Source organism: Schistocerca americana, chromosome 8, assembly GCF_021461395.2.
Source record: "Schistocerca americana isolate TAMUIC-IGC-003095 chromosome 8, iqSchAmer2.1, whole genome shotgun sequence".
Classification (NCBI taxonomy): Eukaryota; Metazoa; Arthropoda; class Insecta; order Orthoptera; family Acrididae; genus Schistocerca; species Schistocerca americana.
The window spans coordinates 382031783-382103871 of NC_060126.1; the positions used below are offsets into that span (position 1 = coordinate 382031783).

Sequence of the window (72089 nt, forward strand, 5' to 3'; positions counted from 1 at the left end):
GGAAAGGAAATCATTAGCGCTCCCTAAAGTCACCAGAATGTGTAACTTTATGTGTATTCTTAAAGTATAATGAAAAAATTTAAACAAAGTGCTGTAACTGCCCAAAAAACTAATTGTTCACGCTGTCAACCCCCCTACGTAGATACATTCGGTGTGAAGAATGCCATGTGCACAGCACTAGCGATTTTCTTCTAGAATATGTCGCCGCCCACACACATCTCTTGTCAACCTGCTAACGAAAGGAAAGGAAATCATTAGCGCTCCCTAAAGTCACCAGAATGTGTAACTTTATGTGTATTCTTAAAGTATAATGAAAAAATTTAAACAAAGTGCTGTAACTGCCCAAAAAACTAATTGTTCACGCTGTCAACCCCCCTACGTAGATACATTCGGTGTGAAGAATGCCATGTGCACAGCACTAGCGATTTTCTTCTAGAATATGTCGCCGCCCACACACATCTCTTGTCAACCTGCTAACGAAAGGAAAGGAAATCATTAGCGCTCCCTAAAGTCACCAGAATGTGTAACTTTATGTGTATTCTTAAAGTATAATGAAAAAATTTAAACAAAGTGCTGCAACTGCCCAAAAAACTAATTGTTCACGCTGTCAACCCCTCTACGTAGATACATTCGGTGTGAAGAATGCCATGTGCACAGCACTAGCGATTTTCTTCTAGAATATGTCGCCGCTCACACACATCTCTTGTCAACCTGCTAACGAAAGGAAAGGAAATCATTAGCGCTCCCTAAAGTCACCAGAATGTGTAACTTTATGTGTATTCTTAAAGTATAATGAAAAAATTTAAACAAAGTGCTGCAACTGCCCAAAAAACTAATTGTTCACGCTGTCAACCCCTCTACGTAGATACATTCGGTGTGAAGAATGCCATGTGCACAGCACTAGCGATTTTCTTCTAGAATATGTCGCCGCCCACACACATCTCTTGTCAACCTGCTAACGAAAGGAAAGGAAATCATTAGCGCTCCCTAAAGTCACCAGAATGTGTAACTTTATGTGTATTCTTAAAGTATAATGAAAAAATTTAAACAAAGTGCTGCAACTGCCCAAAAAACTAATTGTTCACGCTGTCAACCCCTCTACGTAGATACATTCGGTGTGAAGAATGCCATGTGCACAGCACTAGCGATTTTCTTCTAGAATATGTCGCCGCCCACACACATCTCTTGTCAACCTGCTAACGAAAGGAAAGGAAATCATTAGCGCTCCCTAAAGTCACCAGAATGTGTAACTTTATGTGTATTCTTAAAGTATAATGAAAAAATTTAAACAAAGTGCTGCAACTGCCCAAAAAACTAATTGTTCACGCTGTCAACCCCTCTACGTAGATACATTCGGTGTGAAGAATGCCATGTGCACAGCACTAGCGATTTTCTTCTAGAATATGTCGCCGCCCACACACATCTCTTGTCAACCTGCTAACGAAAGGAAAGGAAATCATTAGCGCTCCCTAAAGTCACCAGAATGTGTAACTTTATGTGTATTCTTAAAGTATAATGAAAAAATTTAAACAAAGTGCTGCAACTGCCCAAAAAACTAATTGTTCACGCTGTCAACCCCTCTACGTAGATACATTCGGTGTGAAGAATGCCATGTGCACAGCACTAGCGATTTTCTTCTAGAATATGTCGCCGCCCACACACATCTCTTGTCAACCTGCTAACGAAAGGAAAGGAAATCATTAGCGCTCCCTAAAGTCACCAGAATGTGTAACTTTATGTGTATTCTTAAAGTATAATGAAAAAATTTAAACAAAGTGCTGCAACTGCCCAAAAAACTAATTGTTCACGCTGTCAACCCCTCTACGTAGATACATTCGGTGTGAAGAATGCCATGTGCACAGCACTAGCGATTTTCTTCTAGAATATGTCGCCGCCCACACACATCTCTTGTCAACCTGCTAACGAAAGGAAAGGAAATCATTAGCGCTCCCTAAAGTCACCAGAATGTGTAACTTTATGTGTATTCTTAAAGTATAATGAAAAAATTTAAACAAAGTGCTGCAACTGCCCAAAAAACTAATTGTTCACGCTGTCAACCCCTCTACGTAGATACATTCGGTGTGAAGAATGCCATGTGCACAGCACTAGCGATTTTCTTCTAGAATATGTCGCCGCCCACACACATCTCTTGTCAACCTGCTAACGAAAGGAAAGGAAATCATTAGCGCTCCCTAAAGTCACCAGAATGTGTAACTTTATGTGTATTCTTAAAGTATAATGAAAAAATTTAAACAAAGTGCTGTAACTGCCCAAAAAACTAATTGTTCACGCTGTCAACCCCCCTACGTAGATACATTCGGTGTGAAGAATGCCATGTGCACAGCACTAGCGATTTTCTTCTAGAATATGTCGCCGCCCACACACATCTCTTGTCAACCTGCTAACGAAAGGAAAGGAAATCATTAGCGCTCCCTAAAGTCACCAGAATGTGTAACTTTATGTGTATTCTTAAAGTATAATGAAAAAATTTAAACAAAGTGCTGCAACTGCCCAAAAAACTAATTGTTCACGCTGTCAACCCCTCTACGTAGATACATTCGGTGTGAAGAATGCCATGTGCACAGCACTAGCGATTTTCTTCTAGAATATGTCGCCGCTCACACACATCTCTTGTCAACCTGCTAACGAAAGGAAAGGAAATCATTAGCGCTCCCTAAAGTCACCAGAATGTGTAACTTTATGTGTATTCTTAAAGTATAATGAAAAAATTTAAACAAAGTGCTGCAACTGCCCAAAAAACTAATTGTTCACGCTGTCAACCCCTCTACGTAGATACATTCGGTGTGAAGAATGCCATGTGCACAGCACTAGCGATTTTCTTCTAGAATATGTCGCCGCTCACACACATCTCTTGTCAACCTGCTAACGAAAGGAAAGGAAATCATTAGCGCTCCCTAAAGTCACCAGAATGTGTAACTTTATGTGTATTCTTAAAGTATAATGAAAAAATTTAAACAAAGTGCTGCAACTGCCCAAAAAACTAATTGTTCACGCTGTCAACCCCTCTACGTAGATACATTCGGTGTGAAGAATGCCATGTGCACAGCACTAGCGATTTTCTTCTAGAATATGTCGCCGCCCACACACATCTCTTGTCAACCTGCTAACGAAAGGAAAGGAAATCATTAGCGCTCCCTAAAGTCACCAGAATGTGTAACTTTATGTGTATTCTTAAAGTATAATGAAAAAATTTAAACAAAGTGCTGCAACTGCCCAAAAAACTAATTGTTCACGCTGTCAACCCCTCTACGTAGATACATTCGGTGTGAAGAATGCCATGTGCACAGCACTAGCGATTTTCTTCTAGAATATGTCGCCGCCCACACACATCTCTTGTCAACCTGCTAACGAAAGGAAAGGAAATCATTAGCGCTCCCTAAAGTCACCAGAATGTGTAACTTTATGTGTATTCTTAAAGTATAATGAAAAAATTTAAACAAAGTGCTGCAACTGCCCAAAAAACTAATTGTTCACGCTGTCAACCCCTCTACGTAGATACATTCGGTGTGAAGAATGCCATGTGCACAGCACTAGCGATTTTCTTCTAGAATATGTCGCCGCCCACACACATCTCTTGTCAACCTGCTAACGAAAGGAAAGGAAATCATTAGCGCTCCCTAAAGTCACCAGAATGTGTAACTTTATGTGTATTCTTAAAGTATAATGAAAAAATTTAAACAAAGTGCTGCAACTGCCCAAAAAACTAATTGTTCACGCTGTCAACCCCTCTACGTAGATACATTCGGTGTGAAGAATGCCATGTGCACAGCACTAGCGATTTTCTTCTAGAATATGTCGCCGCCCACACACATCTCTTGTCAACCTGCTAACGAAAGGAAAGGAAATCATTAGCGCTCCCTAAAGTCACCAGAATGTGTAACTTTATGTGTATTAAAGTATAATGAAAAAATTTAAACAAAGTGCTGTAACTGCCCAAAAAACTAATTGTTCACGCTGTCAACCCCTTTACGTAGATACATTCGGTGTGAAGAATGCCATGTGCACAGCACTAGCGATTTTCTTCTAGAATATGTCGCCGCTCACACACATCTCTTGTCAACCTGCTAACGAAAGGAAAGGAAATCATTAGCGCTCCCTAAAGTCACCTGAATGTGTAACTTTATGTGTATTCTTAAAGTATAATGAAAAAATTTAAACAAAGTGCTGTAACTGCCCAAAAAACTAATTGTTCACGCTGTCAACCCCTCTACGTAGATACATTCGGTGTGAAGAATGCCATGTGCACAGCACTAGCGATTTTCTTCTAGAATATGTCGCCGCTCACACACATCTCTTGTCAACCTGCTAACGAAAGGAAAGGAAATCATTAGCGCTCCCTAAAGTCACCTGAATGTGTAACTTTATGTGTATTCTTAAAGTATAATGAAAAAATTTAAACAAAGTGCTGTAACTGCCCAAAAAACTAATTGTTCACGCTGTCAACCCCTCTACGTAGATACATTCGGTGTGAAGAATGCCATGTGCACAGCACTAGCGATTTTCTTCTAGAATATGTCGCCGCTCACACACATCTCTTGTCAACCTGCTAACGAAAGGAAAGGAAATCATTAGCGCTCCCTAAAGTCACCAGAATGTGTAACTTTATGTGTATTCTTAAAGTATAATGAAAAAATTTAAACAAAGTGCTGTAACTGCCCAAAAAACTAATTGTTCACGCTGTCAACCCCTCTACGTAGATACATTCGGTGTGAAGAATGCCATGTGCACTGCACTAGCGATTTTCTTCTAGAATATGTCGCCGCTCACACACATCTCTTGTCAACCTGCTAACGAAAGGAAAGGCAATCATTAGCGCTCCCTAAAGTCACCTGAATGTGTAACTTTATGTGTATTCTTAAAGTATAATGAAAAAATTTAAACAAAGTGCTGTAACTGCCCAAAAAACTAATTGTTCACGCTGTCAACCCCTCTACGTAGATACATTCGGTGTGAAGAATGCCATGTGCACAGCACTAGCGATTTTCTTCTAGAATATGTCGCCGCTCACACACATCTCTTGTCAACCTGCTAACGAAAGGAAAGGAAATCATTAGCGCTCCCTAAAGTCACCAGAATGTGTAACTTTATGTGTATTCTTAAAGTATAATGAAAATATTTAAACAAAGTGCTGTAACTGCCCAAAAAACTAATTGTTCACGCTGTCAACCCCTCTACGTAGATACATTCGGTGTGAAGAATGCCATGTGCACAGCACTAGCGATTTTCTTCTAGAATATGTCGCCGCTCACACACATCTCTTGTCAACCTGCTAACGAAAGGAAAGGAAATCATTAGCGCTCCCTAAAGTCACCAGAATGTGTAACTCTATGTGTATTCTTAAAGTATAATGAAAAAATTTAAACAAAGTGCTGTAACTGCCCAAAAAACTAATTGTTCACGCTGTCAACCCCTCTACGTAGATACATTCGGTGTGAAGAATGCCATGTGCACAGCACTAGCGATTTTCTTCTAGAATATGTCGCCGCTCACACACATCTCTTGTCAACCTGCTAACGAAAGGAAAGGAAATCATTAGCGCTCCCTAAAGTCACCAGAATGTGTAACTTTATGTGTATTCTTAAAGTATAATGAAAAAATTTAAACAAAGTGCTGTAACTGCCCAAAAAACTAATTGTTCACGCTGTCAACCCCTCTACGTAGATACATTCGGTGTGAAGAATGCCATGTGCACAGCACTAGCGATTTTCTTCTAGAATATGTCGCCGCTCACACACATCTCTTGTCAACCTGCTAACGAAAGGAAAGGAAATCATTAGCGCTCCCTAAAGTCACCTGAATGTGTAACTTTATGTGTATCCTTAAAGTATAATGAAAAAATTTAAACAAAGTGCTGTAACTGCCCAAAAAACTAATTGTTCACGCTGTCAACCCCTCTACGTAGATACATTCGGTGTGAAGAATGCCATGTGCACAGCACTAGCGATTTTCTTCTAGAATATGTCGCCGCTCACACACATATCTTGTCAACCTGCTAACGAAAGGAAAGGAAATCATTAGCGCTCCCTAAAGTCACCTGAATGTGTAACTTTATGTGTATTCTTAAAGTATAATGAAAAAATTTAAACAAAGTGCTGTAACTGCCCAAAAAACTAATTGTTCACGCTGTCAACCCCTCTACGTAGATACATTCGGTGTGAAGAATGCCATGTGCACAGCACTAGCGATTTTCTTCTAGAATATGTCGCCGCTCACACACATCTCTTGTCAACCTGCTAACGAAAGGAAAGGAAATCATTAGCGCTCCCTAAAGTCACCAGAATGTGTAACTTTATGTGTATTCTTAAAGTATAGTGAAAAAATTTAAACAAAGTGCTGTAACTGCCCAAAAAACTAATTGTTCACGCTGTCAACCCCTCTACGTAGATACATTCGGTGTGAAGAATGCCATGTGCACAGCACTAGCGATTTTCTTCTAGAATATGTCGCCGCTCACACACATCTCTTGTCAACCTGCTAACGAAAGGAAAGGAAATCATTAGCGCTCCCTAAAGTCACCTGAATGTGTAACTTTATGTGTATTCTTAAAGTATAATGAAAAAATTTAAACAAAGTGCTGTAACTGCCCAAAAAACTAATTGTTCACGCTGTCAACCCCTCTACGTAGATACATTCGGTGTGAAGAATGCCATGTGCACAGCACTAGCGATTTTCTTCTAGAATATGTCGCCGCTCACACACATCTCTTGTCAACCTGCTAACGAAAGGAAAGGAAATCATTAGCGCTCCCTAAAGTCACCTGAATGTGTAACTTTATGTGTATTCTTAAAGTATAATGAAAAAATTTAAACAAAGTGCTGTAACTGCCCAAAAAACTAATTGTTCACGCTGTCAACCCCTCTACGTAGATACATTCGGTGTGAAGAATGCCATGTGCACAGCACTAGCGATTTTCTTCTAGAATATGTCGCCGCTCACACACATCTCTTGTCAACCTGCTAACGAAAGGAAAGGAAATCATTAGCGCTCCCTAAAGTCACCAGAATGTGTAACTTTATGTGTACTCTTAAAGTATAATGAAAAAATTTAATCAAAGTGCTGTAACTGCCCAAAAAACTAATTGTTGACGCTGTCAACCCCTCTACGTAGATACATTCGGTGTGAAGAATGCCATGTGCACAGCACTAGCGATTTTCTTCTAGAATATGTCGCCGCTCACACACATCTCTTGTCAACCTGCTAACGAAAGGAAAGGAAATCATTAGCGATCCCTAAAGTCACCAGAATGTGTAACTTTATGTGTATTCATAAAGTATAATGAAAACATTTAAACAAAGTGCTGTGACTGCCCAAAAAACTAATTGTTCACGCTGTCAACCCCTCTACGTAGATACATTCGGTGTGAAGAATGCCATGTGCACAGCACTAGCGATTTTCTTCTAGAATATGTCGCCGCTCACACACATCTCTTGTCAACCTGCTAACGAAAGGAAAGGAAATCATTAGCGCTCCCTAAAGTCACCTGAATGTGTAACTTTATGTGTATTCTTAAAGTATAATGAAAAAATTTAAACAAAGTGCTGTAACTGCCCAAAAAACTAATTGTTCACGCTGTCAACCCCTCTACGTAGATACATTCGGTGTGAAGAATGCCATGTGCACAGCACTAGCGATTTTCTTCTAGAATATGTCGCCGCTCACACACATCTCTTGTCAACCTGCTAACGAAAGGAAAGGAAATCATTAGCGCTCCCTAAAGTCACCTGAATGTGTAACTTTATGTGTATTCTTAAAGAATAATGAAAAAATTTAAACAAAGTGCTGTAACTGCCCAAAAAACTAATTGTTCACGCTGTCAACCCCTCTACGTAGATACATTCGGTGTGAAGAATGCCATGTGCACAGCACTAGCGATTTTCTTCTAGAATATGTCGCCGCTCACACACATCTCTTGTCAACCTGCTAACGAATGGAAAGGAAATCATTAGCGCTCCCTAAAGTCACCTGAATGTGTAACTTTATGTGTATTCTTAAAGTATAATGAAAAAATTTAAACAAAGTGCTGTAACTGCCCAAAAAACTAATTGTTCACGCTGTCAACCCCTCTACGTAGATACATTCGGTGTGAAGAATGCCATGTGCACAGCACTAGCGATTTTCTTCTAGAATATGTCGCCGCTCACACACATCTCTTGTCAACCTGCTAACGAAAGGAAAGGAAATCATTAGCGCTCCCTAAAGTCACCAGAATGTGTAACTTTATGTGTATTCTTAAAGTATAATGAAAAAATTTAAACAAAGTGCTGTAACTGCCCAAAAAACTAATTGTTCACGCTGTCAACCCCTCTACGTAGATACATTCGGTGTGAAGAATGCCATGTGCACAGCACTAGCGATTTTCTTCTAGAATATGTCGCCGCTCACACACATCTCTTGTCAACCTGCTAACGAAAGGAATGGAAATCATTAGCGCTCCCTAAAGTCACCTGAATGTGTAACTTTATGTGTATTCTTAAAGTATAATGAAAAATTTAAACAAAGTGCTGTAACTGCCCAAAACACTAATTGTTCACGCTGTCAACCCCTCTACGTAGATACATTCGGTGTGAAGAATGCCATGTGCACAGCACTAGCGATTTTCTTCTAGAATATGTCGCCGCTCACACACATCTCTTGTCAACCTGCTAACGAAAGGAAAGGAAATCATTAGCGCTCCCTAAAGTCACCTGAATGTGTAACTTTATGTGTATTCTTAAAGTATAATGAAAAAATTTAATCAAAGTGCTGTAACTGCCCAAAAAACTAATTGTTCACGCTGTCAACCCCTCTACGTAGATACATTCGGTGTGAAGAATGCCATGTGCACAGCACTAGCGATTTTCTTCTAGAATATGTCGCCGCTCACACACATCTCTTGTCAACCTGCTAACGAAAGGAAAGGAAATCATTAGCGCTCCCTAAAGTCACCAGAATGTGTAACTTTATGTGTATTCTTAAAGTATAATGAAAAAATTTAATCAAAGTGCTGTAACTGCCCAAAAAACTAATTGTTCACGCTGTCAACCCCTCTACGTAGATACATTCGGTGTGAAGAATGCCATGTGCACAGCACTAGCGATTTTCTTCTAGAATATGTCGCCGCTCACACACATCTCTTGTCAACCTGCTAACGAAAGGAAAGGAAATAGTTAGCGCTCCCTAAAGTCACCAGAATGTGTAACTTTATGTGTATTCATAAAGTATAATGAAAAAATTTAAACAAAGTGCTGTAACTGCCCAAAAAACTAATTGTTCACGCTGTCAACCCCTCTACGTAGATACATTCGGTGTGAAGAATGCCATGTGCACAGCACTAGCGATTTTCTTCTAGAATATGTCGCCGCTCACACACATCTCTTGTCAACCTGCTAACGAATGGAAAGGAAATCATTAGCGCTCCCTAAAGTCACCTGAATGTGTAACTTTATGTGTATTCTTAAAGTATAATGAAAAAATTTAAACAAAGTGCTGTAACTGCCCAAAAAACTAATTGTTCACGCTGTCAACCCCTCTACGTAGATACATTCGGTGTGAAGAATGCCATGTGCACAGCACTAGCGATTTTCTTCTAGAATATGTCGCCGCTCACACACATCTCTTGTCAACCTGCTAACGAAAGGAAAGGAAATCATTAGCGCTCCCTAAAGTCACCAGAATGTGTAACTTTATGTGTATTCTTAAAGTATAATGAAAAAATTTAAACAAAGTGCTGTAACTGCCCAAAAAACTAATTGTTCACGCTGTCAACCCCTCTACGTAGATACATTCGGTGTGAAGAATGCCATGTGCACTGCACTAGCGATTTTCTTCTAGAATATGTCGCCGCTCACACACATCTCTTGTCAACCTGCTAACGAAAGGAAAGTAAATCATTAGCGCTCCCTAAAGTCACCTGAATGTGTAACTTTATGTGTATTCTTAAAGTATAATGAAAAATTTAAACAAAGTGCTGTAACTGCCCAAAAAACTAATTGTTCACGCTGTCAACCCCTCTACGTAGATACATTCGGTGTGAAGAATGCCATGTGCACAGCACTAGCGATTTTCTTCTAGAATATGTCGCCGCTCACACACATCTCTTGTCAACCTGATAACGAAAGGAAAGGAAATCATTAGCGCTCCCTAAAGTCACCAGAATGTGTAACTTTATGTGTATTCTTAAAGTATAATGAAAAAATTTAATCAAAGTGCTGTAACTGCCCAAAAAACTAATTGTTCACGCTGTCAACCCCTCTACGTAGATACATTCGGTGTGAAGAATGCCATGTGCACAGCACTAGCGATTTTCTTCTAGAATATGTCGCCGCTCACACACATCTCTTGTCAACCTGCTAACGAAAGGAAAGGAAATCATTAGCGCTCCCTAAAGTCACCAGAATGTGTAACTTTATGTGTATTCATAAAGTATAATGAAAACATTTAAACAAAGTGCTGTAACTGCCCAAAAAACTAATTGTTCACGCTGTCAACCCCTCTACGTAGATACATTCGGTGTGAAGAATGCCATGTGCACAGCACTAGCGATTTTCTTCTAGAATATGTCGCCGCTCACACACATCTCTTGTCAACCTGCTAACGAAAGGAAAGGAAATCATTAGCGCTCCCTAAAGTCACCTGAATGTGTAACTTTATGTGTATTCTTAAAGTATAATGAAAAAATTTAAACAAAGTGCTGTAACTGCCCAAAAAACTAATTGTTCACGCTGTCAACCCCTTTACGTAGATACATTCGGTGTGAAGAATGCCATGTGCACAGCACTAGCGATTTTCTTCTAGAATATGTCGCCGCTCACACACATCTATTGTCAACCTGCTAACGAAAGGAAAGGAAATCATTAGCGCTCCCTAAAGTCACCGGAATGTGTAACTTTATGTGTATTCTTAAAGTATAATGAAAAAATTTAAACAAAGTGCTGTAACTGCCCAAAAAACTAATTGTTCACGCTGTCAACCCCTCTACGTAGATACATTCAGTGTGAAGAATGCCATGTGCACAGCACTAGCGATTTTCTTCTAGAATATGTCGCCGCTCACACACATCTCTTGTCAACCTGCTAACGAAAGGAAAGGAAATCATTAGCGCTCCCTAAAGTCACCAGAATGTGTAACTTTATGTGTATTCTTAAAGTATAATGAAAAAATTTAAGCAAAGTTCTTTAACTGCCCAAAAAACTAATTGTTCACGCTGTCAACCCCTCTACGTAGATACATTCGGTGTGAAGAATGCCACGTGCACAGCACTAGCGATTTTCTTCTAGAATATGTCGCCGCTCACACAGATCTCTTGTCAACCTGCTAACGAAAGGAAAGGAAATCATTAGCGCTCCCTAAAGTCACCTGAATGTGTAACTTTATGTGTATTCTTAAAGTATAATGAAAAAATTTAATCAAAGTGCTGTAACTGCCCAAAAAACTAATTGTTCACGCTGTCAACCCCTCTACGTAGATACATTCGGTGTGAAGAATGCCATGTGCACAGCACTAGCGATTTTCTTCTAGAATATGTCGCCGCTCACACACATCTCTTGTCAACCTGCTAACGAAAGGAAAGGAAATCATTAGCGCTCCCTAAAGTCACCAGAATGTGTAACTTTATGTGTATTCATAAAGTATAATGAAAACATTTAAACAAAGTGCTGTAACTGCCCAAAAAACTAATTGTTCACGCTGTCAACCCCTCTACGTTGATACATTCGGTGTGAAGAATGCCATGTGCACAGCACTAGCGATTTTCTTCTAGAATATGTCGCCGCTCACACACATCTCTTGTCAACCTGCTAACGAAAGGAAAGGAAATCATTAGCGCTCCCTAAAGTCACCTGAATGTGTAACTTTATGTGTATTCTTAAAGTATAATGAAAAAATTTAAACAAAGTGCTGTAACTGCCTAAAAAACTAATTGTTCACGCTGTCAACCCCTTTACGTAGATACATTCGGTGTGAAGAATGCCACGTGCACAGCACTAGCGATTTTCTTCTAGAATATGTCGCCGCTCACACACATCTCTTGTCAACCTGCTAACGAAAGGAAAGGAAATCATTAGCGCACTCCAAAGTCACCATAATGTGTAATTTTATCTGTATTCTTAAAGTATAATGAAAAAAATTTAAACAAAGTGCTGTAACTGCCCAGAAAACTAATTGTTCACGCTGTCAACCCCTCTACGTAGATACATTCGGTGTGAAGAATGCCATGTACACAGTACTAGCGATTTTCTTCTAGAATATGTCGCCGCTCACACACATCTCTTGTCAACCTGCTAACGAAAGGAAAGGAAATCATTAGCGCTCCCTAAAGTCACCAGAATGTGTAACTTTATGTGTATTCTTAAAGTATAATGAAAAAATTTAAACAAAGTGCTGTTACTGCCCAAAAAGCTAATTGTTCACGCTGTCAACCCCTCTACGTAGATACATTCGTTGTGAAGAATGCCATGTGCACAGCACTAGCGATTTTCTTCTAGAATATGTCGCCGCTCACACACATCTCTTGTCAACCTGCTAACGAAAGGAAAGGAAATCATTAGCGCACTCGAAAGTCACCAGAATGTGTAATTTTATCTGTATTCTTAAAGCATAATGAAAAAATTTTAAACAAAGTGCTGTTACTGCACAAAAAACTATTTGTTCAAGGTGTCAACCCCTCTACGTAGATACATTCGGTGTGAAGAATGCTATGTGCACAGCACTAGCGATTTTCTACTGGAATATGTCGCCGCTCACACACATGTGTTGTCAACCTGCCAACGAAAGGAAAGGAAATCATTAGCGGACTCCAAAGTCACCAGAATGTGAAATATTATCTGTATTCTTAAAGTATAATGAAAAAATTTTAAACAAAGTGCTGTTACTGCACAAAAAACTATTTGTTCAAGGTGTCAACCCCTCTACATAGATACATTCGGTGTGAAGAATGCCATGTGCACAGCACTAGCGATTTTCTTCTAGAATATGTCGCCGCTCACACACATCTCTTGTCAACCTCCTAACGAAAGGAAAGGAAATCATTAGCGCTCCCTAAAGTCACCAGAATGTGTAACTTTATGTGTATTCTTAAAGTATAATGAAAAAATTTAAACAAAGTGCTGTTACTGCCCAAAAAGCTAATTGTTCACGCTGTCAACCCCTCTACGTAGATACATTCGGTGTTAAGAATGCTATGTGCACAGCACTAGCGATTTTCTTCTAGAATATGTCGCCGCTCACACACATCCCTTGTCAACCTGCTAACGAAGGGAAAGGAAATCTTTAGCGCACTCCAAAGGCACCAGAATGTGTAATTTTATCTGTATAATGAAAAAATTTTAAACAAAGTGCTGTTACTGCACAAAAAACTATTTGTTCAAGGTGTCAACCCCTCTACGTAGATACATTCGGTGTGAAGAATGCCATGTGCACAGCACTAGCGATTTTCTTCTAGAATATGTAGCCGCTTACACACATGTCTTGTCAACCTGCTAACGAAAGGAAAGGAAATAATTAGCGCACTCCAAAGTCACCAGAATGTGAAATATTATCTGTATTCTTAAAGTATAATGAAAAAATTTTAAACAAAGTGCTGTTACTGCACAAAAAACTATTTGTTCAAGGTGTCAACCCCTCTACGTAGATACATTCGGTGTGAAGAATGCCATGTGCACAGCACTAGCGATTTTCTTCTAGAATATGTCGCCGCTCACACACATCTCTTGTCAACCTCCCAACGAAAGGAAAGGAAATCATTAGCGCTCCCTAAAGTCACCAGAATGTGTAACTTTATGTGTATTCTTAAAGTATAATGAAAAAATTTAAACAAAGTGCTGTTACTGCCCAAAAAGCTAATTGTTCACGCTGTCAACCCCTCTACGTAGATACATTCGGTGTTAAGAATGCTATGTGCACAGCACTGGCGATTTTCTTCTAGAATATGTCGCCGCCTTCACACATCCCTTGTCAACCTGCTAACGAAGGGAAAGGAAATCTTTAGCGCACTCCAAAGGCACCAGAATGTGTAATTTTATCTGTATAATGAAAAAATTTTAAACAAAGTGCTGTTACTGCACAAAAAACTATTTGTTCAAGGTGTCAACCCCTCTACGTAGATACATTCGGTGTGAAGAATGCCATGTGCACAGCACTAGCGATTTTCTTCTAGAATATGTCGCCGCTTACACACATGTCTTGTCAACCTGCTAACGAAAGGAAAGGAAATCATTAGCGCACTCCAAAGTCACCAGAATGTGAAATATTATCTGTATTCTTAAAGTATAATGAAAAAATTTTAAACAAAGTGCTGTTACTGCACAAAAAACTATTTGTTCAAGGTGTCAACCCCTCTACGTAGATACATTCGGTGTGAAGAATGCCATGTGCACAGCACTAGCGATTTTCTTCTAGAATATGTCGCCGCTCACACACATGTCTTGTCAACCTGCTAACGAAAGGAAAGGAAATCATTAGCGCACTCCAAAGTCACCAGAATGTGTAATTTTATCTGTATTCTTAAAGTATAATGAAAAAAATTTAAACAAAGTGCTGTTACTGCCAAAAAAAAAAATTGTTCACGCTGTCAACCCCTCTACGTAGATACATTTGGTGTGAAGAATGCTATGTGCACAGCACTAGCGATTTTCTTCTAGAATACTTCGCCGCTCACACACATCTCTTGTCAACCTGCTAACGAAAGGAAAGGAAATCATTAGCGCACTCCAAAGTCACCAGAATGTGTAATTTTATCTGTATTCTTAAAGTATAATGAAAAAAATTTTACAAAGTGCTGTTGCTGCCAAAAAAACTAATTGTTTACGCTGTCAACCCCTCTACGTAGATACATTCGATGTGAAAAATGCTATGTGCACAGCACTAGCGATTTTCTTCTAGAATATGTCGCCGCTCACACACATCTCTTGTCAACCTGCTAACGAAAGGAAAGGAAATCATTACCGCACACCAAAGTCACCAGAATGTGTAATTTTATCAGTATTCTTAAAGTATAATGAAAAAAATTTAAACAAATTGCTGTTACTGCCAAAAAACTAATTGTTCACGCTGTCAACCCCTCTAAGTAAATACATTCGGCGTGAAGAAAGCTATGTGCACAGCACTAGCGATTTTCTTCTAGAATATGTCGCCGCTCACACACATCTCTTGTCAACCCGCTAACGGAAGGAAAGGAAATCATTAGCGCACTCCAAAGTCACCAGAATGTGTAGTTTTATCTGTATTCTTAAAGTATAATGAGAAAAAGTTTAAACAAAGTGCTGTTGCTGCCAAAAAAACTAATTGTTCACGGTGTCAACCCCTCTACGTAGATACATTTGGTGTGAAGAATGCTATGTGCACAGCACTAGCGATTTTCTTCTAGAATACTTCGCCGCTCCCACACATCTCTTGTCAACCTGCTAACGAAAGGAAAGGAAATCATTAGCGCACTCCAAAGTCACCAGAATGTGTAATTTTATCTGTATTCTTAAAGTATAATAAAAAAAATTTAAACAAAGTGCTGTTACTGCCCAAAAAACTAATTGTTCACGCTGTCAACCCCTCTACGTACATACATTCGGTGTGAAGAATGCTATGTGCACAGCACTAGCGATTTTCTTCTAGAATACTTCGCCGCTCCCACACATCTAATGTCAAGCTGCTAACGAAAGGAAAGGAAATCATTAGCGCACTCCAAAGTCACCAGAATGTGTAATATTATCTGTATTCTTAAAGTATAATGAAAAAAATTTAAACAAAGTGCTGTTACTGCCCAAAAAGCTAATTGTTCAAGCTGTCAACCCCTCTACGTAGATACATTCGGTGTGAAGAATGCTATGTGCACAGCACTAGCGATTTTCTTCTAGAATACTTCGCCGCTCCCACACATCTGTTGTCAACCTGATAACGAAAGGAAAGGAAATCATTAGCGCACTCCAAAGTCACCAGACTGTGTAATTTTATCAGTATTCTTAATGTATAATGAAAAAAATTTAAACAAAGTGCTGTTACTGCCAAAAAAACTAATTGTTCACGCTGTTAACCCCTCTACGTAGATACATTCGGTGTGAAGAATGCTATGTGCACAGCACTAGCGATTTTCTTCTAGAATATGTCGCCGCTCAAACACATCTCTTGCCAACCTGCTAACGAAAGGAAAGGAAATCATTAGCGCACTCCAAAGTCACCAGAATGTGTAATTTTATCTGTATTCTTAAAGTATAATGAAAAATATTTAAACAAAGTGCTGTTACTGCCCAAAAAACTAATTGTTCACGCTGTCAACCCCTCTACGTAGATACATTCGGTCTGAAGAATGCTATGTGCACAGCACTAGCGATTTTCTTCTAGAATACTTCGCCGCTCCCACACATCTGTTGTCAACCTGCTAACGAAAGGAAAGGAAATCATTAGCGCACTTCAGAGTCACCAGAATGTGTAATTTTATCTGTATTCTTAAAGTATAATGAAAAAAATTTAAACAAAGTGCTGTTACTGCCAAATAAACTAATTGTTCACGCTGTCAACCCCTCTACGTAGATACATTCGGTGTGAAGAATGCTATGTGCACAGCACTAGCGATTTTCTTCTAGAATACTTCGCCGCTCCCACACATCTGTTATCAACCTGATAACGAAAGGAAAGGAAATCATTAGCGCACTCCAAAGTCACCAGACTGTGTAATTTTATCAGTATTCTTAATGTATAATGAAAAAAATTTAAACAAAGTGCTGTTACTGCCAAATAAACTAATTGTTCACGCTGTCAACCCCTCTACGTAGATGCATTCGGTGTGAAGAATGCTATGTGCACAGCACTAGCGATTTTCTTCTAGAATACTTCGCCGCTTCCACACATCTGTTATCAACCTGATAACGAAAGGAAAGGAAATCATTAGCGCACTCCAAAGTCACCAGACTGTGTAATTTTATCAGTATTCTTAATGTATAATGAAAAAAATTTAAACAAAGTGCTGTTACTGCCAAAAAAACTAATTGTTCACGCTGTCAACCCCTCTACGTAGATACATTCGGTGTGAAGAATGCTATGTGCACAGCACTAGCGATTTTCTTCTAGAATACTTCGCCGCTCAAACACATCTCTTGCCAACCTGCTAACGAAAGGAAAGGAAATCATTAGCGCACTCCAAAGTCACCAGACTGTGTAATTTTATCAGTATTCTTAATGTATAATGAAAAAAATTTAAACAAGGTGCTGTTACTGCCAAATAAACTAATTGTTCACGCTGTCAACCCCTCTACGTAGATGCATTCGGTGTGAAGAATGCTATGTGCACAGCACTAGCGATTTTCTTCTAGAATACTTCGCCGCTTCCACACATCTGTTATCAACCTGATAACGAAAGGAAAGGAAATCATTAGCGCACTCCAAAGTCACCAGACTGTGTAATTTTATCTGTATTCTTAATGTATAATGAAAAAAATTTAAACAAAGTGCTGTTACTGCCCAAAAAAAAAGAATTGTTGACGCTGTCAACCCCTCTACGTAAATACATTCGGTGTGAAGAATGCTATGTGCACAGCACTAGCGATTTTCTGCTAGAATACTTCGCCGCTCAGACACATCTGTTGTCAACCTGCTAACGAAAGGAAAGGAAATCATTAGCGCACTCCAAAGTCACCAGAATGTGTAATTTTATCTGTATTCTTAAAGTATAATGAAAAAAATTTAAACAAAGTGCTGTTACTGCCCAAGAAACTAATTGTTCACGCTGTCAACCCCTCTACGTAGATACATTCGGTGAGAAGAATGCTATGTGCACAGCACTAGCGATTTTCTTCTAGAATATGTCGCCGCTCACACACATGTCTTGTCAACCTGCTAACGAAAGAAAATGCAATCATTAGCGCAATTCAAAGCAACCAGAATGTGTAATGTTATCTGTATTCTTAATGTATAATGAAAAAAATTTAAACAAAGTGCTGTTACTGCCAAATAAACTAATTGTTCACGCTGTCAACCCCTCTACGTAGATACATTCGGTGTGAAGAATGCTATGTGCACAGCACTAGCGATTTTCTTCTAGAATACTTCGCCGCTCCCACACATCTGTTACCAACCTGATAACGAAAGGAAAGGAAATCATTAGCGCACTCCAAAGTCACCAGACTGTGTAATTTTATCAGTATTCTTAATGTATAATGAAAAAAATTTAAACAAAGTGCTGTTACTGCCAAAAAAACTAATTGTTCACGCTGTCAACCCCTCTACGTAGATACATTCGGTGTGAAGAATGCTATGTGCACAGCACTAGCGATTTTCTTCTAGCATACTTCGCCGCTCCCACACATCTGTTGTCAACCTGATAACGAAAGGAAAGGAAATCATTAGCGCACTCCAAAGTCACCAGAATGTGTAATTTTATCTGTATTCTTAAAGTATAATGAAAAAAATTTAAACAAAGTGCTGTTACTGCCAAATAAACTAATTGTTCACGCTGTCAACCCCTCTACGTAGATACATTCGGTGTGAAGAATGCTATGTGCACAGCACTAGCGATTTTCTTCTAGAATACTTCGCCGCTCCCACACATCTGTTATCAACCTGATAACGAAAGGAAAGGAAATCATTAGCGCACTCCAAAGTCACCAGACTGTGTAATTTTATCAGTATTCTTAATTTATAATGAAAAAAATTTAAACAAAGTGCTGTTACTGCCAAAAAAACTAATTGTTCACGCTGTCAACCCCTCTACGTAGATACATTCGGTGTGAAGAATGCTATGTGCACAGCACTAGCGATTTTCTTCTAGAATACTTCGCCGCTCCCACACATCTGTTGTCAACCTGATAACGATAGGAAAGGAAATCATTAGCGCACTCCAAAGTCACCAGAATGTGTAATTTTATCTGTATTCTTAAAGTATAATAAAAAAATTTAAACAAAGTGCTGTTACTGCCAAATAAACTAATTGTTCACGCTGTCAACCCCTCTACGTAGATACATTCGGTGTGAAGAATGCTATGTGCACAGCACTAGCGATTTTCTTCTAGAATACTTCGCCGCTCCCACACATCTGTTATCAACCTGATAACGAAAGGAAAGGAAATCATTAGCGCACTCCAAAGTCACCAGACTGTGTAATTTTATCAGTATTCTTAATGTATAATGAAAAAAATTTAAACAAAGTGCTGTTACTGCCAAAAAAACTAATTGTTCACGCTGTCAACCCCTCTACGTAGATACATTCGGTGTGAAGAATGCTATGTGCACAGCACTAGCGATTTTCTTCTAGAATACTTCGCCGCTCAAACACATCTCATGCCAACCTGCTAACGAAAGGAAAGGAAATCATTAGCGCACTCCAAAGTCACCAGAATGTGTAATTTTATCTGTATTCTTAAAGTATAATGAAAAAAATTTAAACAAAGTGCTGTTACTGCCCAAAAAACTAATTGTTCACGCTGTCAACCCCTCTACGTAGATACATTCGGTGTGAAGAATGCTATGTGCACAGCACTAGCGATTTTCTTCTAGAATATGTCGCCGCTCAAACACATCTCTTGCCAACCTGCTAACGAAAGGAAAGGAAATCATTAGCGCACTCCAAAGTCGCCAGAATGTGTAATTTTATCTGTATTCTTAAAGTATAATGAAAAAAATTTAAACAAAGTGCTGTTACTGCCCAAAAAACTAATTGTTCACGCTGTCAACCCCTCTACGTAGATACATTCGGTGTGAAGAATGCTATGTGCACAGCACTAGCGATTTTCTTCTAGAATATGTCGCCGCTCAAACACATCTCTTGCCAACCTGCTAACGAAAGGAAAGGAAATCATTAGCGCACTCCAAAGTCACCAGAATGTGTAATTTTATCTGTATTCTTAAAGTATAATGAAAAAAATTTAAACAAAATGCTGTTACTGCCCAAAAAACTAATTGTTCACGCTGTCAACCCCTCTACGTAGATACATTCGGTGTGAAGAATGCTATGTGCACAGCACTAGCGATTTTCTTCTAGAATACTTCGCCGCTCAAACACATCTCATGCCAACCTGCTAACGAAAGGAAAGGAAATCATTAGCGCACTCCAAAGTCACCAGAATGTGTAATTTTATCTGTATTCTTAAAGTATAATGAAAAAAATTTAAACAAAGTGCTGTTACTGCCCAAAAAACTAATTGTTCACGCTGTCAACCCCTCTACGTAGATACATTCGGTGTGAAGAATGCTATGTGCACAGCACTAGCGATTTTCTTCTAGAATATGTCGCCGCTCAAACACATCTCTTGCCAACCTGCTAACGAAAGGAAAGGAAATCATTAGCGCACTCCAAAGTCGCCAGAATGTGTAATTTTATCTGTATTCTTAAAGTATAATGAAAAAAATTTAAACAAAGTGCTGTTACTGCCCAAAAAACTAATTGTTCACGCTGTCAACCCCTCTACGTAGATACATTCGGTGTGAAGAATGCTATGTGCACAGCACTAGCGATTTTCTTCTAGAATATGTCGCCGCTCAAACACATCTCTTGCCAACCTGCTAACGAAAGGAAAGGAAATCATTAGCGCACTCCAAAGTCACCAGAATGTGTAATTTTATCTGTATTCTTAAAGTATAATGAAAAAAATTTAAACAAAATGCTGTTACTGCCCAAAAAGCTAATTGTTCACGCTGTCAACCCCTCTACGTAGATACATTCGGTGTGAAGAATGCTATGTGCACAGCACTAGCGATTTTCTTCTAGAATACTTCGCCGCTCCCACACATCTGTTGTCAACCTGCTAACGAAAGGAAAGGAAATCATTAGCGCACTCCAAAGTCACCAGACTGTGTAATTTTATCAGTATTCTTAATGTATAATGAAAAAAATTTAAACAAAGTGCTGTTACTGCCAAAAAAACTAATTGTTCACGCTGTCAACCCCTCTACGTAGATACATTCGGTGTGAAGAATGCTATGTGCACAGCACTAGCGATTTTCTTCTAGAATATGTCGCCGCTCAAACACATCTCTTGCCAACCTGCTAACGAAAGGAAAGGAAATCATTAGCGCACTCCAAAGTCACCAGAATGTGTAATTTTATCTGTATTCTTAAAGTATAATGAAAAAAATTTAAACAAAATGCTGTTACTGCCCAAAAAGCTAATTGTTCACGCTGTCAACCCCTCTACGTAGATACATTCGTTGTGAAGAATGCTATGTGCACAGCACTAGCGATTTTCTTCTAGAATACTTCGCCGCTCCCACACATCTGTTGTCAACCTGCTAACGAAAGGAAAGGAAATCATTAGCGCACTCCAAAGTCACCAGACTGTGTAATTTTATCAGTATTCTTAATGTATAATGAAAAAAATTTAAACAAAGTGCTGTTACTGCCAAAAAAACTAATTGTTCACGCTGTCAACCCCTCTACGTAGATACATTCGGTGTGAAGAATGCTATTTGCACAGCACTAGCGATTTTCTTCTAGAATATGTCGCCGCTCAGATACATCTCTTGCCAACCTGCTAACGAAAGGAAAGGAAATCATTAGCGCACTCCAAAGTCACCAGAATGTGTAATTTTATCTGTATTCTTAAAGTATAATGAAAAAAATTTAAACAAAATGCTGTTACTGCCCAAAAAGCTAATTGTTCACGCTGTCAACCCCTCTACGTAGATACATTCGGTGTGAAGAATGCTATGTGCACAGCACTAGCGATTTTCTTCTAGAATATGTCGCCGCTCAAACACATCTCTTGCCAACCTGCTAACGAAAGGAAAGGAAATCATTAGCGCACTCCAAAGTCACCAGAATGTGTAATTTTATCTGTATTCTTAAAGTATAATGAAAAAAATTTAAACAAAGTGCTGTTACTGCCCAAAAAACTAATTGTTCACGCTGTCAACCCCTCTACGTACATACATTCGGTGTGAAGAATGCTATGTGCACAGCACTAGCGATTTTCTTCTAGAATATGTCGCCGCTCAAACACATCTCTTGCCAACCTGCTAACGAAAGGAAAGGAAATCATTAGCGCACTCCAAAGTCACCAGAATGTGTAATTTTATCTGTATTCTTAAAGTATAATGAAAAAAATTTAAACAAAGTGCTGTTACTGCCCAAAAAACTAATTGTTCACGCTGTCAACCCCTCTACGTAGATACATTCGGTGTGAAGAATGCTATGTGCACAGCACTAGCGATTTTCTTCTAGAATACTTCGCCGCTCAAACACATCTCTTGCCAACCTGCTAACGAAAGGAAAGGAAATCATTAGCGCACTCCAAAGTCACCAGAATGTGTAATTTTATCAGTATTCTTAATGTATAATGAAAAAAATTTAAACAAAGTGCTGTTACTGCCAAAAAAACTAATTGTTCACGCTGTCAACCCCTCTACGTAGATACATTCGGTGTGAAGAATGCTATGTGCACAGCACTAGTGATTTTCTTCTAGAATATGTCGCCGCTCAAACACATCTCTTGCCAACCTGCTAACGAAAGGAAAGGAAATCATTAGCGCACTCCAAAGTCACCAGAATGTGTAATTTTATCTGTATTCTTAAAGTATAATGAAAAAAATTTAAACAAAGTGCTGTTACTGCCCAAAAAACTAATTGTTCACGCTGTCAACCCCTCTACGTAGATACATTCGGTGTGAAGAATGCTATGTGCACAGCACTAGCGATTTTCTTCTAGAATACTTCGCCGCTCAAACACATCTCTTGCCAACCTGCTAACGAAAGGAAAGGAAATCATTAGCGCACTCCAAAGTCACCAGAATGTGTAATTTTATCTGTATTCTTAAAGTATAATGAAAAAAATTTAAACAAAGTGCTGTTACTGCCCAAAAAACTAATTGTTCACGCTGTCAACCCCTGTACGTAGATACATTCGGTGTGAAGAATGCTATGTGCACAGCACTAGGGATTTTCTTCTAGAATATGTCGCCGCTCAAACACATCTCTTGCCAACCTGCTAACGAAAGGAAAGGAAATCATTAGCGCACTCCAAAGTCACCAGAATGTGTAATTTTATCTGTATTCTTAAAGTATAATGAAAAAAATTTAAACAAAGTGCTGTTACTGCCCAAAAAACTAATTGTTCACGCTGTCAACCCCTCTACGTAGATACATTCGGTCTGAAGAATGCTATGTGCACAGCACTAGCGATTTTCTTCTAGAATATGTCGCCGCTCAAACACATCTCTTGCCAACCTGCTAACGAAAGGAAAGGAAATCATTAGCGCACTCCAAAGTCACCAGAATGTGTAATTTTATCAGTATTCTTAATGTATAATGAAAAAAATTTAAACAAAGTGCTGTTACTGCCAAAAAAACTAATTGTTCACGCTGTCAACCCCTCTACGTAGATACATTCGGTCTGAAGAATGCTATGTGCACAGCACTAGCGATTTTCTTCTAGAATATGTCGCCGCTCAAACACATCTCTTGCCAACCTGCTAACGAAAGGAAAGGAAATCATTAGCGCACTCCAAAGTCACCAGAATGTGTAATTTTATCTGTATTCTTAAAGTATAATGAAAAAAATTTAAACAAAGTGCTGTTACTGCCCAAAAAACTAATTGTTCACGCTGTCAACCCCTCTACGTAGATACATTCGGTCTGAAGAATGCTATGTGCACAGCACTAGGGATTTTCTTCTAGAATATGTCGCCGCTCAAACACATCTCTTGCCAACCTGCTAACGAAAGGAAAGGAAATCATTAGCGCACTCCAAAGTCACCAGAATGTGTAATTTTATCTGTATTCTTAAAGTATAATGAAAAAAATTTAAACAAAGTGCTGTTACTGCCCAAAAAACTAATTGTTCACGCTGTCAACCCCTCTACGTAGATACATTCGGTCTGAAGAATGCTATGTGCACAGCACTAGCGATTTTCTTCTAGAATATGTCGCCGCTCAAACACATCTCTTGCCAACCTGCTAACGAAAGGAAAGGAAATCATTAGCGCACTCCAAAGTCACCAGAATGTGTAATTTTATCTGTATTCTTAAAGTATAATGAAAAAAATTTAAACAAAGTGCTGTTACTGCCCAAAAAACTAATTGTTCACGCTGTCAACCCCTCTACGTAGATACATTCGGTGTGAAGAATGCTATGTGCACAGCACTAGCGATTTTCTTCTAGAATATGTCGCCGCTCAAACACATCTCTTGCCAACCTGCTAACGAAAGGAAAGGAAATCATTAGCGCACTCCAAAGTCACCAGAATGTGTAATTTTATCTGTATTCTTAAAGTATAATGAAAAAAATTTAAACAAAGTGCTGTTACTGCCCAAAAAACTAATTGTTCACGCTGTCAACCCCTCTACGTAGATACATTCGGTCTGAAGAATGCCATATGCACAGCACTAGGGATTTTCTTCTAGAATATGTCGCCGCTCAAACACATCTCTTGCCAACCTGCTAACGAAAGGAAAGGAAATCATTAGCGCACTCCAAAGTCACCAGAATGTGTAATTTTATCTGTATTCTTAAAGTATAATGAAAAAAATTTAAACAAAGTGCTGTTACTGCCCAAAAAACTAATTGTTCACGCTGTCAACCCCTCTACGTAGATACATTCGGTCTGAAGAATGCTATGTGCACAGCACTAGCGATTTTCTTCTAGAATATGTCGCCGCTCAAACACATCTCTTGCCAACCTGCTAACGAAAGGAAAGGAAATCATTAGCGCACTCCAAAGTCACCAGAATATGTAATTTTATCTGTATTCTTAAAGTATAATGAAAAAAATTTAAACAAAGTGCTGTTACTGCCCAAAAAACTAATTGTTCACGCTGTCAACCCCTCTACGTAGATACATTCGGTCTGAAGAATGCTATGTGCACAGCACTAGCGATTTTCTTCTAGAATATGTCGCCGCTCAAACACATCTCTTGCCAACCTGCTAACGAAAGGAAAGGAAATCATTAGCGCACTCCAAAGTCACCAGAATGTGTAATTTTATCAGTATTCTTAATGTATAATGAAAAAAATTTAAACAAAGTGCTGTTACTGCCCAAAAAACTAATTGTTCACGCTGTCAACCCCTCTACGTAGATACATTCGGTGTGAAGAATGCTATGTGCACAGCACTAGCGATTTTCTTCTAGAATATGTCGCCGCTCAAACACATCTCTTGCCAACCTGCTAACGAAAGGAAAGGAAATCATTAGCGCACTCCAAAGTCACCAGAATGTGTAATTTTATCAGTATTCTTAATGTATAATGAAAAAAATTTAAACAAAGTGCTGTTACTGCCAAAAAAACTAATTGTTCACGCTGTCAACCCCTCTACGTAGATACATTCGGTGTGAAGAATGCTATGTGCACAGCACTAGCGATTTTCTTCTAGAATATGTCGCCGCTCAAACACATCTCTTGCCAACCTGCTAACGAAAGGAAAGGAAATCATTAGCGCACTCCAAAGTCACCAGAATGTGTAATTTTATCTGTATTCTTAAAGTATAATGAAAAAAATTTAAACAAAGTGCTGTTACTGCCCAAAAAACTAATTGTTCACGCTGTCAACCCCTCTACGTAGATACATTCGGTCTGAAGAATGCTATGTGCACAGCACTAGCGATTTTCTTCTAGAATATGTCGCCGCTCAAACACATCTCTTGCCAACCTGCTAACGAAAGGAAAGGAAATCATTAGCGCACTCCAAAGTCACCAGAATGTGTAATTTTATCAGTATTCTTAATGTATAATGAAAAAAATTTAAACAAAGTGCTGTTACTGCCAAAAAAACTAATTGTTCACGCTGTCAACCCCTCTACGTAGATACATTCGGTCTGAAGAATGCTATGTGCACAGCACTAGCGATTTTCTTCTAGAATATGTCGCCGCTCAAACACATCTCTTGCCAACCTGCTAACGAAAGGAAAGGAAATCATTAGCGCACTCCAAAGTCACCAGAATGTGTAATTTTATCTGTATTCTTAAAGTATAATGAAAAAAATTTAAACAAAGTGCTGTTACTGCCCAAAAAACTAATTGTTCACGCTGTCAACCCCTCTACGTAGATACATTCGCTGTGAAGAATGCTATGTGCACAGCACTAGCGATTTTCTTCTAGAATACTTCGCCGCTCAAACACATCTCTTGCCAACCTGCTAACGAAAGGAAAGGAAATCATTAGCGCACTCCAAAGTCACCAGAATGTGTAATTTTATCTGTATTCTTAAAGTACAATGAAAAAAATTTAAACAAAGTGCTGTTACTGCCCAAAAAACTAATTGTTCACGCTGTCAACCCCTCTACGTAGATACATTCGGTGTGAAGAATGCTATGTGCACAGCACTAGCGATTTTCTTCTAGAATATGTCGCCGCTCAAACACATCTCTTGCCAACCTGCTAACGAAAGGAAAGGAAATCATTAGCGCACTCCAAAGTCACCAGAATGTGTAATTTTATCTGTATTCTTAAAGTATAATGAAAAAAATTTAAACAAAGTGCTGTTACTGCCCAAAAAACTAATTGTTCACGCTGTCAACCCCTCTACGTAGATACATTCGGTGTGAAGAATGCTATGTGCACAGCACTAGCGATTTTCTTCTAGAATATGTCGCCGCTCAAACACATCTCTTGCCAACCTGCTAACGAAAGGAAAGGAAATCATTAGCGCACTCCAAAGTCACCAGAATGTGTAATTTTATCTGTATTCTTAAAGTATAATGAAAAAAATTTAAACAAAGTGCTGTTACTGCCAAAAAAACTAATTGTTCACGCTGTCAACCCCTCTACGTAGATACATTCGGTTGGTTGGTTGGTTGGTTGGTTTGGGGAAGGAGACCAGACAGCGTGGTCATCGGTCTCATCGGATTAGGGAAGGATGGGGAAGGAAGTCGGCCGTGCCCTTTCAGAGGAACCATCCCGGCATTTGCCTGGAGTGATTTAGGGAAATCACGGAAAACCTAAATCAGGATGGCCGGACGCGGGATTGAAAGATACATTCGGTGTGAAGAATGCTATGTGCACAGCACTAGCGATTTTCTTCTAGAATATGTCGCCGCTCAAACACATCTCTTGCCAACCTGCTAACGAAAGGAAAGGAAATCATTAGCGCACTCCAAAGTCACCAGAATGTGTAATTTTATCTGTATTCTTAAAGTATAATGAAAAAAATTTAAACAAAGTGCTGTTACTGCCCAAAAAACTAATTGTTCACGCTGTCAACCCCTCTACGTAGATACATTCGGTGTGAAGAATGCTATGTGCACAGCACTAGCGATTTTCTTCTAGAATATGTCGCCGCTCAAACACATCTCTTGCCAACCTGCTAACGAAAGGAAAGGAAATCATTAGCGCACTCCAAAGTCACCAGAATGTGTAATTTTATCTGTATTCTTAAAGTATAATGAAAAAAATTTAAACAAAGTGCTGTTACTGCCCAAAAAACTAATTGTTCACGCTGTCAACCCCTCTACGTAGATACATTCGGTCTGAAGAATGCTATGTGCACAGCACTAGCGATTTTCTTCTAGAGTATGTCGCCGCTCAAACACATCTCTTGCTAACCTGCTAACGAAAGGAAAGGAAATCATTAGCGCACTCCAAAGTCACCAGAATGTGTAATTTTATCTGTATTCTTAAAGTATAATGAAAAAAATTTAAACAAAGTGCTGTTACTGCCCAAAAAACTAATTGTTCACGCTGTCAACCCCTCTACGTAGATACATTCGGTGTGAAGAATGCTATGTGCACAGCACTAGCGATTTTCTTCTAGAATATGTCGCCGCTCAAACACATCTCTTGCCAACCTGCTAACGAAAGGAAAGGAAGTCATTAGCGCACTCCAAAGTCACCAGAATGTGTAATTTTATCTGTATTCTTAAAGAATAATGAAAAAAATTTAAACAAAATGCTGTTACTGCCCAAAAAGCTAATTGTTCACGCTGTCAACCCCTCTACGTAGATACATTCGGTGTGAAGAATGCTATGTGCACAGCACTAGCGATTTTCTTCTAGAATACTTCGCCGCTCCCACACATCTGTTGTCAACCTGCTAACGAAAGGAAAGGAAATCATTAGCGCACTCCAAAGTCACCAGACTGTGTAATTTTATCAGTATTCTTAATGTATAATGAAAAAAATTTAAACAAAGTTCTGTTACTGCCAAAAAAACTAATTGTTCACGCTGTCAACCCCTCTACGTAGATACATTCGGTGTGAAGAATGCTATGTGCACAGCACTAGCGATTTTCTTCTAGAATACTTCGCCGCTCAAACACATCTCTTGCCAACCTGCTAACGAAAGGAAAGGAAATCATTAGCGCACTCCAAAGTCACCAGAATGTGTAATTTTATCTGTATTCTTAAAGTATAATGAAAAAAATTTAAACAAAGTGCTGTTACTGCCCAAAAAACTAATTGTTCACGCTGTCAACCCCTCTACGTAGATACATTCGGTCTGAAGAATGCTATGTGCACAGCACTAGCGATTTTCTTCTAGAATATGTCGCCGCTCAAACACATCTCTTGCCAACCTGCTAACGAAAGGAAAGGAAATCATTAGCGCACTCCAAAGTCACCAGAATGTGTAATTTTATCTGTATTCTTAAAGTATAATGAAAAAAATTTAAACAAAGTGCTGTTACTGCCCAAAAAACTAATTGTTCACGCTGTCAACCCCTCTACGTAGATACATTCGGTGTGAAGAATGCTATGTGCACAGCACTAGCGATTTTCTTCTCGAATATGTCGCCGCTCAAACTCATCTCTTGCCAACCTGCTAACGAAAGGAAAGGAAATCATTAGCGCACTCCAAAGTCACCAGAATGTGTAATTTTATCTGTATTCTTAAAGTATAATGAAAAAAATTTAAACAAAGTGCTGTTACTGCCCAAAAAACTAATTGTTCACGCTGTCAACCCCTCTACGTAGATACATTCGGTCTGAAGAATGCTATGTGCACAGCACTAGCGATTTTCTTCTAGAATATGTCGCCGCTCAAACACATCTCTTGCCAACCTGCTAACGAAAGGAAAGGAAATCATTAGCGCACTCCAAAGTCACCAGAATGTGTAATTTTATCTGTATTCTTAAAGTATAATGAAAAAAATTTAAACAAAGTGCTGTTACTGCCCAAAAAACTAATTGTTCACGCTGTCAACCCCTCTACGTAGATACATTCGGTGTGAAGAATGCTATGTGCACAGCACTAGCGATTTTCTTCTAGAATATGTCGCCGCTCAATCACATCTCTTGCCAACCTGCTAACGAAAGGAAAGGAAATCATTAGCGCACTCCAAAGTCACCAGAATGTGTAATTTTATCTGTATTCTTAAAGTATAAGGAAAAAAATTTAAACAAAGTGCTGTTACTGCCCAAAAAACTAGTTGTTCACGCTGTCAACCCCTCTACGTAGATACATTCGGTGTGAAGAATGCTATGTGCACAGCACTAGCGATTTTCTTCTAGAATATGTCGCCGCTCAAACACATCTCTTGCCAACCTGCTAACGAAAGGAAAGGAAATCATTAGCGCACTCCAAAGTCACCAGAATGTGTAATTTTATCTGTATTCTTAAAGTATAATGAAAAAAATTTAAACAAAGTGCTGTTACTGCCCAAAAAACTAATTGTTCACGCTGTCAACCCCTCTACGTAGATACATTCGGTCTGAAGAATGCTATGTGCACAGCACTAGCGATTTTCTTCTAAAATATGTCGCCGCTCAAACACATCTCTTGCCAACCTGCTAACGAAAGGAAAGGAAATCATTAGCGCACTCCAAAGTCACCAGAATGTGTAATTTTATCTGTATTCTTAAAGTATAATGAAAAAAATTTAAACAAAGTGCTGTTACTGCCCAAAAAACTAATTGTTCACGCTGTCAACCCCTCTACGTAGATACATTCGGTGTGAAGAATGCTATGTGCACAGCACTAGCGATTTTCTTCTAGAATATGTCGCCGCTCAAACACATCTCTTGCCAACCTGCTAACGAAAGGAAAGGAAATCATTAGGGCACTCCAAAGTCACCAGAATGTGTAATTTTATCTGTATTCTTAAAGTATAATGAAAAAAATTTAAACAAAGTGCTGTTACTGCCCAAAAAACTAATTGTTCACGCTGTCAACCCCTCTACGTAGATACATTCGGTCTGAAGAATGCTATGTGCACAGCACTAGCGATTTTCTTCTAGAATATGTCGCCGCTCAAACACATCTCTTGCCAACCTGCTAACGAAAGGAAAGGAAATCATTAGCGCACTCCAAAGTCACCAGAATGTGTAATTTTATCTGTATTCTTAAAGTATAATGAAAAAAATTTAAACAAAGTGCTGTTACTGCCCAAAAAACTAATTGTTCACGCTGTCAACCCCTCTACGTAGATACATTCGGTGTGAAGAATGCTATGTGCACAGCACTAGCGATTTTCTTCTAGAATATGTCGCCGCTCAAACACATCTCTTGCCAACCTGCTAACGAAAGGAAAGGAAATCATTAGCGCACTCCAAAGTCACCAGAATGTGTAATTTTATCTGTATTCTTAAAGTATAAGGAAAAAAATTTAAACAAAGTGCTGTTACTGCCCAAAAAACTAATTGTTCACGCTGTCAACCCCTCTACGTAGATACATTCGGTGTGAAGAATGCTATGTGCACAGCACTAGCGATTTTCTTCTAGAATATGTCGCCGCTCAAACACATCTCTTGCCAACCTGCTAACGAAAGGAAAGGAAATCATTAGCGCACTCCAAAGTCACCAGAATGTGTAATTTTATCTGTATTCTTAAAGTATAATGAAAAAAATTTAAACAAAGTGCTGTTACTGCCCAAAAAACTAATTGTTCACGCTGTCAACCCCTCTACGTAGATACATTCGGTGTGAAGAATGCTATGTGCACAGCACTAGCGATTTTCTTCTAGAATATGTCGCCGCTCAAACACATCTCTTGCCAACCTGCTAACGAAAGGAAAGGAAATCATTAGCGCACTCCAAAGTCACCAGAATGTGTAATTTTATCTGTATTCTTAAAGTATAATGAAAAAAATTTAAACAAAGTGCTGTTACTGCCCAAAAAACTAATTGTTCACGCTGTCAACCCCTCTACGTAGATACATTCGGTGTGAAGAATGCTATGTGCACAGCACTAGCGATTTTCTTCTAGAATATGTCGCCGCTCAAACACATCTCTTGCCAACCTGCTAACGAAAGGAAAGGAAATCATTAGCGCACTCCAAAGTCACCAGAATGTGTAATTTTATCTGTATTCTTAAAGTATAAGGAAAAAAATTTAAACAAAGTGCTGTTACTGCCCAAAAAACTAATTGTTCACGCTGTCAACCCCTCTACGTAGATACATTCGGTGTGAAGAATGCTATGTGCACAGCACTAGCGATTTTCTTCTAGAATATGTCGCCGCTCAAACACATCTCTTGCCAACCTGCTAACGAAAGGAAAGGAAATCATTAGCGCACTCCAAAGTCACCAGAATGTGTAATTTTATCTGTATTCTTAAAGTATAATGAAAAAAATTTAAACAAAGTGCTGTTACTGCCCAAAAAACTAATTGTTCACGCTGTCAACCCCTCTACGTAGATACATTCGGTCTGAAGAATGCTATGTGCACAGCACTAGCGATTTTCTTCTAGAATATGTCGCCGCTCAAACACATCTCTTGCCAACCTGCTAACGAAAGGAAAGGAAATCATTAGCGCACTCCAAAGTCACCAGAATGTGTAATTTTATCTGTATTCTTAAAGTATAATGAAAAAAATTTAAACAAAGTGCTGTTACTGCCCAAAAAACTAATTGTTCACGCTTTCAACCCCTCTACGTAGATACATTCGGTGTGAAGAATGCTATGTGCACAGCACTAGCGATTTTCTTCTAGAATATGTCGCCGCTCAAACACATCTCTTGCCAACCTGCTAACGAAAGGAAAGGAAATTATTAGCGCACTCCAAAGTCACCAGAATGTGTAATTTTATCTGTATTCTTAAAGTATAATGAAAAAAATTTAAACAAAGTGCTGTTACTGCCCAAAAAACTAATTGTTCACGCTGTCAACCCCTCTACGTAGATACATTCGGTGTGAAGAATGCTATGTGCACAGCACTAGCGATTTTCTTCTAGAATATGTCGCCGCTCAAACACATCTCTTGCCAACCTGCTAACGAAAGGAAAGGAAATCATTAGCGCACTCCAAAGTCACCAGAATGTGTAATTTTATCTGTATTCTTAAAGTATAATGAAAAAAATTTAAACAAAGTGCTGTTACTGCCCAAAAAACTAATTGTTCACGCTGTCAACCCCTCTACGTAGATACATTCGGTGTGAAGAATGCTATGTGCACAGCACTAGCGATTTTCTTCTAGAATATGTCGCCGCTCAAACACATCTCTTGCCAACCTGCTAACGAAAGGAAAGGAAATCATTAGCGCACTCCAAAGTCACCAGAATGTGTAATTTTATCTGTATTCTTAAAGTATAATGAAAAAAATTTAAACAAAGTGCTGTTACTGCCCAAAAAACTAATTGTTCACGCTGTCAACCCCTCTACGTAGATACATTCGGTCTGAAGAATGCTATGTGCACAGCACTAGCGATTTTCTTCTAGAATATGTCGCCGCTCAAACACATCTCTTGCCAACCTGCTAACGAAAGGAAAGGAAATCATTAGCGCACTCCAAAGTCACCAGAATGTGTAATTTTATCTGTATTCTTAAAGTATAATGAAAAAAATTTAAACAAAGTGCTGTTACTGCCCAAAAAACTAATTGTTCACGCTGTCAACCCCTCTACGTAGATACATTCGGTGTGAAGAATGCTATGTGCACAGCACTAGCGATTTTCTTCTAGAATATGTCGCCGCTCAAACACATCTCTTGCCAACCTGCTAACGAAAGGAAAGGAAATCATTAGCGCACTCCAAAGTCACCAGAATGTGTAATTTTATCTGTATTCTTAAAGTATAATGAAAAAAATTTAAACAAAGTGCTGTTACTGCCCAAAAAACTAATTGTTCACGCTGTCAACCCCTCTACGTAGATACATTCGGTGTGAAGAATGCTATGTGCACAGCACTAGCGATTTTCTTCTAGAATATGTCGCCGCTCAAACACATCTCTTGCCAACCTGCTAACGAAAGGAAAGGAAATCATTAGCGCACTCCAAAGTCACCAGAATGTGTAATTTTATCTGTATTCTTAAAGTATAATGAAAAAAATTTAAACAAAGTGCTGTTACTGCCCAAAAAACTAATTGTTCACGCTGTCAACCCCTCTACGTAGATACATTCGGTCTGAAGAATGCTATGTGCACAGCACTAGCGATTTTCTTCTAGAATATGTCGCCGCTCAAACACATCTCTTGCCAACCTGCTAACGAAAGGAAAGGAAATCATTAGCGCACTCCAAAGTCACCAGAATGTGTAATTTTATCTGTATTCTTAAAGTATAATGAAAAAAATTTAAACAAAGTGCTGTTACTGCCCAAAAAACTAATTGTTCACGCTGTCAACCCCTCTACGTAGATACATTCGGTGTGAAGAATGCTATGTGCACAGCACTAGCGATTTTCTTCTAGAATATGTCGCCGCTCAAACACATCTCTTGCCAACCTGCTAACGAAAGGAAAGGAAATCATTAGCGCACTCCAAAGTCACCAGAATGTGTAATTTTATCTGTATTCTTAAAGTATAATGAAAAAAATTTAAACAAAGTGCTGTTACTGCCCAAAAAACTAATTGTTCACGCTGTCAACCCCTCTACGTAGATACATTCGGTGTGAAGAATGCTATGTGCACAGCACTAGCGATTTTCTTCTAGAATACTTCGCCGCTCAAACACATCTCTTGCCAACCTGCTAACGAAAGGAAAGGAAATCATTAGCGCACTCCAAAGTCACCAGAATGTGTAATTTTATCTGTATTCTTAAAGTATAATGAAAAAAATTTAAACAAAGTGCTGTTACTGCCCAAAAAACTAATTGTTCACGCTGTCAACCCCTCTACGTAGATACATTCGGTCTGAAGAATGCTATGTGCACAGCACTAGCGATTTTCTTCTAGAATATGTCGCCGCTCAAACACATCTCTTGCCAACCTGCTAACGAAAGGAAAGGAAATCATTAGCGCACTCCAAAGTCACCAGAATGTGTAATTTTATCTGTATTCTTAAAGTATAATGAAAAAAATTTAAACAAAGTGCTGTTACTGCCCAAAAAACTAATTGTTCACGCTGTCAACCCCTCTACGTAGATACATTCGGTGGGAAGAATGCTATGTGCACAGCACTAGCGATTTTCTTCTAGAATATGTCGCCGCTCAAACACATCTCTTGCCAACCTGCTAACGAAAGGAAAGGAAATCATTAGCGCACTCCAAAGTCACCAGAATGTGTAATTTTATCTGTATTCTTAAAGTATAATGAAAAAAATTTAAACAAAGTGCTGTTACTGCCCAAAAAACTAATTGTTCACGCTGTCAACCCCTCTACGTAGATACATTCGGTGTGAAGAATGCTATGTGCACAGCACTAGCGATTTTCTTCTAGAATATGTCGCCGCTCAAACACATCTCTTGCCAACCTGCTAACGAAAGGAAAGGAAATCATTAGCGCACTCCAAAGTCACCAGAATGTGTAATTTTATCTGTATTCTTAAAGTATAATGAAAAAAATTTAAACAAAGTGCTGTTACTGCCCAAAAAACTAATTGTTCACGCTGTCAACCCCTCTACGTACATACATTCGGTGTGAAGAATGCTATGTGCACAGCACTAGCGATTTTCTTCTAGAATATGTCGCCGCTCAAACACATCTCTTGCCAACCTGCTAACGAAAGGAAAGGAAATCATTAGCGCACTCCAAAGTCACCAGAATGTGTAATTTTATCTGTATTCTTAAAGTATAATGAAAAAAATTTAAACAAAGTGCTGTTACTGCCCAAAAAACTAATTGTTCACGCTGTCAACCCCTCTACGTAGATACATTCGGTGTGAAGAATGCTATGTGCACAGCACTAGCGATTTTCTTCTAGAATATGTCGCCGCTCAAACACATCTCTTGCCAACCTGCTAACGAAAGGAAAGGAAATCATTAGCGCACTCCAAAGTCACCAGAATGTGTAATTTTATCTGTATTCTTAAAGTATAAGGAAAAAAATTTAAACAAAGTGCTGTTACTGCCCAAAAAACTAATTGTTCACGCTGTCAACCCCTCTACGTAGATACATTCGGTCTGAAGAATGCTATGTGCACAGCACTAGCGATTTTCTTTTAGAATATGTCGCCGCTCAAACACATCTCTTGCCAACCTGCTAACGAAAGGAAATAAATCATTAGCGCACTCCAAAGTCACCAGAATGTGTAATTTTATCTGTATTCTTAAAGTATAATGAAAAAAATTTAAACAAAGTGCTGTTACTGCCCAAAAAACTAATTGTTCACGCTGTCAACCCCTCTACGTAGATACATTCGGTGTGAAGAATGCTATGTGCACAGCACTAGCGATTTTCTTCTAGAATATGTCGCCGCTCAAACACATCTCTTGCCAACCTGCTAACGAAAGGAAAGGAAATCATTAGCGCACTCCAAAGTCACCAGAATGTGTAATTTTATCTGTATTCTTAAAGTATAATGAAAAAAATTTAAACAAAGTGCTGTTACTGCCCAAAAAACTAATTGTTCACGCTGTCAACCCCTCTACGTAGATACATTCGGTGTGAAGAATGCTATGTGCACAGCACTAGCGATTTTCTTCTAGAATATGTCGCCGCTCAAACACATCTCTTGCCAACCTGCTAACGAAAGGAAAGGAAATCATTAGCGCACTCCAAAGTCACCAGAATGTGTAATTTTATCTGTATTCTTAAAGTATAATGAAAAAAATTTAAACAAAGTGCTGTTACTGCCCAAAAAACTAATTGTTCACGCTGTCAACCCCTCTACGTAGATACATTCGGTCTGAAGAATGCTATGTGCACAGCACTAGCGATTTTCTTCTAGAATATGTCGCCGCTCAAACACATCTCTTGCCAACCTGCTAACGAAAGGAAAGGAAATCATTAGCGCACTCCAAAGTCACCAGAATGTGTAATTTTATCTGTATTCTTAAAGTATAATGAAAAAAATTTAAACAAAGTGCTGTTACTGCCCAAAAAACTAATTGTTCACGCTGTCAACCCCTCTACGTAGATACATTCGGTGGGAAGAATGCTATGTGCACAGCACTAGCGATTTTCTTCTAGAATATGTCGCCGCTCAAACACATCTCTTGCCAACCTGCTAACGAAAGGAAAGGAAATCATTAGCGCACTCCAAAGTCACCAGAATGTGTAATTTTATCTGTATTCTTAAAGTATAATGAAAAAAATTTAAACAAAGTGCTGTTACTGCCCAAAAAACTAATTGTTCACGCTGTCAACCCCTCTACGTAGATACATTCGGTGTGAAGAATGCTATGTGCACAGCACTAGCGATTTTCTTCTAGAATATGTCGCCGCTCAAACACATCTCTTGCCAACCTGCTAACGAAAGGAAAGGAAATCATTAGCGCACTCCAAAGTCACCAGAATGTGTAATTTTATCTGTATTCTTAAAGTATAATGAAAAAAATTTAAACAAAGTGCTGTTACTGCCCAAAAAACTAATTGTTCACGCTGTCAACCCCTCTACGTAGATACATTCGGTCTGAAGAATGCTATGTGCACAGCACTAGCGATTTTCTTCTAGAATATGTCGCCGCTCAAACACATCTCTTGCCAACCTGCTAACGAAAGGAAAGGAAATCATTAGCGCACTCCAAAGTCACCAGAATGTGTAATTTTATCTGTATTCTTAAAGTATAGTGAAAAAAATTTAAACAAAGTGCTGTTACTGCCCAAAAAACTAATTGTTCACGCTGTCAACCCCTCTACGTAGATACATTCGGTGTGAAGAATGCTATGTGCACAGCACTAGCGATTTTCTTCTAGAATATGTCGCCGCTCAAACACATCTCTTGCCAACCTGCTAACGAAAGGAAAGGAAATCATTAGCGCACTCCAAAGTCACCAGAATGTGTAATTTTATCTGTATTCTTAAAGTATAATGAAAAAAATTTAAACAAAGTGCTGTTACTGCCCAAAAAACTAATTGTTCACGCTGTCAACCCCTCTACGTAGATACATTCGGTGTGAAGAATGCTATGTGCACAGCACTAGCGATTTTCTTCTAGAATATGTCGCCGCTCAAACACATCTCTTGCCAACCTGCTAACGAAAGGAAAGGAAATCATTAGCGCACTCCAAAGTCACCAGAATGTGTAATTTTATCTGTATTCTTAAAGTATAATGAAAAAAATTTAAACAAAGTGCTGTTACTGCCCAAAAAACTAATTGTTCACGCTGTCAACCCCTCTACGTAGATACATTCGGTGTGAAGAATGCTATGTGCACAGCACTAGCGATTTTCTTCTAGAATATGTCGCCGCTCAAACACATCTCTTGCCAACCTGCTAACGAAAGGAAAGGAAATCATTAGCGCACTCCAAAGTCACCAGAATGTGTAATTTTATCTGTATTCTTAAAGTATAATGAAAAAAATTTAAACAAAGTGCTGTTACTGCCCAAAAAACTAATTGTTCACGCTGTCAACCCCTCTACGTAGATACATTCGGTGTGAAGAATGCTATGTGCACAGCACTAGCGATTTTCTTCTAGAATATGTCGCCGCTCAAACACATCTCTTGCCAACCTGCTAACGAAAGGAAAGGAAATCATTAGCGCACTCCAAAATCACCAGAATGTGTAATTTTATCTGTATTCTTAAAGTATAATGAAAAAAATTTAAACAAAGTGCTGTTACTGCCCAAAAAACTAATTGTTCACGCTGTCAACCCCTCTACGTAGATACATTCGGTCTGAAGAATGCTATGTGCACAGCACTAGCGATTTTCTTCTAGAATATGTCGCCGCTCAAACACATCTCTTGCCAACCTGCTAACGAAAGGAAAGGAAATCATTAGCGCACTCCAAAGTCACCAGAATGTGTAATTTTATCTGTATTCTTAAAGTATAATGAAAAAAATTTAAACAAAGTGCTGTTACTGCCCAAAAAACTAATTGTTCACGCTGTCAACCCCTCTACGTAGATACATTCGGTGTGAAGAATGCTATGTGCACAGCACTAGCGATTTTCTTCTAGAATATGTCGCCGCTCAAACACATCTCTTGCCAACCTGCTAACGAAAGGAAAGGAAATCATTAGCGCACTCCAAAGTCACCAGAATGTGTAATTTTATCTGTATTCTTAAAGTATAATGAAAAAAATTTAAACAAAGTGCTGTTACTGCCCAAAAAACTAATTGTTCACGCTGTCAACCCCTCTACGTAGATACATTCGGTGTGAAGAATGCTATGTGCACAGCACTAGCGATTTTCTTCTAGAATATGTCGCCGCTCAAACACATCTCTTGCCAACCTGCTAACGAAAGGAAAGGAAATCATTAGCGCACTCCAAAGTCACCAGAATGTGTAATTTTATCTGTATTCTTAAAGTATAATGAAAAAAATTTAAACAAAGTGCTGTTACTGCCCAAAAAACTAATTGTTCACGCTGTCAACCCCTCTACGTAGATACATTCGGTCTGAAGAATGCTATGTGCACAGCACTAGCGATTTTCTTCTAGAATATGTCGCCGCTCAAACACATATCTTGCCAACCTGCTAACGAAAGGAAAGGAAATCATTAGCGCACTCCAAAGTCACCAGAATGTGTAATTTTATCTGTATTCTTAAAGTATAATGAAAAAAATTTAAACAAAGTGCTGTTACTGCCCAAAAAACTAATTGTTCACGCTGTCAACCCCTCTACGTAGATACATTCGGTGTGAAGAATGCTATGTGCACAGCACTAGCGATTTTCTTCTAGAATATGTCGCCGCTCAAACACATCTCTTGCCAACCTGCTAACGAAAGGAAAGGAAATCATTAGCGCACTCCAAAGTCACCAGAATGTGTAATTTTATCTGTATTCTTAATGTATAAGGAAAAAAATTTAAACAAAGTGCTGTTACTGCCCAAAAAACTAATTGTTCACGCTGTCAACCCCTCTACGTAGATACATTCGGTGTGAAGAATGCTATGTGCACAGCACTAGCGATTTTCTTCTAGAATATGTCGCCGCTCAAACACATCTCTTGCCAACCTGCTAACGAAAGGAAAGGAAATCATTAGCGCACTCCAAAGTCACCAGAATGTGTAATTTTATCTGTATTCTTAAAGTATAATGAAAAAAATTTAAACAAAGTGCTGTTACTGCCCAAAAAACTAATTGTTCACGCTGTCAACCCCTCTACGTAGATACATTCGGTCTGAAGAATGCTATGTGCACAGCACTAGCGATTTTCTTCTAGAATATGTCGCCGCTCAAACACATCTCTTGCCAACCTGCTAACGAAAGGAAAGGAAATCATTAGCGCACTCCAAAGTCACCAGAATGTGTAATTTTATCTGTATTCTTAAAGTATAATGAAAAAAATTTAAACAAAGTGCTGTTACTGCCCAAAAAACTAATTGTTCACGCTGTCAACCCCTCTACGTAGATACATTCGGTGTAAAGAATGCTATGTGCACAGCACTAGCGATTTTCTTCTAGAATATGTCGCCGCTCAAACACATCTCTTGCCAACCTGCTAACGAAAGGAAAGGAAATCATTAGCGCACTCCAAAGTCACCAGAATGTGTAATTTTATCTGTATTCTTAAAGTATAAGGAAAAAAATTTAAACAAAGTGCTGTTACTGCCCAAAAAACTAATTGTTCACGCTGTCAACCCCTCTACGTAGATACATTCGGTGTGAAGAATGCTATGTGCACAGCACTAGCGATTTTCTTCTAGAATATGTCGCCGCTCAAACACATCTCTTGCCAACCTGCTAACGAAAGGAAAGGAAATCATTAGCGCACTCTAAAGTCACCAGAATGTGTAATTTTATCTGTATTCTTAAAGTATAAGGAAAAAAATTTAAACAAAGTGCTGTTACTGCCAAAAAAACTAATTGTTCACGCTGTCAACCCCTCTACGTAGATACATTCGGTGTGAAGAATGCTATGTGCACAGCACTAGCGATTTTCTTCTAGAATACTTCGCCGCTCAAACACATCTCTTGCCAACCTGCTAACGAAAGGAAAGGAAATCATTAGCGCACTCCAAAGTCACCAGAATGTGTAATTTTATCTGTATTCTTAAAGTATAAGGAAAAAAATTTAAACAAAATGCTGTTACTGCCAAAAAAGCTAATTGTTCACGCTGTCAACCCCTCTACGTAGATACATTCGGTGTGAAGAATGCTATGTGCACAGCACTAGCGATTTTCTTCTAGAATACTTCGCCGCTCCCACGCATCTGTTGTCAACCTGCTAACGAAAGGAAAGGAAATCATTAGCGCACTCCAAAGTCACCAGACTGTGTAATTTTATCAGTATTCTTAATGTATAATGAAAAAAATTTAAACAAAGTTCTGTTACTGCCCAAAAAACTAATTGTTCACGCTGGCAACCCCTCTACGTAGATACATTCGGTGTGAAGAATGCTATGTGCACAGCCCTAGCGATTTTCTTCTAGAATACTTCGCCGCTCCCACACATCTGTTGTCAACCTGCTAACGAAAGGAAAGGAAATCATTAGCGCACTCCAAAGTCACCAGACTGTGTAATTTTATCAGTATTCTTAATGTATAATGAAAAAAATTTAAACAAAGTTCTGTTACTGCCAAAAAAACTAATTGTTCACGCTGTCAACCCCTCTACGTAGATACATTCGGTCTGAAGAATGCTATGTGCACAGCACTAGCGATTTTCTTCTAGAATATGTCGCCGCTCAAACACATCTCTTGCCAACCTGCTAACGAAAGGAAAGGAAATCATTAGCGCACTCCAAAGTCACCAGAATGTGTAATTTTATCTGTATTCTTAAAGTATAATGAAAAAAATTTAAACAAAGTGCTGTTACTGCCCAAAAAACTAATTGTTCACGCTGTCAACCCCTCTACGTAGATACATTCGGTGTGAAGAATGCTATGTGCACAGCACTAGCGATTTTCTTCTAGAATACTTCGCCGCTCAAACACATCTCTTGCCAACCTGCTAACGAAAGGAAAGGAAATCATTAGCGCACTCCAAAGTCACCAGAATGTGTAATTTTATCTGTATTCTTAAAGTATAATGAAAAAAATTTAAACAAAGTGCTGTTACTGCCCAAAAAACTAATTGTTCACGCTGTCAACCCCTCTACGTAGATACATTCGGTGTGAAGAATGCTATGTGCACAGCACTAGCGATTTTCTTCTAGAATACTTCGCCGCTCAAACACATCTCTTGCCAACCTGCTAACGAAAGGAAAGGAAATCATTAGCGCACTCCAAAGTCACCAGAATGTGTAATTTTATCTGTATTCTTAAAGTATAATGAAAAAAATTTAAACAAAGTGCTGTTACTGCCCAAAAAACTAATTGTTCACGCTGTCAACCCCTCTACGTAGATACATTCGGTGTGAAGAATGCTATGTGCACAGCACTAGCGATTTTCTTCTAGAATACTTCGCCGCTCAAACACATCTCTTGCCAACCTGCTAACGAAAGGAAAGGAAATCATTAGCGCACTCCAAAGTCACCAGAATGTGTAATTTTATCTGTATTCTTAAAGTATAATGAAAAAAATTTAAACAAAGTGCTGTTACTGCCCAAAAAACTAATTGTTCACGCTGTCAACCCCTCTACGTAGATACATTCGGTCTGAAGAATGCTATGTGCACAGCACTAGCGATTTTCTTCTAGAATACTTCGCCGCTCAAACACATCTCTTGCCAACCTGCTAACGAAAGGAAAGGAAATCATTAGCGCACTCCAAAGTCTCCAGAATGTGTAATTTTATCTGTATTCTTAAAGTATAATGAAAAAAATTTAAACAAAGTGCTGTTACTGCCCAAAAAACTAATTGTTCACGCTGTCAACCCCTCTACGTAGATACATTCGGTCTGAAGAATGCTATGTGCACAGCACTAGCGATTTTCTTCTAGAATATGTCGCCGCTCAAACACATCTCTTGCCAACCTGCTAACGAAAGGAAAGGAAATCATTAGCGCACTCCAAAGTCACCAGAATGTGTAATTTTATCTGTATTCTTAAAGTATAATGAAAAAAATTTAAACAAAGTGCTGTTACTGCCCAAAAAACTAATTGTTCACGCAGTCAACCCCTCTACGTAGATACATTCGGTGTGAAGAATGCTATGTGCACAGCACTAGCGATTTTCTTCTAGAATACTTCGCCGCTCAAACACATCTCTTGCCAACCTGCTAACGAAAGGAAAGGAAATCATTAGCGCACTCCAAAGTCACCAGAATGTGTAATTTTATCTGTATTCTTAAAGTATAATGAAAAAAATTTAAACAAAGTGCTGTTACTGCCCAAAAAACTAATTGTTCACGCTGTCAACCCCTCTACGTAGATACATTCGGTGTGAAGAATGCTATGTGCACAGCACTAGCGATTTTCTTCTAGAATACTTCGCCGCTCAAACACATCTCTTGCCAACCTGCTAACGAAAGGAAAGGAAATCATTAGCGCACTCCAAAGTCACCAGAATGTGTAATTTTATCTGTATTCTTAAAGTATAATGAAAAAAATTTAAACAAAGTGCTGTTACTGCCCAAAAAACTAATTGTTCACGCTGTCAACCCCTCTACGTAGATACATTCGGTGTGAAGAATGCTATGTGCACAGCACTAGCGATTTTCTTCTAGAATACTTCGCCGCTCAAACACATCTCTTGCCAACCTGCTAACGAAAGGAAAGGAAATCATTAGCGCACTCCAAAGTCACCAGAATGTGTAATTTTATCTGTATTCTTAAAGTATAATGAAAAAAATTTAAACAAAGTGCTGTTACTGCCCAAAAAACTAATTGTTCACGCTGTCAACCCCTCTACGTAGATACATTCGGTGTGAAGAATGCTATGTGCACAGCACTAGCGATTTTCTTCTAGAATACTTCGCCGCTCAAACACATCTCTTGCCAACCTGCTAACGAAAGGAAAGGAAATCATTAGCGCACTCCAAAGTCACCAGAATGTGTAATTTTATCTGTATTCTTAAAGTATAATGAAAAAAATTTAAACAAAGTGCTGTTACTGCCCAAAAAACTAATTGTTCACGCTGTCAACCCCTCTACGTAGATACATTCGGTCTGAAGAATGCTATGTGCACAGCACTAGCGATTTTCTTCTAGAATACTTCGTCGCTCAAACACATCTCTTGCCAACCTGCTAACGAAAGGAAAGGAAATCATTAGCGCACTCCAAAGTCACCAGAATGTGTAATTTTATCTGTATTCGTAAAGTATAATGAAAAAAATTTAAACAAAGTGCTGTTACTGCCCAAAAAACTAATTGTTCACGCTGTCAACCCCTCTACGTAGATACATTCGGTGTGAAGAATGCTATGTGCACAGCATTAGCGATTTTCTTCTAGAATACTTCGCCGCTCAAACACATCTCTTGCCAACCTGCTAACGAAAGGAAAGGAAATCATTAGCGCACTCCAAAGTCACCAGAATGTGTAATTTTATCTGTATTCTTAAAGTATAATGAAAAAAATTTAAACAAAGTGCTGTTACTGCCCAAAAAACTAATTGTTCACGCTGTCAACCCCTCTACGTAGATACATTCGGTGTGAAGAATGCTATGTGCACAGCACTAGCGATTTTCTTCTAGAATACTTCGCCGCTCAAACACATCTCTTGCCAACCTGCTAACGAAAGGAAAGGAAATCATTAGCGCACTCCAAAGTCACCAGAATGTGTAATTTTATCTGTATTCTTAAAGTATAATGAAAAAAATTTAAACAAAGTGCTGTTACTGCCCAAAAAACTAATTGTTCACGCTGTCAACCCCTCTACGTAGATACATTCGGTGTGAAGAATGCTATGTGCACAGCACTAGCGATTTTCTTCTAGAATACTTCGCCGCTCAAACACATCTCTTGCCAACCTGCTAACGAAAGGAAAGGAAATCATTAGCGCACTCCAAAGTCACCAGAATGTGTAATTTTATCTGTATTCTTAAAGTATAATGAAAAAAATTTAAACAAAGTGCTGTTACTGCCCAAAAAACTAATTGTTCACGCTGTCAACCCCTCTACGTAGATACATTCGGTGTGAAGAATGCTATGTGCACAGCACTAGCGATTTTCTTCTAGAATACTTCGCCGCTCAAACACATCTCTTGCCAACCTGCTAACGAAAGGAAAGGAAATCATTAGCGCACTCCAAAGTCACCAGAATGTGTAATTTTATCTGTATTCTTAAAGTATAATGAAAAAAATTTAAACAAAGTGCTGTTACTGCCCAAAAAACTAATTGTTCACGCTGTCAACCCCTCTACGTAGATACATTCGGTCTGAAGAATGCTATGTGCACAGCACTAGCGATTTTCTTCTAGAATATGTCGCCGCTCAAACACATCTCTTGCCAACCTGCTAACGAAAGGAAAGGAAATCATTAGCGCACTCCAAAGTCACCAGAATGTGTAATTTTATCTGTATTCTTAAAGTATAATGAAAAAAATTTAAACAAAGTGCTGTTACTGCCCAAAAAACTAATTGTTCACGCTGTCAACCCCTCTACGTAGATACATTCGGTGTGAAGAATGCTATGTGCACAGCACTAGCGATTTTCTTCTAGAATACTTCGCCGCTCAAACACATCTCTTGCCAACCTGCTAACGAAAGGAAAGGAAATCATTAGCGCACTCCAAAGTCACCAGAATGTGTAATTTTATCTGTATTCTTAAAGTGTAATGAAAAAAATTTAAACAAAGTGCTGTTACTGCCCAAAAAACTAATTGTTCACGCTGTCAACCCCTCTACGTAGATACATTCGGTCTGAAGAATGCTATGTGCACAGCACTAGCGATTTTCTTCTAGAATACTTCGCCGCTCAAACACATCTCTTGCCAACCTGCTAACGAAAGGAAAGGAAATCATTAGCGCACTCCAAAGTCACCAGAATGTGTAATTTTATGTGTATTCTTAAAGTATAATGAAAAAAATTTAAACAAAGTGCTGTTACTGCCCAAAAAACTAATTGTTCACGCTGTCAACCCCTCTACGTAGATACATTCGGTGTGAAGAATGCTATGTGCGCAGCACTAGCGATTTTCTTCTAGAATACTTCGCCGCTCAAACACATCTCTTGCCAACCTGCTAACGAAAGGAAAGGAAATCATTAGCGCACTCCAAAGTCACCAGAATGTGTAATTTTATCTGTATTCTTAAAGTATAATGAAAAAAATTTAAACAAAGTGCTGTTACTGCCCAAAAAACTAATTGTTCACGCTGTCAACCCCTCTACGTAGATACATTCGGTCTGAAGAATGCTATGTGCACAGCACTAGCGATTTTCTTCTAGAATACTTCGCCGCTCAAACACATCTCTTGCCAACCTGCTAACGAAAGGAAAGGAAATCATTAGCGCACTCCAAAGTCACCAGAATGTGTAATTTTATCTGTATTCTTAAAGTATAATGAAAAAAATTTAAACAAAGTGCTGTTACTGCCCAAAAAACTAATTGTTCACGCTGTCAACCCCTCTACGTAGATACATTCGGTGTGAAGAATGCTATGTGCACAGCACTAGCGATTTTCTTCTAGAATACTTCGCCGCTCAAACACATCTCTTGCCAACCTGCTAACGAAAGGAAAGGAAATCATTAGCGCACTCCAAAGTCACCAGAATGTGTAATTTTATCTGTATTCTTAAAGTATAATGAAAAAAATTTAAACAAAGTGCTGTTACTGCCCAAAAAACTAATTGTTCACGCTGTCAACCCCTCTACGTAGATACATTCGGTGTGAAGAATGCTATGTGCACAGCACTAGCGATTTTCTTCTAGAATATGTCGCCGCTCAAACACATCTCTTGCCAACCTGCTAACGAAAGGAAAGGAAATCATTAGCGCACTCCAAAGTCACCAGAATGTGTAATTTTATCTGTATTCTTAAAGTATAATGAAAAAAATTTAAACAAAGTGCTGTTACTGCCCAAAAAACTAATTGTTCACGCTGTCAACCCCTCTACGTAGATACATTCGGTGTGAAGAATGCTATGTGCACAGCACTAGCGATTTTCTTCTAGAATACTTCGCCGCTCAAACACATCTCTTGCCAACCTGCTAACGAAAGGAAAGGAAATCATTAGCGCACTCCAAAGTCACCAGAATGTGTAATTTTATCTGTATTCTTAAAGTATAATGAAAAAAATTTAAACAAAGTGCTGTTACTGCCCAAAAAACTAATTGTTCACGCTGTCAACCCCTCTACGTAGATACATTCGGTCTGAAGAATGCTATGTGCACAGCACTAGCGATTTTCTTCTAGAATACTTCGCCGCTCAAACACATCTCTTGCCAACCTGCTAACGAAAGGAAAGGAAATCATTAGCGCACTCCAAAGTCACCAGAATGTGTAATTTTATCTGTATTCTTAAAGTATAATGAAAAAAATTTAAACAAAGTGCTGTTACTGCCCAAAAAACTAATTGTTCACGCTGTCAACCCCTCTACGTAGATACATTCGGTGTGAAGAATGCTATGTGCACAGCACTAGCGATTTTCTTCTAGAATACTTCGCCGCTCAAACACATCTCTTGCCAACCTGCTAACGAAAGGAAAGGAAATCATTAGCGCACTCCAAAGTCACCAGAATGTGTAATTTTATCTGTATTCTTAAAGTATAATGAAAAAAATTTAAACAAAGTGCTGTTACTGCCCAAAAAACTAATTGTTCACGCTGTCAACCCCTCTACGTAGATACATTCGGTGTGAAGAATGCTATGTGCACAGCACTAGCGATTTTCTTCTAGAATACTTCGCCGCTCAAACACATCTCTTGCCAACCTGCTAACGAAAGGAAAGGAAATCATTAGCGCACTCCAAAGTCACCAGAATGTGTAATTTTATCTGTATTCTTAAAGTATAATGAAAAAAATTTAAACAAAGTGCTGTTACTGCCCAAAAAACTAATTGTTCACGCTGTCAAACCCTCTACGTAGATACATTCGGTGTGAAGAATGCTATGTGCACAGCACTAGCGATTTTCTTCTAGAATACTTCGCCGCTCAAACACATCTCTTGCCAACCTGCTAACGAAAGGAAAGGAAATCATTAGCGCACTCCAAAGTCACCAGAATGTGTAATTTTATCTGTATTCTTAAAGTATAATGAAAAAAATTTAAACAAAGTGCTGTTACTGCCCAAAAAACTAATTGTTCACGCTGTCAACCCCTCTACGTAGATACATTCGGTGTGAAGAATGCTATGTGCACAGCACTAGCGATTTTCTTCTAGAATACTTCGCCGCTCAAACACATCTCTTGCCGACCTGCTAACGAAAGGAAAGGAAATCATTAGCGCACTCCAAAGTCACCAGAATGTGTAATTTTATCTGTATTCTTAAAGTATAATGAAAAGAATTTAAACAAAGTGCTGTTACTGCCCAAAAAACTAATTGTTCACGCTGTCAACCCCTCTACGTAGATACATTCGGTCTGAAGAATGCTATGTGCACAGCACTAGCGATTTTCTTCTAGAATATGTCGCCGCTCAAACACATCTCTTGCCAACCTGCTAACGAAAGGAAAGGAAATCATTAGCGCACTCCAAAGTCACCAGAATGTGTAATTTTATCTGTATTCTTAAAGTATAATGAAAAAAATTTAAACAAAGTGCTGTTACTGCCCAAAAAGCTAATTGTTCACGCTGTCAACCCCTCTACGTAGATACATTCGGTGTGAAGAATGCTATGTGCACAGCACTAGCGATTTTCTTCTAGAATACTTCGCCGCTCCCACACATCTGTTGTCAACCTGCTAACGAAAGGAAAGGAAATCATTAGCGCACTCCAAAGTCACCAGAATGTGTAATTTTATCTGTATTCTTAAAGTATAATGAAAAAAATTTAAACAAAGTGCTGTTACTGCCCAAAAAACTAATTGTTCACGCTGTCAACCCCTCTACGTAGATACATTCGGTCTGAAGAATGCTATGTGCACAGCACTAACGATTTTCTTCTAGAATATGTCGCCGCTCAAACACATCTCTTGCCAACCTGCTAACGAAAGGAAAGGAAATCATTAGCGCACTCCAAAGTCACCAGAATGTGTAATTTTATCTGTATTCTTAAAGTATAAGGAAAAAAATTTAAACAAAGTGCTGTTACTGCCCAAAAAACTAATTGTTCACGCTGTCAACCCCTCTACGTAGATACATTCGGTGTGAAGAATGCTATGTGCACAGCACTAGCGATTTTCTTCTAGAATATGTCGCCGCTCAAACACATCTCTTGCCAACCTGCTAACGAAAGGAAAGGAAATCATTAGCGCACTCCAAAGTCACCAGAATGTGTAATTTTATCTGTATTCTTAAAGTATAAGGAAAAAAATTTAAACAAAGTGCTGTTACTGCCCAAAAAACTAATTGTTCACGCTGTCAACCCCTCTACGTAGATACATTCGGTCTGAAGAATGCTATGTGCACAGCACTAGCGATTTTCTTCTAGAATATGTCGCCGCTCAAACACATCTCTTGCCAACCTGCTAACGAAAGGAAAGGAAATCATTAGCGCACTCCAAAGTCACCAGAATGTGTAATTTTATCTGTATTCTTAAAGTATAAGGAAAAAAATTTAAACAAAATGCTGTTACTGCCCAAAAAGCTAATTGTTCACGCTGTCAACCCCTCTACATAGATACATTCGGTTTGAAGAATGCTATGTGCACTGCACTAGCGATTTTCTTCTAGAATACTTCGCCGCTCCCACACATCTGTTGTCAACCTGCTAACGAAAGGAAAGGAAATCATTAGCGCACTCCAAAGTCACCAGAATGTGTAATTTTATCTGTATTCTTAAAGTATAATGAAAAAAATTTAAACAAAGTGCTGTTACTGCCCAAAAAACTAATTGTTCACGCTGTCAACCCCTCTACGTAGATACATTCGGTCTGAAGAATGCTATGTGCACAGCACTAGCGATTTTCTTCTAGAATATGTCGCCGCTCAAACACATCTCTTGCCAACCTGCTAACGAAAGGAAAGGAAATCATTAGCGCACTCCAAAGTCACCAGAATGTGTAATTTTATCTGTATTCTTAAAGTATAAGGAAAAAAATTTAAACAAAGTGCTGTTACTGCCCAAAAAACTAATTGTTCACGCTGTCAACCCCTCTACGTAGATACATTCGGTGTGAAGAATGCTATGTGCACAGCACTAGCGATTTTCTTCTAGAATATGTCGCCGCTCAAACACATCTCTTGCCAACCTGCTAACGAAAGGAAAGGAAATCATTAGCGCACTCCAAAGTCACCAGAATGTGTAATTTTATCTGTATTCTTAAAGTATAAGGAAAAAAATTTAAACAAAGTGCTGTTACTGCCCAAAAAACTAATTGTTCACGCTGTCAACCCCTCTACGTAGATACATTCGGTCTGAAGAATGCTATGTGCACAGCACTAGCGATTTTCTTCTAGAATATGTCGCCGCTCAAACACATCTCTTGCCAACCTGCTAACGAAAGGAAAGGAAATCATTAGCGCACTCCAAAGTCACCAGAATGTGTAATTTTATCTGTATTCTTAAAGTATAAGGAAAAAAATTTAAACAAAGTGCTGTTACTGCCCAAAAAACTAATTGTTCACGCTGTCAACCCCTCTACGTAGATACATTCGGTCTGAAGAATGCTATGTGCACAGCACTAGCGATTTTCTTCTAGAATATGTCGCCGCTCAAACACATCTCTTGCCAACCTGCTAACGAAAGGAAAGGAAATCATTAGCGCACTCCAAAGTCACCAGAATGTGTAATTTTATCTGTATTCTTAAAGTATAATGAAAAAAATTTAAACAAAGTGCTGTTACTGCCCAAAAAACTAATTGTTCACGCTGTCAACCCCTCTACGTAGATACATTCGGTGTGAAGAATGCTATGTGCACAGCACTAGCGATTTTCTTCTAGAATATGTCGCCGCTCAAACACATCTCTTGCCAACCTGCTAACGAAAGGAAAGGAAATCATTAGCGCACTCCAAAGTCACCAGAATGTGTAATTTTATCAGTATTCTTAATGTATAATGAAAAAAATTTAAACAAAGTTCTGTTACTGCCAAAAAAACTAATTGTTCACGCTGTCAACCCCTCTACGTAGATACATTCGGTGTGAAGAATGCTATGTGCACAGCACTAGCGATTTTCTTCTAGCATACTTCGCCGCTCAAACACATCTCTTGCCAACCTGCTAACGAAAGGAAAGGAAATCATTAGCGCACTCCAAAGTCACCAGAATGTGTAATTTTATCTGTATTCTTAAAGTATAATGAAAAAAATTTAAACAAAATGCTGTTACTGCCCAAAAAGCTAATTGTTCACGCTGTCAACCCCTCTACGTAGATACATTCGGTGTGAAGAATGCTATGTGCGCAGCACTAGCGATTTTCTTCTAGAATATGTCGCCGCTCAAACACATCTCTTGCCAACCTGCTAACGAAAGGAAAGGAAATCATTAGCGCACTCCAAAGTCATCAGAATGTGTAATTTTATCTGTATTCTTAAAGTATAATGAAAAAAATTTAAACAAAGTGCTGTTACTGCCCAAAAAACTAATTGTTCACGCTGTCAACCCCTCTACGTAGATACATTCGGTGTGAAGAATGCTATGTGCACAGCACTAGCGATTTTCTTCTAGAATATGTCGCCGCTCAAACACATCTCTTGCCAACCTGCTAACGAAAGGAAAGGAAATCATTAGCGCACTCCAAAGTCACCAGAATGTGTAATTTTATCAGTATTCTTAATGTATAATGAAAAAAATTTAAACAAAGTTCTGTTACTGCCAAAAAAACTAATTGTTCACGCTGTCAACCCCTCTACGTAGATACATTCGGTGTGAAGAATGCTATGTGCACAGCACTAGCGATTTTCTTCTAGAATACTTCGCCGCTCAAACACATCTCTTGCCAACCTGCTAACGAAAGGAAAGGAAATCATTAGCGCACTCCAAAGTCACCAGAATGTGTAATTTTGTCTGTATTCTTAAAGTATAATGAAAAAAATTTAAACAAAATGCTGTTACTGCCCAAAAAGCTAATTGTTCACGCTGTCAACCCCTCTACGTAGATACATTCGGTGTGAAGAATGCTATGTGCACAGCACTAGCGATTTTCTTCTAGAATATGTCGCATCTCAAACACATCTCTTGCCAACCTGCTAACGAAAGGAAAGGAAATCATTAGCGCACTCCAAAGTCACCAGAATGTGTAATTTTATCTGTATTCTTAAAGTATAATGAAAAAAATTTAAACAAAATGCTGTTACTGCCCAAAAAGCTAATTGTTCACGCTGTCAACCCCTCTACGTAGATACATTCGGTGTGAAGAATGCTATGTGCACAGCACTAGCGATTTTCTTCTAGAATATGTCGCCGCTCAAACACATCTCTTGCCAACCTGCTAACGAAAGGAAAGGAAATCATTAGCGCACTCCAAAGTCACCAGAATGTGTAATTTTATCAGTATTCTTAATGTATAATGAAAAAAATTTAAACAAAGTTCTGTTACTACCAAAAAAACTAATTGTTCACGCTGTCAACCCCTCTACGTAGATACATTCGGTGTGAAGAATGCTATGTGCACAGCACTAGCGATTTTCTTCTAGAATACTTCGCCGCTCAAACACATCTCTTGCCAACCTGCTAACGAAAGGAAAGGAAATCATTAGCGCACTCCAAAGTCACCAGAATGTGTAATTTTATCTGTATTCTTAAAGTATAATGAAAAAAATTTAAACAAAATGCTGTTACTACCCAAAAAGCTAATTGTTCACGCTGTCAACCCCTCTACGTAGATACATTCGGTGTGAAGAATGCTATGTGCACAGCACTAGCGATTTTCTTCTAGAATATGTCGCCGCTCAAACACATCTCTTGCCAACCTGCTAACGAAAGGAAAGGAAATCATTAGCGCACTCCAAAGTCACCAGAATGTGTAATTTTATCTGTATTCTTAAAGTATAATGAAAAAAATTTAAACAAAGTGCTGTTACTGCCCAAAAAACTAATTGTTCACGCTGTCAACCCCTCTACGTAGATACATTCGGTGTGAAGAATGCTATGTGCACAGCACTAGCGATTTTCTTCTAGAATATGTCGCCGCTCAAACACATCTCTTGCCAACCTGCTAACGAAAGGAAAGGAAATCATTAGCGCACTCCAAAGTCACCAGAATGTGTAATTTTATCAGTATTCTTAATGTATAATGAAAAAAATTTAAACAAAGTTCTGTTACTGCCAAAAAAACTAATTGTTCACGCTGTCAACCCCTCTACGTGGATACATTCGGTGTGAAGAATGCTATGTGCACAGCACTAGCGATTTTCTTCTAGAATACTTCGCCGCTCAAACACATCTCTTGCCAACCTGCTAACGAAAGGAAAGGAAATCATTAGCGCACTCCAAAGTCACCAGAATGTGTAATTTTATCTGTATTCTTAAAGTATAATGAAAAAAATTTAAACAAAATGCTGTTACTGCCCAAAAAGCTAATTGTTCACGCTGTCAACCCCTCTACGTAGATACATTCGGTGTGAAGAATGCTATGTGCACAGCACTAGCGATTTTCTTCTAGAATACTTCGCCGCTCCCACACATCTGTTGTCAACCTGCTAACGAAAGGAAAGGAAATCATTAGCGCACTCCAAAGTCACCAGAATGTGTAATTTTATCTGTATTCTTAAAGTATAATGAAAAAAATTTAAACAAAGTGCTGTTACTGCCCAAAAAACTAATTGTTCACGCTGTCAACCCCTCTACGTAGATACATTCGGTCTGAAGAATGCTATGTGCACAGCACTAGCGATTTTCTTCTAGAATATGTCGCCGCTCAAACACATCTCTTGCCAACCTGCTAACGAAAGGAAAGGAAATCATTAGCGCTCTCCAAAGTCACCAGAATGTGTAATTTTATCTGTATTCTTAAAGTATAATGAAAAAAATTTAAACAAAGTGCTGTTACTGCCCAAAAAACTAATTGTTCACGCTGTCAACCCCTCTACGTAGATACATTCGGTCTGAAGAATGCTATGTGCACAGCACTAGCGATTTTCTTCTAGAATATGTCGCCGCTCAAACACATCTCTTGCCAACCTGCTAACGAAAGGAAAGGAAATCATTAGCGCACTCCAAAGTCACCAGAATGTGTAATTTTATCTGTATTCTTAAAGTATAAGGAAAAAAATTTAAACAAAGTGCTGTTACTGCCCAAAAAACTAATTGTTCACGCTGTCAACCCCTCTACGTAGATACATTCGGTCTGAAGAATGCTATGTGCACAGCACTAGCGATTTTCTTCTAGAATATGTCGCCGCTCAAACACATCTCTTGCCAACCTGCTAACGAAAGGAAAGGAAATCATTAGCGCACTCCAAAGTCACCAGAATGTGTAATTTTATCTGTATTCTTAAAGTATAATGAAAAAAATTTAAACAAAGTGCTGTTACTGCCCAAAAAACTAATTGTTCACGCTGTCAACCCCTCTACGTAGATACATTCGGTGTGAAGAATGCTATGTGCACAGCACTAGCGATTTTCTTCTAGAATATGTCGCCGCTCAAACACATCTCTTGCCAACCTGCTAACGAAAGGAAAGGAAATCATTAGCGCACTCCAAAGTCACCAGACTGTGTAATTTTATCAGTATTCTTAATGTATAATGAATAAAATTTAAACAAAGTTCTGTTACTGCCAAAAAAACTAATTGTTCACGCTGTCAACCCCTCTACGTAGATACATTCGGTGTGAAGAATGCTATGTGCACAGCACTAGCGATTTTCTTCTAGAATATGTCGCCGCTCAAACACATCTCTTGCCAACCTGCTAACGAAAGGAAAGGAAATCATTAGCGCACTCCAAAGTCACCAGAATGTGTAATTTTATCTGTATTCTTAAAGTATAATGAAAAAAATTTAAACAAAGTGCTGTTACTGCCCAAAAAACTAATTGTTCACGCTGTCAACCCCTCTACGTAGATACATTCGGTCTGAAAAATGCTACGTGCACAGCACTAGCGATTTTCTTCTAGAATATGTCGCCGCTCAAACACATCTCTTGCCAACCTGCTAACGAAAGGAAAGGAAATCATTAGCGCACTCCAAAGTCACCAGAATGTGTAATTTTATCTGTATTCTTAAAGTATAAGGAAAAAAATTTAAACAAAGTGCTGTTACTGCCCAAAAAACTAATTGTTCACGCTGTCAACCCCTCTACGTAGATACATTCGGTCTGAAGAATGCTATGTGCACAGCACTAGCGATTTTCTTCTAGAATATGTCGCCGCTCAAACACATCTCTTGCCAACCTGCTAACGAAAGGAAAGGAAATCATTAGCGCACTCCAAAGTCACCAGAATGTGTAATTTTATCTGTATTCTTAAAGTATAATGAAAAAAATTTAAACAAAGTGCTGTTACTGCCCAAAAAACTAATTGTTCACGCTGTCAACCCCTCTACGTAGATACATTCGGTGTGAAGAATGCTATGTGCACAGCACTAGCGATTTTCTTCTAGAATATGTCGCCGCTCAAACACATCTCTTGCCAACCTGCTAACGAAAGGAAAGGAAATCATTAGCGCACTCCAAAGTCACCAGACTGTGTAATTTTATCAGTATTCTTAATGTATAATGAATAAAATTTAAACAAAGTTCTGTTACTGCCAAAAAAACTAATTGTTCACGCTGTCAACCCCTCTACGTAGATACATTCGGTGTGAAGAATGCTATGTGCACAGCACTAGCGATTTTCTTCTAGAATATGTCGCCGCTCAAACACATCTCTTGCCAACCTGCTAACGAAAGGAAAGGAAATCATTAGCGCACTCCAAAGTCACCAGAATGTGTAATTTTATCTGTATTCTTAAAGTATAATGAAAAAAATTTAAACAAAGTGCTGTTACTGCCCAAAAAACTAATTGTTCACGCTGTCAACCCCTCTACGTAGATACATTCGGTGTGAAGAATGCTATGTGCACAGCACTAGCGATTTTCTTCTAGATTATGTCGCCGCTCAAACACATCTCTTGCCAACCTGCTAACGAAAGGAAAGGAAATCATTAGCGCACTCCAAAGTCACCAGACTGTGTAATTTTATCAGTATTCTTAATGTATAATGAAAAAAATTTAAACAAAGTTCTGTTACTGCCAAAAAAACTAATTGTTCACGCTGTCAACCCCTCTACGTAGATACATTCGGTGTGAAGAATGCTATGTGCACAGCACTAGCGATTTTCTTCTAGAATATGTCGCCGCTCAAACACATCTCTTGCCAACCTGCTAACGAAAGGAAAGGAAATCATTAGCGCACTTCAAAGTCACCAGAATGTGTAATTTTATCTGTATTCTTAAAGTATAATGAAAAAAATTTAAACAAAGTGCTGTTACTGCCCAAAAAACTAATTGTTCACGCTGTCAACCCCTCTACGTAGATACATTCGGTGTGAAGAATGCTATGTGCACAGCACTAGCGATTTTCTTCTAGAATATGTCGCCGCTCAAACACATCTCTTGCCAACCTGCTAACGAAAGGAAAGGAAATCATTAGCGCACTCCAAAGTCACCAGACTGTGTACTTTTATCAGTATTCTTAATGTATAATGAAAAAAATTTAAACAAAGTTCTGTTACTGCCAAAAAAACTAATTGTTCACGCTGTCAACCCCTCTACGTAGATACATTCGGTGTGAAGAATGCTATGTGCACAGCACTAGCGATTTTCTTCTAGAATATGTCGCCGCTCAAACACATCTCTTGCCAACCTGCTAACGAAAGGAAAGGAAATCATTAGCGCACTCCAAAGTCACCAGAATGTGTAATTTTATCTGTATTCTTAAAGTATAATGAAAAAAATTTAAACAAAGTGCTGTTACAGCCCAAAAAACTAATTGTTCACGCTGTCAACCCCTCTACGTAGATACATTCGGTCTGAAGAATGCTATGTGCACAGCACTAGCGATTTTCTTCTAGAATATGTCGCCGCTCAAACACATCTCTTGCCAACCTGCTAACGAAAGGAAAGGAAATCATTAGCGCACTCCAAAGTCACCAGACTGTGTAATTTTATCAGTATTCTTAATGTATAATGAAAAAAATTTAAACAAAGTTCTGTTACTGCCAAAAAAACTAATTGTTCACGCTGTCAACCCCTCTACGTAGATACATTCGGTGTGAAGAATGCTATGTGCACAGCACTAGCGATTTTCTTCTAGAATATGTCGCCGCTCAAACACATCTCTTGCCAACCTGCTAACGAAAGGAAAGGAAATCATTAGCGCACTCCAAAGTCACCAGACTGTGTAATTTTATCAGTATTCTTAATGTATAATGAAAAAAATTTAAACAAAGTTCTGTTACTGCCAAAAAAACTAATTGTTCACGCTGTCAACCCCTCTACGTAGATACATTCGGTGTGAAGAATGCTATGTGCACAGCACTAGCGATTTTCTTCTAGAATATGTCGCCGCTCAAACACATCTCTTGCCAACCTGCTAACGAAAGGAAAGGAAATCATTAGCGCACTCCAAAGTCACCAGAATGTGTAATTTTATCTGTATTCTTAAAGTAGAAGGAAAAAAATTTAAACAAAGTGCTGTTACTGCCCAAAAAACTAATTGTTCACGCTGTCAACCCCTCTACGTAGATACATTCGGTGTGAAGAATGCTATGTGCACAGCACTAGCGATTTTCTTCTAGAATATGTCGCCGCTCAAACACATCTCTTGCCAACCTGCTAACGAAAGGAAAGGAAATCATTAGCGCACTCCAAAGTCACCAGACTGTGTAATTTTATCAGTATTCTTAATGTATAATGAAAAAAATTTAAACAAAGTGCTGTTACTGCCCAAAAAACTAATTGTTCACGCTGTCAACCCCTCTACGTAGATACATTCGGTGTGAAGAATGCTATGTGCACATCACTAGCGATTTTCTTCTAGAATATGTCGCCGCTCAAACACATCTCTTGCCAACCTGCTAACGAAAGGAAAGGAAATCATTAGCGCACTCCAAAGTCACCAGACTGTGTAATTTTATCAGTATTCTTAATGTATAATGAAAAAAATTTAAACAAAGTTCTGTTACTGCCAAAAAAACTAATTGTTCACGCTGTCAACCCCTCTACGTAGATACATTCGGTGTGAAGAATGCTATGTGCACAGCACTAGCGATTTTCTTCTAGAATATGTCGCCGCTCAAACACATCTCTTGCCAACCTGCTAACGAAAGGAGAGGAAATCATTAGCGCACTCCAAAGTCACCAGAATGTGTAATTTTATCTGTATTCTTAAAGTATAATGAAAAAAATTTAAACAAAGTGCTGTTACAGCCCAAAAAACTAATTGTTCACGCTGTCAACCCCTCTACGTAGATACATTCGGTCTGAAGAATGCTATGTGCACAGCACTAGCGATTTTCTTCTAGAATATGTCGCCGCTCAAACAAATCTCTTGCCAACCTGCTAACGAAAGGAAAGGAAATCATTAGCGCACTCCAAAGTCACCAGACTGTGTAATTTTATCAGTATTCTTAATGTATAATGAAAAAAATTTAAACAAAGTTCTGTTACTGCCAAAAAAACTAATTGTTCACGCTGTCAACCCCTCTACGTAGATACATTCGGTGTGAAGAATGCTATGTGCACAGCACTAGCGATTTTCTTCTAGAATATGTCGCCGCTCAAACACATCTCTTGCCAACCTGCTAACGAAAGGAAAGGAAATCATTAGCGCACTCCAAAGTCACCAGACTGTGTAATTTTATCAGTATTCTTAATGTATAATGAAAAAAATTTAAACAAAGTTCTGTTACTGCCAAAAAAACTAATTGTTCACGCTGTCAACCCCTCTACGTAGATACATTCGGTGTGAAGAATGCTATGTGCACAGCACTAGCGATTTTCTTCTAGAATATGTCGCCGCTCAAACACATCTCTTGCCAACCTGCTAACGAAAGGAAAGGAAATCATTAGCGCACTCCAAAGTCACCAGAATGTGTAATTTTATCTGTATTCTTAAAGCATAAGGAAAAAAATTTAAACAAAGTGCTGTTACTGCCCAAAAAACTAATTGTTCACGCTGTCAACCCCTCTACGTAGATACATTCGGTGTGAAGAATGCTATGTGCACAGCACTAGCGATTTTCTTCTAGAATATGTCGCCGCTCAAACACATCTCTTGCCAACCTGCTAACGAAAGGAAAGGAAATCATTAGCGCACTCCAAAGTCACCAGACTGTGTAATTTTATCAGTACTCTTAATGTATAATGAAAAAAATTTAAACAAAGTTCTGTTACTGCCAAAAAAACTAATTGTTCACGCTGTCAACCCCTCTACGTAGATACATTCGGTGTGAAGAATGCTATGTGCACAGCACTAGCGATTTTCTTCTAGAATACTTCGCCGCTCAAACACATCTCTTGCCAACCTGCTAACGAAAGGAAAGGAAATCATTAGCGCACTCCAAAGTCACCAGAATGTGTAATTTTATCTGTATTCTTAAAGTATAATGAAAAAAATTTAAACAAAATGCTGTTACTGCCCAAAAAGCTAATTGTTCACGCTGTCAACCCCTCTACGTAGATACATTCGGTGTGAAGAATGCAATGTGCACAGCACTAGCGATTTTCTTCTAGAATACTTCGCCGCTCCCACACATCTGTTGTCAACCTGCTAACGAAAGGAAAGGAAATCATTAGCGCACTCCAAAGTCACCAGACTGTGTAATTTTATCAGTATTCTTAATGTATAATGAAAAAAATTTAAACAAAGTTCTGTTACTGCCAAAAAAACTAATTGTTCACGCTGTCAACCCCTCTACGTAGATACATTCGGTGTGAAGAATGCTATGTGCACAGCACTAGCGATTTTCTTCTAGAATACTTCGCCGCTCCCACACATCTGTTGTCAACCTGCTAACGAAAGGAAAGGAAATCATTAGCGCACTCCAAAGTCACCAGAATGTGTAATTTTATCTCTATTCTTAAAGTATAATGAAAAAAATTTAAACAAAGTGCTGTTACTGCCCAAAAAACTAATTGTTCACGCTGTCAACCCCTCTACGTAGATACATTCGGTGTGAAGAATGCTATGTGCACAGCACTAGCGATTTTCTTCTAGAATATGTCGCCGCTCAAACACATCTCTTGCCAACCTGCTAACGAAAGGAAAGGAAATCATTAGCGCACTCCAAAGTCACCAGAATGTGTAATTTTATCTGTATTCTTAAAGTATAAGGAAAAAAATTTAAACAAAATGCTGTTACTGCCCAAAAAGCTAATTGTTCACGCTGTCAACCCCTCTACGTAGATACATTCCGTGTGAAGAATGCTATGTGCACAGCACTAGCGATTTTCTTCTAGAATACTTCGCCGCTCCCACACATCTGTTGTCAACCTGCTAACGAAAGGAAAGGAAATCATTAGCGCACTCCAAAGTCACCAGACTGTGTAATTTTATCAGTATTCTTAATGTATAATGAAAAAAATTTAAACAAAGTGCTGTTACTGCCAAAAAAACTAATTGTTCACGCTGTCAACCCCTCTACGTAGATACATTCGGTGTGAAGAATGCTATGTGCACAGCACTAGCGATTTTCTTCTAGAATACTTCGCCGCTCCCACACATCTGTTGTCAACCTGCTAACGAAAGGAAAGGAAATCATTAGCGAACTCCAAAGTCACCAGACTGTGTAATTTTATCAGTATTCTTAATGTATAATGAAAAAAATTTAAACAAAGTGCTGTTACTGCCAAAAAAACTAATTGTTCACGCTGTCCACCCCTCTACGTAGATACATTCGGTGTGAAGAATGCTATGTGCACAGCACTAGCGATTTTCTTCTAGAATACTTCGCCGCTCAAACACATCTCTTGCCAACCTGCTAACGAAAGGAAAGGAAATCATTAGCGCACTCCAAAGTCACCAGAATGTGTAATTTTATCTGTATTCTTAAAGTATAATGAAAAAAATTTAAACAAAGTGCTGTTACTGCCCAAAAAACTAATTGTTCACGCTGTCAACCCCTCTACGTAGATACATTCGGTCTGAAGAATGCTATGTGCACAGCACTAGCGATTTTCTTCTAGAATACTTCGCCGCTCCCACACATCTGTTGTCAACCTGCTAACGAAAGGAAAGGAAATCATTAGCGAACTCCAAAGTCACCAGACTGTGTAATTTTATCAGTATTCTTAATGTATAATGAAAAAAATTTAAACAAAGTGCTGTTACTGCCAAAAAAACTAATTGTTCACGCTGTCAACCCCTCTACGTAGATACATTCGGTGTGAAGAATGCAATGTGCACAGCACTAGCGATTTTCTTCTAGAATACTTCGCCGCTCAAACACATCTCTTGCCAACCTGCTAACGAAAGGAAAGGAAATCATTAGCGCACTCCAAAGTCACCAGAATGTGTAATTTTATCTGTATTCTTAAAGTATAATGAAAAAAATTTAAACAAAGTGCTGTTACTGCCCAAAAAACTAATTGTTCACGCTGTCAACCCCTCTACGTAGATACATTCGGTCTGAAGAATGCTATGTGCACAGCACTAGCGATTTTCTTCTAGAATACTTCGCCGCTCCCACACATCTGTTGTCAACCTGCTAACGAAAGGAAAGGAAATCATTAGCGAACTCCAAAGTCACCAGACTGTGTAATTTTATCAGTATTCTTAATGTATAATGAAAAAAATTTAAACAAAGTGCTGTTACTGCCAAAAAAACTAATTGTTCACGCTGTCAACCCCTCTACGTAGATACATTCGGTGTGAAGAATGCTATGTGCACAGCACTAGCGATTTTCTTCTAGAATACTTCGCCGCTCAAACACATCTCTTGCCAACCTGCTAACGAAAGGAAAGGAAATCATTAGCGCACTCCAAAGTCACCAGAATGTGTAATTTTATCTGTATTCTTAAAGTATAATGAAAAATATTTAAACAAAGTGCTGTTACTGCCCAAAAAACTAATTGTTCACGCTGTCAACCCCTCTACGTAGATACATTCGGTGTGAAGAATGCTATGTGCACAGCACTAGCGATTTTCTTCTACAATATGTCTCTGCTCCCACACATCTCTTGTCAACCTGCTAACGAAAGGAAAGGAAATCATTAGCGCACTCCAAAGTCACCAGAAAGTGTAATTTTATCTGTATTCTTAAAGTATAATAAAAAAATTTAAACAAAGTGCTGTTACTGCCCAAAAAACTAATTGTTCACGCTGTCAACCCCTCTACGTAGATACATTCGGTGTGAAGAATGCAATGTGCACAGCACTAGCGATTTTCTTCTAGAATACTTCGCCGCTCAAACACATCTCTTGCCAACCTGCTAACGAAAGGAAAGGAAATCATTAGCGCACTCCAAAGTCACCAGAAAGTGTAATTTTATCTGTATTCTTAAAGTATAATAAAAAAAATTTAAACAAAGTGCTGTTACTGCCCAAAAAACTAATTGTTCACGCTGTCAACCCCTCTACGTAGATACATTCGGTGTGAAGAATGCAATGTGCACAGCACTAGCGATTTTCTTCTAGAATATGTCGCCGCTCACACACATCTGTTGTCAACCTGCTAACGAAAGGAAAGGAAATCATTAGCGCACTCCAAAGTCACCAGACTGTGTAATTTTATCTGTATTCTTAAAGTATAATGAAAAAAATTTAAACAAAGTGCTGTTACTGGGCAAAAAAAAGAATTGTTCACGCTGTCAACCCCTCTACGTAGATACATTCGGTGTGAAGAATGCTATGTGCACAGCACTAGCGATTTTCTGCTAGAATACTTCGCCGCTCAGACACATCTGTTGTCAACCTGCTAACGAAATGAAAGGAAATCATTAGCGCACTCCAAAGTCACCAGAATGTGTAATTTTATCTGTATTTCTAAAGTATAATGAAAAAAATTTAAACAAAGTGCTGTTACTGCCCAAGAAACTAATTGTTCACGCTGTCAACACCTCTACGTAGATACATTCGGTGAGAAGAATGCTATGTGCACAGCACTAGCGATTTTCTTCTAGAATATGTCGCCGCTCACACACATGTCTTGTCAACCTGCTAACGAAAGAAAATGCAATCATTAGCGCAATTCAAAGCAACCAGAATGTGTAATTTTATCTGTATTCTGAAACCGTAATGAAAAAAATTAAATTTTCCAGCTGTTACTTACCAAAAAACTAATTATTCACGCAGTCATCCTCGGTACGTAGATACATTCGGTGTGAAGAACGCTATGTGCACAGCACTAGCGATTTTCTTCTAGATTACTTCGCCGCTCCCACACATCTGCTGTCAACCTGCTAACGAAAGGAAAGGAAATCATTAGCGAACTCCAAAGTCACCAGAATGTGTAATTTTATCTGTATTCTTAAAGTATAATGAAAAAAATTTAAACAAAGTGCTGTCACTGCCCAAAAATCTAATTGTTCACGCTGACAACCCCTCTACGTAGATACATTCGGGGTGATGAATGTTATGTGCACAGCACTAGCGATTTTCTTCTAGAATATGTCGCCGCTCCCACACATCTGGTGTCAACCTGCTAACGAAAGGAACGGAAATCATTAGCGCACTACAAAGTCACCAGAATGTGTAATTTTATCTGTATTCTTAAAGTATAATGAAAAAAATTAAAACTTCCAGCTGTTACTTACCAAAAAACTAATTATTCATGCAGTCATCCTCTGTACGTAGATACACTCCTGGAAATTGAAGTAAGAACAGCGTGAATTCATTGTCCCAGGAAGGGGAAACTTTATTGACACATTCCTGGGGTCAGATACATCACATGATCACACTGACAGGACCACAGGCACATAGACGCGGGCAACAGAGCATGCACAATGTCGGCACTAGTACAGTGTATATCCACCTTTCGCAGCAATGCAGGCTGCTATTCTCCCATGGAGACGATCGTAGAGATGCTGGATGTAGTCCTGTGGAACGGCTTGCCATGCCATTTCCACCTGGCGCCTCAGTTGGACCAGCGTTCGTGCTGGACGTGCAGACCGCGTGAGACGACGCTTCATCCAGTCCCAAACATGCTCAATGGGGGACAGATCCGGAGATCTTGCTTGCCAGGGTAGTTGACTTACACCTTCTAGAGCACGTTGGGTGGCACGGGATACATGCGGACGTGCATTGTCCTGTTGGAACAGTAAGTTCCCTTGCCGGTCTAGGAATGGTAGAACGATGGGTGCGATGACGGTTTGGATGTACCGTGCACTATTCAGTGTCCCCTCGACGATCACCAGTGGTGTACGGCCAGTGTAGGAGATCGCTCCCCACACCATGATGCCGGGTGTTGGCCCTGTGTGCCTCGGTCGTTTGCAGTCCTGATTGTGGCGCTCACCTGCCCGGCGCCAAACACGCATACGACCATCATTGGCACCAAGTCAGAAGTGACTCTCACCGCTGAAGACGACACGTCTCCATTCGTCCCTCCATTCACGCCTGTCGCGACACCACTGGAGGCGGGCTGCACGATGTTGGGGCGTGAGCGGAAGACGGCCTAACGGTGTGCGGGACCGTAGCCCAGCTTCATGGAAACGGTTGCGAATGGTCCTCGCCGATACCTCACGAGCAACAGTGTCCCTAATTTGCTGGGAAGTGGCGGTGCGGTCCCCTACGGCACTGCGTAGGATCCTACGGTCTTGGCGTGCATCCGTGCGTCGATGCGGTCCGGTCCCAGGTCGACGGGCACGTGCACCTTCCGCCGACCACTGGCGACAACATCGATGTACTGTGGAGACCTCACGCCCCACGTGTTGAGCAATTCGGCGGTAAGTCCACCCGGCCTCCCGCATGCCCACTATACGCCCTCGCTACCAGTGTTAAAGACTGTGATGGAGCTCCGTATGCCACGGCAAACTGGCTGACACTGACGGCGGCGGTGCACAAATGATGCGCAGCTAGCGCCATTCGACGGCCAACACCGCGGTTCCTGGTGTGTCCGCTGTGCCGTGCGTGTGATCATTGCTTGTACAGCCCTCTCGCAGTGTCCGGAGCAAGTATGGTGGGTCTGACACACCGGTGTCAATGTGTTCTTTTTTCCATTACCAGGAGTGTACATTCGGTGTGAAGAATGCTATGTGCACAGCACTAGCGATTTTCTTCTAGAATACTTCGCCGCTCCCACACATCTGTTGACAACCTGCTAACGAAAGGAAAAGAAATCATTAGCGCACTCCAAAGTGACCAGAATGTGCAATTTTATCTGTATTCTTAAAGTATAATGAAAATAATTTAAACAAAGTGCTGTTACTGCCCAAAAAACTAATTGTTCACGCTGTCAACCCCTCTACGTAGATACATTCGGTCTGAAGAATGCTATGTGCACAGCACTAGCGATTTTCTTCTAGAATACTCCGCCGCTCCCACACATCTGTTGTCAACCTGCTAACGAAAGGAAAGGAAATCATTAGCGCACTCCAAAGTCACCAGAATGTGTAATTTTATCTGTATTCTTAAAGTATAATGAAAAAATTAAAACAAAGTTCTGTTACTGCCAAAAAAACTAATTGTTCACGCTGTCAACCCCTCTACGTAGATACATTCGGTGTGAAGAATGCTATGTGCACAGCACTAGCGATTTTCTTCTACAATATGTCTCCGCTCACACACATCTCTTGCCAACCTGCTAACGAAAGGAAAGGAAATCATTAGCGCACTCCAAAGTCACCAGAAAGTGTAATTTTATCTGTATTCTTAAAGTTTAATGAAAAAAATTTAAACAAAGTGCTGTTACTGCCCAAAAAACTAATTCTTCACGCTGTCAACCCCCCTACGTAGATACATTCGGTGTGAAGAATGCTATGTGCACAGCACTAGCGATTTTCTTCTAGAATACGTCGCCGCTCACACACATCTCTTGTCAACCTGCTAACGAAAGGAAAGGAAGTCATTAGCGCACTCCAAAGTCACCAGAATGTGTAATTTTATAAGTATTCTTAAAGTATAATGAAAAAAATTTAAACAAAGTGCTGTTACTGCCAAAAAAAAAAAAATTGTTCACGCTGTCACCCCTCTGCGTGGATACATTCGGTGTCAAGAATGCTATGTGCACAGCACTAGCGATTTTCTTCTAGAATACTTCGCCGCTCAGACACATCTGTTGTCAACCTGCTAACGAAAGGAAAGGAAATCATTAGCGCACTCCAAAGTCACCAGAATCTGTAATTTTATCTGTATTCTTAAAGTATAATGAAAAAAATTTAAACAAAGTGCTGTTACTGCCCAAGAAACTAATTGTTCACGCTGTCAACCCCTCTACGTAGATACAATCGGTGAGAAGAATGCTATGTGCACAGCACTAGCGATTTTCTTCTAGAATACTTCGCCGCTCCCACACACCTAATGTCAACCTGCTAACGAAAAAAAGAGGAAATCATTAGCGCACTCCAAAGTCACTAGAATGTGTAATTTTATGTGTATTCTTAAAGTATAATGGAAAAAATTAAAACTTCCAGCTGTTACTTACCAAAAAACTAATTATTCATGCAGTCATCCTCTGTACGTAGATATATTCGGTGTGAAGCATGCTATGTGCACAGCACTAGCGATTTTCTTCTAGAATACTTCGCCGCTCCCACACATCTGTTGTCAACTTGCTAACGAAAGGAAAGGAAATCATTAGCGCACTCCAAAGTCACCAGAATATGTAATTTTATCAGTATTCTTAAAGTATAATGAAAAAAATTAAAACTTCCAGCTGTTCCTTACCAAAAAACTAATTATTCATGCAGTCATCCTCCGTACGTATATATAGTCGGTATGAAGAATGCTATGTGCACAGCACTAGCGATTTTCTTCTAGAATATGTCGCCGCTCACACACATGTCTTGTCAACCTGCTAACGAAAGAAAATGCAATCATTAGCGCAATTCAAAGCAACCACAATGTGTAATTTTATCTGTATTCTCAAACCGTAATGAAAAAAATTAAAACTTCCAGCTGTTACTTACCAAAAAACTAATTATTCATGCAGTCATCCTCGGTGCGTAGATACATTCGGTGTGAAGAACGCTATGTGCACAGCACTAGCGATTTTCTTCTAGAATACTTCGCCGCTCCCACACATCTGTTGTCAAACTGCTAACGAAAGGAAAGGAAATCATTAGCGAACTCCAAAGTCACCAGAATGTGTAATTTTATCTGTATTCTTAAAGTATAATGAAAAAAATTTAAACAAAGTGCTGTTACTGCCCAAAAAACTAATTGTTCACGCTGTCAACCCCTCTACGTAGATACATTGGGTTTGAAGAATGCTATGTGCACAGCACTAGCGATTTTCTTCTGGAATATGTCGCCGCTCACACGCATCTCTTGTCAACCTGCTAACGAAAGAAAATGCAATCATTAGCGCAATCCAAAGCAACCAGAAGTGTAATTTTATCTGTATTCTCAAACCATAAAGAAAAAAATTAAAACTTCCTGCTGTTACTTACCAAAAAACTAATTATTCATGCAGTCATCCTCTGTACGTAGATACATTCGGTGTGAAGAATGCTATGTGCACAGCATTAGCGATTTTCTTCTAGAATATTTCGCCGCTCCCACACACCTAATGTCAACCTGCTAACGAAAAAAAGAGGAAATCATTAGCGCACTCCAAAGTCACTAGAATGTGTAATTTTATGTGTATTCTTAAAGTATAATGGAAAAAATTAAAACTTCCAGCTGTTACTTACCAAAAAACTAATTATTCATGCAGTCATCCTCTGTACGTAGATATATTCGGTGTGAAGCATGCTATGTGCACAGCACTAGCGATTTTCTTCTAGAATACTTCGCCGCTCCCACACATCTGTTGTCAACCTGCTAACGAAAGGAAAGGAAATCATTAGCGCATTCCAAAGTCACCAGAATGTGTAATATTATCTGTATCCTCAAACTATAATAAAACAAATTAAAACTTCCAGCTGTTACTTACCAAAAAACTAATTATTCATGCAGTCATCCTCTGCACGTAGATACATTCGGTGTGAAGAATGATATGTGCACAGCACTAGCGATTATCTTCTAGAAAACTTCGCCGCTCCCACACATCTGTTGTCAACCCGCTAACGAAAGGGAAGGAAATCATTTGCGCACTCCAAAGTCACCAGAATGTGTAATATTATCTGTATTCTTAAAGTATAATGAAAAAAATTTAAACAAAGTGCTGTTACTGCCAAAAAAACTAAATGTTCACGCTGTCAACCCCTCTACGTGCATACATTCGGTGTGAAGAATGCTATGTGCCCAGCACTAGCGATTTTCTTCTAGAATACTTCGCCGCTCCCACACATCTGTTGTCAACATGCTAACGAAAATAAAGGAAATCATTAGCGCACTCCAAAGTCACCAGAATGTGCAATTTTATCTGTATTCTTAAAGTATAATGAAAATCATTTAAACAAAGTGCTGTTACTGCCCAAAAAACTAATTGTTCACGCTGTCAAACCCTTTACGTAGATACATTCGGTGTGAAGAATGCTATGTGCACAGCACTAGCGATTTTCTTCTAGAATATGTCGCCGCTCACACACACCTGTTGTCAACCTGCTAACGAAAGGAAAGGAAATCATTAGCGCACTCCAAAGTCACCAGAATGTGTAATTTTATCTGTATTCTTAAAGTATAATGAAAAAAATTTAAACAAAGTGCTGTTACTGCCCAAAAAACTAATTAATCACGCTGTCAACCCCTCTACGTAGATACATTCGGTGTGAAGAATGCTATGTGCACAGCACTAGCGATTTTCTTCTAGAATATGTCGCCGCTTATATACATCTCTTGTCAACCTGTAACGAAAGAAAATGCAATCAGTAGCGCAATCCAAGGCAACCAAAATGTGTAATTTTATCTGCATTCTCAAACCATAATGAAAAAAATTAAAACTTCCAGCTGTTACTTACCAAAGAACTAATTATTCATGCAGTCATCCTCTGTACGTAGATACATTCGGTGTGAAGAATGCTATGTGCACAGCACTAGCGATTTTCCTCTAGAAAACTTCGCCGCTCCCACACATCTGTTGTCAACCCGCTAACGAAAGGAAAGGAAATTATTTGCGAACTCCAAAGTCACCAGAATGTGTAATTTTATCTGTATTCTTAAAGTATAATGAAAAAAATTTAAACAAAGAGCTGTTACTGCCAAAAAAACTAAATGTTCACGCTATCAACCCCTCTACGTAGATACATTCGGTGTGAAGAATGCTATGTGCACAGCACTAGCGATTTTCTTCTAGAATATGTCGCCGCTTATATACATCTCTTGTCAACCTGTAACGAAAGAAAATGCAATCAGTAGCGCAATCCAAGGCAACCAAAATGTGTAATTTTATCTGCATTCTCAAACCATAATGAAAAAAATTAAAACTTCCAGCTGTTACTTACCAAAGAACTAATTATTCATGCAGTCATCCTCTGTACGTAGATACATTCGGTGTGAAGAATGCTATGTGCACAGCACTAGCGATTTTCATCTCGAAAACTTCGCCGCTCCCACACATCTGTTGTCAACCCGCTAACGAAAGGAAAGGAAATTATTTGCGAACTCCAAAGTCACCAGAATGTGTAATTTTATCTGTATTCTTAAAGTATAATCAAAAAAATTAAACAAAGTGCTGTTACTGCCAAAAAAACTAAATGTTCACGCTGTCAACCCATCTACGTAGATACATTCGGTGTGAAGAATGCTACGTGCACAGCACTAGCGATTTTCTTCTAGAATATGTCGCCGCTCACACACATCCCTTGTCAACCTGCTAACGAAAGAAAATGCAATCATTAGCGCAATCCAAAGCAACCAGAATGTGTAATTTTATCTGTATTCTCAAACCATATGGAAAAAAATTAAAACTTCCTACTGTTACTTACCAAAAAACTAATTATTCATGCAGACATCCTCTGTACGTAGATACATTCGGTGTGAAGAATGCTATGTGCACAGCACTAGCGATTTTCTTCTAGAATATGTCGCAGCTCACACACATCTCTTGTCAACCTGCTAACGAAAGAAAATGCAATCATTAGCGCAATCCAAAGCAACCAGATTGTGTAATTTTATCTGTATTCTTAAAGTATAATGAAAAAAATTAAGACTTCCAGCTGTTACTTACCAAAAAACTAATTATTCATGCAGTCATCCTCTGTACGTAGATACATTCGGTGTGAAGAATGCTATGTGCACAGCACTAGCGATTTTCTTCTAGAATACTTCGCCGCTCCCACACATCTGTTGTCAACCTGCTAACGAGAGGAAAGGAAATCATTAGCGCACTCCAAAGACACCATAATGAGCAATTTTATCTGTATTTTTAAAGTATAATGAAAAAATTTAAACAAAGTGCTGTTACTGCCAAAAAACTAATTGTTCACGCTGTCAACTCCTCTACGTAGATACATTCGGTGTGAAGAATGCTATGTGCACAGCTCTAGCGATTTTCTTTTAGAATATGTCGCCGCACACACACATCTCTTGTCAACCTGCTAACGAAAGAAAATGCAATCATTAGCGCAACCCAAAGCAAGCAGAATGTGTAATTTTATCTGTATTCTCAAACCATGATGAAATAAATTAAGACTTCCAGCTGTTACTTACCAAAAAACTAATTATTCATGCAGTCATCCTCTGTACGTAGATACATTCGGTGTGATCAATTCTATGTGCACAGCACTAGCGATTTTCTTCTAGAATAGTTCGCCGCTCCCACACATCTGTTGTCAACCTGCTAACGAAAGGAAAGGAAATCATTAGCGCACTCCAAAGTCACCAGAATGTGAAATTTTATCTGTATTCTTAAAGTACAATGAAAAAAATTTAAGCAAAGTGCTGTTACTGCCCAAAAAACTAATTGTTCACGCTGTATACCCCTCTACGTAGTTACATTCGGTGTGAAGAATGCTATGTGCACAGCATTAGCGATTTTCTTCTAGAATATGTCGCCGCACACACACATCTCTTGTCAACCTGCTAACGAAAGAAAATGCAATCATTAGCGCAATCCAAAGCAACTAGAATGTATAATTTTATCTGTATTCTCAAACCATAATGAAAAAAATTAAAACTTCCTGCTGTTACTTGCCAAAAAACTAATTATTCATGCAGTCATCCTCTGTACGTAAATACATTCGGTGTGAAGAATGCTATGTGCACAGCACTAGCGATTTTCTTCTAGAATAGTTCGCCGCTCCCACACATCTGTTGCCAACCTGCTAACAAAAGGAAAGGAAATCATTAGCGCACTCCAAAGTCACCGGAATGTGTAATTTTATCTGTATTCTTAAAGTATAACGAAAAAAATTTAAACAAAGTGCTGTTACTGCCCAAAATACTAATTGTTCACGCTGTCAACCCTTCTACGTAGATACATTCGGTGAGAAGAATGCTATGTGCACAGCACTAGCGATTTTCTTGTAGAATATGTCGCCGCTCACACACATCTCTTGTCAACCTGCTAACGAAAGAAAATGCAATCATTAGCGCAATCCAAAGCAATCAGAATGTGTAATTTTATATGTATTCTCAAACCATAATGAAAAAAATTAAAACTTCCTGCTGTTACTTACCAAAAAACTAATTATTCATGCAGTCATCCTGTGTACGTAGATACATTCGGTGTGATGAATGCTATGTGCACAGCACTAGCGATTTTCTTCTAGAATATGTCGCCGCTCCAACACATCTGTTGTCAACCTGCTAACGAAAGGAAAGGAAATCATTAGCGCACTCCAAAGTCACCAGAATGTGTAATTTTATCTGTATTCTTATTGTAAAATTAAAAAATTTAAACAAAGTGCTGTTACTGCCCAAAAAACTAATTGTTCACGCTGTCAACCCCTCTTCGTAGATACATTCGGTGAAAAGAATGCTATGTGCACAGCACCAGCGATTTTTTTCTAGAATACGTCGCCGCTCACACACATCTCTTGTCAACCTGCTAGCGATAGAAAATGCAATCATCACCGCAATCCAAAGCAACCAGAATGTGTAATTTCATCTGTATTCTCAAACAATAACGAAAAAAATTAAAGCTTCCAGCTGTTACTTACCAAAAAACTAATTATTCAAGCAGTCATCTTCTGTACGTAGATACATTCGGTGTGAAGAATGCTATGTGCACAGCACTATCAATTTTCTTCTAGAATACGTCGCCGTTCACACACATCTCTTGTCAACCTGCTAACGAAAGAAAATGCAATAATTAGCGCATTCCAAAGCAACCAGGATGTGTAATTTTATCTGTATTCTCAAACCATAATGAAAAAAATTAAAACTTCCAGGTGTTACTCACCAAAAAACTAATTATTTATGCACTCATCCTCTGTACGTAGATACATTCGGTGTGAAGAATGCTATGTGCACAGCACTAGCAATTGTCTTCTAAATTAAGTCGCCGCTCACACACATGTCTTGTCAACCTGCTAACGAAAGAAAATGCAATAATTAGCGCATTCCAAAGCAACCAGGATGTGTAATTTTATCTGTATTCTCAAACCATAATGAAAAAAATTAAAACTTCCAGGTGTTACTCACCAAAAAACAAATTATTTATGCACTCATCCTCTGTACGTAGATACATTCGGTGTGAAGAATGCTATGTGCACAGCACTAGCAATTGTCTTCTAAATTAAGTCGCCGCTCACACACATGTCTTGTCAACCTGCTAACGAAAGAAAATGCAATCATTAGCGCAATCCAATGCAAACAGAATGTGTAATTTTATCTGTATTCTCAAACCATAATGGAAAAAATTAAAACTTCCAGCTGTTACTTACCAAAAAACTAATTATTCATGCAGTCATCCTCTGTACGTAGATACATTCGGTGTGAAGAATTCTATGTGCACAGCACTAGCGATTTTCTTCTGGAATATGTCGCCGCTCCCGCACATCTGTTGTCAACCTGCTAACGAAAGGAAAGGAAATCATTAGCGCACTCCAAAGTCACCAGAATGTGTAATTTTATCTGTATTCTTAAAGTATAATGAAAAAAATTTAAACAAAGTGCTGTTACTGCCCAAAAAACTAATTGTTCACGCTGTCAACCCCTCTACGTAGATACATTCGGTGTGAAGAATGCTATGTGCACAGCACTAG

At 38.9% G+C, this 72089-nt stretch overlaps 2 protein-coding genes across 2 annotated transcripts; both read right to left on the reverse strand.

Moving 5' to 3' along the window:
- Positions 1–30140: 30140 nt before the first annotated feature.
- LOC124545871 (repetin-like) lies at positions 30141–34632 on the reverse strand. The gene is made up of 20 exons (XM_047124831.1): positions 34627–34632; positions 34506–34541; positions 34264–34299; positions 34022–34057; positions 33780–33815; positions 33538–33573; positions 33296–33331; positions 33054–33089; positions 32812–32847; positions 32570–32605; positions 32328–32363; positions 32086–32121; positions 31844–31879; positions 31602–31637; positions 31360–31395; positions 31118–31153; positions 30876–30911; positions 30634–30669; positions 30392–30427; positions 30141–30185 (listed from the first exon to the last, which is right to left on the reverse strand). Exons 1-20 carry the CDS (start codon positions 34630–34632, stop codon positions 30141–30143), a joined length of 699 nt encoding a protein of 232 aa, XP_046980787.1.
- Positions 34633–43449: 8817 nt separating this feature from the next.
- Positions 43450–46973, reverse strand: LOC124545872 (nuclear pore complex protein nup54-like). Its single transcript, XM_047124832.1, has 16 exons — positions 46947–46973; positions 46847–46882; positions 46605–46640; positions 46363–46398; positions 46121–46156; positions 45879–45914; positions 45637–45672; positions 45395–45430; positions 45153–45188; positions 44911–44946; positions 44669–44704; positions 44427–44462; positions 44185–44220; positions 43943–43978; positions 43701–43736; positions 43450–43494 (listed from the first exon to the last, which is right to left on the reverse strand). Exons 1-16 carry the CDS (start codon positions 46971–46973, stop codon positions 43450–43452), a joined length of 576 nt encoding a protein of 191 aa, XP_046980788.1.
- Between the last annotated feature and the right edge of the window lie 25116 nt (positions 46974–72089).

Bases quoted from the DNA above. Each gene is read 5' to 3' on its own strand.
- LOC124545872 (XM_047124832.1), bottom strand. From the start codon at position 46,973: ATGTATCTACGTAGAGGGTTTGACAGC. The intron at 46,641-46,846 runs GTGCGCTAATGA...TTATACTTTAAG, and splicing joins CACATTCTGGTGACTTTGGA to AATACAGATAAAATTACACA. The intron at 43,737-43,942 runs GTGCGCTAATGA...TTATACTTTAAG, and splicing joins CACATTCTGGTGACTTTGGA to AATACAGATAAAATTACACA.
- LOC124545871 (XM_047124831.1), bottom strand. The intron at 32,364-32,569 runs GTGCGCTAATGA...TTATACTTTAAG, and splicing joins CACATTCTGGTGACTTTGGA to AATACAGATAAAATTACACA. The intron at 31,880-32,085 runs GTGCGCTAATGA...TTATACTTTAAG, and splicing joins CACATTCTGGTGACTTTGGA to AATACAGATAAAATTACACA.